At 42.9% G+C, this 72,089-nt stretch overlaps 2 protein-coding genes across 2 annotated transcripts; one reads left to right on the forward strand and one right to left on the reverse strand.

The window, feature by feature from the left end:
* Positions 1–13,962: 13,962 nt before the first annotated feature.
* On the reverse strand, positions 13,963–43,529 carry LOC308611558 (U3 small nucleolar RNA-associated protein 25 homolog). The gene is given in 15 exon segments (XM_081260279.1): positions 13,963–15,483; positions 21,725–21,970; positions 22,692–22,804; positions 22,941–23,123; positions 24,309–24,482; positions 24,486–24,511; positions 32,262–32,481; positions 34,446–34,856; positions 36,526–36,614; positions 38,978–39,148; positions 41,276–41,465; positions 41,469–41,486; positions 41,488–41,508; positions 42,213–42,252; positions 43,370–43,529. Coding segments are annotated over 15 exon segments (2,259 nt in total). The 5' UTR covers positions 43,483–43,529; the 3' UTR covers positions 13,963–15,239.
* Positions 43,530–49,469: 5,940 nt separating this feature from the next.
* LOC308611560 (U3 small nucleolar RNA-associated protein 25 homolog) lies at positions 49,470–62,274 on the forward strand. The gene is made up of 5 exons (XM_081260280.1): positions 49,470–52,708; positions 53,894–54,076; positions 54,213–54,325; positions 55,047–55,292; positions 61,510–62,274. The coding sequence occupies exons 1-5, from the start codon at positions 52,685–52,687 to the stop codon at positions 61,751–61,753; spliced, it is 810 nt and encodes a 269-aa protein (XP_081116406.1). The 5' UTR covers positions 49,470–52,684; the 3' UTR covers positions 61,754–62,274.
* Positions 62,275–72,089: the final 9,815 nt, after the last annotated feature.

Consider the following 72,089-nt stretch of genomic DNA (forward strand, 5'->3'; position numbering starts at 1 on the left):
GTCTTACCCCTAGGTTCTTCATGACATTTTTTTCTTAAATTCCATATATATATATGTGTGTTAGCATACGGTATTTGTCTTTCTCTTTCTGACTTCCTTCACTCTGTATGACGGACTCTAGGTCCATCCACCTCATTACAAATAGCTCAATTTCGTTTCTTTTTATGGCTGAGTAATATTCCACTGTGTATCTGTGCCACATCTTCTTTATCCATTCATCCGACGATGGACACTGAGGTTGTTTCCATCTCCTGGCTATTGTAAATAGAGCTGCAATGAACATTTTGGTACATGACTCCTTTTGAATTACGGTTTTCTCAGCGTATAGGCCCAGTAGTGGGATTGCTGGGTCATATGGTAGTTCTATTTGTAGTTTTTTTTTAAGGAACCTCCATACTGCTCTCCCTAGTGGCTGTACCAATTTACACTCCCACTAACAGTATAGGAGCGTTCCGTTTTCTCCACATCCTCTCCAGCATTTATTGTTTGTAGATTTTTTGATGATGGCCATTCTGACCGGTGTGAGGTGATACCTCCTTGTAGTGTTGATTTGCATTTCTCTCATAATTCGTGCTGTTGAGCATCTTTTCATGTGTTTGTTGGCCATCTTTGGAGAAATGTCTATTTAGGTCTTCTGTCCATTGTTTCATTGGGTTGTTTTTTTTGATATTGATCTGCATGAGTTGCTTATCTAGTTTACAAATTTATTTATGTTTATATTTTTTGGAGATGAATCCCTTGTCAGTTGCTTCGTTTGCAACTATTTTCTCCCATTCTGAGGGTTGTCAGAGTCCAGAGTCTTCAGTGTTCCCCCAGTATCCAACTTGGACAAGTGTACAAATAGTGGTGGTCTAAATGATGTAGAGAGATGAATAGCGGAAGTAAGTATTGAAGGTAAAATTAATCGTTCAGTAACATCACATAATTAATTTTAAGTGTCCGTGTTATATTTGGGCAGAGTTGTTCAGTTGGCAATTAGTTAAGTTTGTAAGAGACTCAGGAGAGAGAGATGTACGTTTTAGGTCAAGATCTGTGATATATATGGTGGCTGGAATCACAAGAGTAGATGAGACCATCTATCAAGGGCAGAAGAGAGCTTCTGAGAAATACACATCTCTTGGCAGAGGGCAAAGTGAGAGTGCCCAATGAAAGAGATAAGGATGTCCAGAGGCAGGAGGAAGAAGTAGCAGGTTAAGATGCTACTGTTGTTAAGGTGAAAGATTTTTCTGAGATGACAAGTTTGATCAACAAAATCAAATATTGCTGAAAGGTGACAGAAGGACCAAACAACATTCACTCAATTTAATCACAAATTAAATGTTGGTGAATGCAATTCCAGTGCAGATAAGTAAGAAGAAAAGAGCAAAATTGTGTGAGTCACGAGGTACATAAAGATAAGAAAATACAGACAGTGAGAATAAATACAATTTTTGATAAACTGCACTGTGAAATTAGGAAGAGAGAAAAGGTAACTAGAGAATTACTTGGCATCAAGCAAGAGTAATTTTTAATGGGAGGGGGGCAGCTTTTTAATGGGAGGGGCCCAAAATAAAATCGCTAAAGAGGAAAACCTTAAGAATCCCAATGAGGTGGGAAAATGAATGGAAGATACTGAGGAAGTGAGAATAGGTATTTATAAACTATGTCGAAAAGCTATTCTTGGACGTAAAGAGAAGAAGGTAGTTTGGGGTGTTTTTGCTTTATAGTCTGTGTTTTCTCTGTGAAATAAAAGTTTGATGGGAGGTGATGTCACCTCGAGATAGCACTCATCAAATATCCTATGTGCTTATCTACATTTTTCATCCTCCTTTGTAGTTCAACTGTTTTCCTTTGATTCGTTGTGGCCAGTGGCAAAGAAGCAGAATCAAGTGTATCACTTCTGAGCTGAGGTCATTAGGAGCCAGTGTCCCTCTTGTCTGGTCCTCTGCTATTGTGACATGGGAGGTCAGATAGTCCAGATGACGTGGCTGCAAGATGGATCAGGACCATGTGATCTGTAAGGGCTTTACTCAGTAGAGAAATAACGTACTCGTATTTTCCACTGAGATTCCTGTGTTCAATAGATCTGCCTGTGAGAGCTCAGAGAGCATAGCGAAGGCTGAAATGACAAAGACAGAGGGAGAGATGTTGGTAACAGATGGAAGGCGCCTGGCAGATAATATATTAAATGGTAAACAAAGCTGCTGGAGTAAGAGAGAGAGTATATAAGAGATGAGAAGAAGGCCAACTGTCTGTAGTATCTAACGCTAAGGAGTGAGGAGAGAAACAACTGAAAAATAAAAATAAAAAGAATGATGAGAAAGGAGCTAGGTGGTATGCCAACAGAAATCATAAGATTGCTATAAAACATAAAGGAAGGTAGTTTTCAAAGAAGCACCATTTAACGGAGTCAGTTGTTTCCCAAAGGCAAAATGCTATGGGAACTGAAAATAAAGCATCTGATTGGATGGCTAAACTTTTATGAACAAAAGTGGAACCATTTCAGGAAAGTCATGGGAGAAGATGCTGTGTTACAGTGGGGAGAGTAATCAATGTATTGTGAGGAAAGTTGCCTTCATTTGCAAGAAATGCCAATTAAGAAGTGAAGAGAGCATTTAAAGGGAAGGGATAATGTAAGAAAATTAAAAAAAAATTAAGGAAACTTGAATAATTGGTAGACAAAGAGGGAGGTATTAGTGAAAGACTGAAAATCAGAGAAAGCTATCTTAAGTTGTTGTTATGGACTGAATTGTGTCCCCCGAAAAATTATATGTTGAAGCCCCTCCTAATTTGACTGTAGAAGATAGGAGATAGGTCCTTTAGGGAGGTAACTGAAGTTAACTGAAGTCATAAGGGTGAGGTAATAATCTGACAGGGACTGATGGTGTCCTTATAAGAAGGGGAATAGATTCCAGAGATCTCTCTCCCTCTGCTCGTAGAGGAAAGGCCGTGTGAGGACACTGCAAGAAGACGGCCGTCAGCACGCCAGGAAGATTGTTCTCACCAGAAACCAATTCTTATGGTATTCAATACCTTAATCTTGGACTTCCACCCTCCAGAACTGTGAGAAAATAAATTTCTGCTGTTTAAGTCATTCAGTCTATAGTATTTCACTATAACAGCCCAACCAGACTAATAGAGACCTTCATGTACACTGCAATATACAGAAGCTAAACAATGATTGTGAGCCTGAGATTCCATCTTGAACAGAAGTGTAATGACGCTTGTGGTACTCACAACTTCTCGAATTTTGTCAGAAAGATGTGAAAAAAGTCAGTCAACCAACGGTTCTGATAGTGGATATTTTCTTTATGTGTTTGACATAAAGCAGTGTCTGACAGCCTCCCTGATACCCATCAGTATCACAGTTTTGATTCTGTGGCTCCAGTTCCACATGGCACCAAGGTGCTGTGTACTGTCCATTCTTGGGTTTTTGGGTGCTGTACCTATTGCCAATAGGTGGGTCAAACCACTGGGGCTCTTCTGAAGTCCTCCCTAAATTTGGACCCAGCTTCAGCTCCAAATCCGAGTCTTCAGAGAGCCCAGGCTGAGGCTCGCCTGCCACAGTAGACACATTGGCTAATGGGTTGCACTGCAGCACCCACTCGGACAAGGGCACCATCAGGATGCCACCGTTCTTCTTCTGCAGGGGTGGACCCGTGGACAGTCAGCTTGGCCCCCAGCACAACCAGCTGCCTGTTCACTCTCTCGGCCCCTGTGAGGAAGGTGTTCAGCCCTGGCTTTGAGGTCAGAGTCATGTCCTCTCTGGGTTTGTGTGAATGGAGGAGCCGCAGCCCTGGTCTGGGTGGTGTGTTGGCCCTGGGTTTCCGGGTTTGGAGGAGTCTCTTACCACCTAGACCCCCACCTAGGGCTGAAGAGTTCAGGGGCTGTGGACCGTGGGTTTTGGGGGCAGAGGATATTTAACCTGGCGTTTGAGGAAATGGAGGGAGAAGAGGCTCAGGTTCAAGGGCTCCTGGTTTGAATCTCTTGCTTTAGGTTTGAGGGCCAGGGCAGTCTCTCACCAGAAGCTTCAGGATATCATCAGGAACATTGCGAGTGTTCTTGCACATACCCCGGGCAGCTGAGTGGGAGAAGATGACCGGTGCCTGTGACACTTGTAGGGCTCGCCGTGTCACAGCATCCGAGACATGGGCCAAGTCCACCATCATGCCCAGGCGGTTCATTTCTGCCACCACCTTCTGCCGGGACAGGATGGGGAGAGGGCATGAGGGCTGCTGCATTTATCTTGTGTGTATTTATCTGTAGGGAACAGGCGGGGCTGTACATCCATGTGGGGCAGGGTATGGAAGCCGGGTCCTTACCTCGCCAAAGCCGGTGAGCCGACTGACATTGCTGTAGAAGGGGTGGATACCTTTACTGAGCTCTGTGCCCTGCAGGATAGCCAGGATGCAGTCTGACTGGTGGCCATGACTTGGCTACAAGAGCCTAGAAAGTGGTTCTGTCGAACCGTCTACACCTGCAGCCGTCTACACCTACCACCCGCCCTGGTGGCCAGCAGGCCCGGGGAAGCGGCCCCGGCCCCCGCTCCCACTCCCGCCCCCGGCCATGGCGAAACGGCGGAGGGGGGCCTTCATCCGGAGGGAGCTGTGGAGAGCCACACCGGCGGACAGGTGGCGGCGCCGGGGCAGGGAGCCGGAGGGGGCGGCCAGGTGCAGGTCGAGGGGCTCGCGGGCCGCACGGACGGCACCCGGGCCCGCGGCGGAGTCTGGGTCCGGGTCAGCCACCCCGGGAGCGTCTGGGGTGCGGCCGCCTTTCAGGGCCGCCTTCTGGCCGCATAGAGCGCCCCCTCTGGCGCGCTGTGGTGGGAGGGGCCGGAGGAAGTGGGGCCTGCAGCGGTGCCCGTCGGGGGGGCGGAGCTGGCGGCCACCGCCACGGGCGACTAAAGGAGAAGGCGGAGCCGCAGCGGGAGGCAAAATGCCTATGGCACCCGGTGTTCCCAGGCGGTCTCCCATCCAAGTACTAACCGGGCCCGACCCTGCTTAGCTTCCGAGATCAGACGAGATCGGGCGCGTTCAGGGTGGTATGGCCGTAGACGGGGGCGGGGGATCATTTGAAGGGGGTCTTGAAAGGTAGGAGTTCCACAGTGGCGACAGGGCATTCTGTGCAGAGGAAACAAGACAGACAAAGATCTCTATCCATTGACCTTGCTCTATTTTCTTCCAGCATTTAGCACCATCTGAAATTATATTTTTGTCTAGCTTCTCGTTGTTTATTTTCTGTCTCCCCCATGCACTCTAATTCTCCGAGTGCAGGAAGCAGGTCTATCCTATGTGCCCAAAAGAATTCCTGGCACATGGTGGGTGCACAGTACATATTTGTAGCATGGATGAATCAGTAGGCAGTCCAAGCAAAAGGGAGAGAACGGGATTTGATGAGATCTATAAGTACTTATGTGGTTTCATTTCAACCTCACAATTCTCCTTCCTAAGAAAGATGTCATTATCTCCGTCTTACAAATAAGGAAACTGAGGTAAGACAAAGGCAAGCAACTTGACAAAGGTCACACACCCAGTAAAAGGTAAAGCTGGCATTGAAGCCTAAGCTAGCAGGTTCCAAAGTCTGGACTGTACCACAGGAAGAGGCTAACAAAGGCCTGAACTAAGTAAAGCCGTGGGAAGGGAGTCAGAGAGAAGAGTTCATGCTTAAGAGTTGCTGGGCTTAATAAAATGGACCAGACGTGGCCACAGACTGAAAGAATCCCCTGCAGATTCATCTCCATCTGAGCCGCTAGTCCTGACCTCCTTCTCAATCTCATGGGGATGACAGAAAAAACATGCAGCATTGGCCGCTAACTAGCTGTTTAACTTTGGAAGCCTTAGATATCTAATTTCTCCAAGCATGTTTCCCCCACATGAAAAAAATGGTGACAGATACTAGGTTTACGGTTGTTATGAGATGATGCAGATGAAGCACCCAGGACAGTTCCTGGCCCATAGTAGGTGTTCAATAAATATTAACTTACTTCTCTTTCCCCATGGCCTCCTGCTATCTTTTGGTCTGGGAAATACTATTCCCAAGAGGAGGACCAAAGAGGGAGGAAGTGTTAGGAGGGCATCTGCTCTGGGGCAGGTATGGAAATGGATAGTCTCAAGAAGGTAGTGAGTGACAAGCCAGGCCTGGAAGAGGTGGGTGGATAAGAGGCTAGGAAAGTACCCAGCAGTTTTCTCTATGAGGAAAACTCTGACCCCCCCCCCCCTATAATGAAGGTTCAGACAAGCAACCAGAATTCCAAGTCATGTGCCCAGTCTTTTCTCTGCACAAAAGGTGTAGCCAGAGCTTGGTGAAGGGGAAGCAGGGGACCATTTGACTTGGGCCTCATACGTACAAATTTGGTTGGATTCCCAAAGGAAGTTATTCATCAAGTTATTATAATTTGGGGTGTTTAAAATGTTAATTTTTAACAGTTATCTGTGAGTTTAATTATGGATTGCACCTAGTAGTGATTTTCCATTTCTTAAAACATAATGTACACTGCTCTATACAAACTGTTTCCTGAAATAAACATGTTATTTGTGGACTCATTTTTAAAAGGGGTTAACTTATAAACAATTAAATTATACCACAAGTTTTTGTAACTGTCTTTGAATTTTCACATTTCCTATGTGTTGGAATTGTTTCAAAAAGAAGAAGAAGAGAAAAAGAGGCTTGGGTTTCTGGGTCTCTTCAGCTCAAGAGGGCACAGGGCAGTGGCAGCCCAGAGGCAGCCAGAGGGGAGGTGAAGAGCCTGTTACTGAGCTTGTTTACAGCACCACCTGGTGTTTATAACTCATTAAAATGTCACACTTCCTTGTCCTTAAGCCCTGGAATTTGCTGAGTAAAATCCCCACAGCTATTTTCTGAAGCCCTCTCTCTCAAAATTTCTTTTTCACTCACTTAAAAAGAATAAGGCTTATAGACAAGAATAACCCAAAACAGAAGTTGATGCCCCACGACTTTCCTTTGTTTTCTTTTAGCTTTGTGCTGTGGGACGGAAGGTCTGTATGTAATACTAGTTCAGACTGACTGAGCAGTGACTATGTGCCAAGCAGTTCTAAGTACCCTGCATGGATTAAGTAACTTAATTATTATAACAACTCTAGAGACAGGTATTACTATTACCATAAGCCCATTTTACAGATGTGGCTGCTGAGACACAGAGAGTTAAAGGAATTTCATAAAAATCACTAGAAAGTAGCAAAGCAAAGATTTGAACCCAGGCCTGAAGCCTTGCTTCAGTGTCCATGATTTTAAACACTGTTATGCTGCTTTTCCGTGTAGGTGCATGTTTCAAGAAAAGGTATCTTCTTAATTTTTATTTGGCCTGATATTAAGAATTTAATTTCCCTGGGTAAAGCTCGATGGACCAAGGATAAACAGAGCAGCAAACAAGTTAAAAATATGCCTTCAATAATCATCTGCTATATGAGGCATTAAGCTTCTCAGAAGCCTAGACCGCCCTTTAGAATGTCATACAATCCAGAAGGATGGCATACAAAACAACTTAGTGTTTGTTTATAACAAGGCTACCACCACCAAGAAAGCATTATAATCCTCTGTCTTTTTAAGAGTTCAACAATTTCAGATCTCTCCTTTTAAAGGGGTAGTAATAATAATGGCTACAATCTATTGAGTGCTTTTTTGTTTTTGTTTTAGAGAAGCATCAACTAGTGAAAAACAATGTGGGTTTGGGGGAATCATACTACCTGGGTTCAGATCCTGTTATTTTTTTTAATGAATTTTTATTGGCATATAGTTGCTTTACAATGTTGTGTTAGTATCTGCTGTACAGCAAAGTGAATTGGCTATACATGTACATATATCTCCTTTTTTGGATTTTCTTCCCATTTAGGTCACCACACAGCAATGAGTAGAGTTCCTTGTGCTATACAGTATGTTCTCATTAGTTATCTATTTTATACATAGTATTAATAGTGTATATATGTCCAATGGAATATTACTCAGCCATAAAAAGAAACGAAACTGAGTTATTTGTAGTGAGGTGGATGGACCTAGAGACTCATACAGAGTGAAGTAAGTCAGAAAGAGTAAAACAAATACCGTATGCTAACACATATATATGGAATCTAGAAAAAAAATTTTTTTAAATGGTTCTGAAGAACCTAGGGGCAGGACAGGAATAAAGACACAGGCATAGAGAATGGACTTGAGGACATGGGGAGGGGGAAGGGTAAGCTGGGATGAAGTGAGAGAGTGGCATGGACATATATACACTACCAAGTGTAAAACAGATAGCTAGTGGGAAGCAGCCGCATAGCACAGGGACATCAGCTCGGTGCTTCGAGACCACCTAGAGGGGTGGGATAGGGAGGGTGGGAGGGAGACGCAAGAGGGAGGAGCTATGGGGATATATGTATACATACAGCTGATTCACTTTGTTATACAGCAGAAACTAACACACCATTGTAAAGCAATTATACTCCAATAAAGATGTTTAAAAAAGTATTAAAAAAATAGTGTATATATGTCAATCCCAATCTCCCAATTCATCCCACCACCACCCCTTCTCCCTTGGAACCATACATTTGTTCTCTACATCCGTGTCTCTATTTCTGCTTTGCACATAAGATCATCTATACCATTTTTCTAGATTCCACATATGTTAATATATATTTGTTTTTCTCTTTCTGACTTACTTCACTCTGTATGATAGTCCTGTTTTTATTTTTAACATCTTTATTGGAGTACAATTGCTTTACAATGTTGTTAGTTTCTGCTGTATGACAAAGTGAATTAGCTATTCATATACATATATCCCCATATCCCCTCCCTCTTGCTTCTCCCTCCCACCCCTCTAGGTGGTCACGACGCACTGAGCTGATCTCCCTCTCAGAGACAACCTATAGGCGACTCAGGGGTCAAGCAGCAGATTGGACCACAAGACCTCTAAGTTGCTGCCAAACTGGGGATCTGGACCCATTTCCTAGTTTTGCTTTGAAATACACCTGAAGAAATGAAAAACAGGTGGTCGCCAACTTTCAGAGAATTGAAGTCTGTTTTCTTGCCAGTTATTTTTCTGCCACCATCAGTTTCCATAAACCCTATGAGGAGACATATGTCCTCCCTCATTCTTACAGATCCAGTTGGGTTGGAGATGACGGAAGTGATGGCACAAAGCCAGACACGTCTTAGCGCTCACTCCGCACTGTCACCAAATGGCCAGGCGTCAACCTTGAAGCACAGTCTCTATGCTGGTTCCTGCAGAGACAAGAAGAAAGAAGAAAGAATAGGCAGAGCCTTTGGACTTCAGGACTTGTGATCCCATTTTTGTCCTCTGTAGCCGTTAGGACTTGGCAATACAGCCTGAGGCCAACAATACTGCCTGGCCTCAGTGGCTGAAACAAATGAGGGATTTAGGTTTTCACAGAAAAGTGTGAAGAGAGACCATGCAGAGCTGGGATGCAGCTTCAGGATATGACCTGAGAGCCAGGCTCCTTCTGCCCTTTGGCTCCACCATCACTTCTGTGTTGCAGGCAGGAAAAAGGGAAGAACAAGAGGAAAAAGTGGTGTTCCTACCAGTTTCAAAGAGCTCTCCTAAGAGTCTGCCCCAGGGTTAGTGCTCTTTTCCCTGGCCACACCCTACCGCAAGGGGGACTGGGCACTTTGTCACCCAATAAAATCCAGGGTCCTCTTACTAGGGAAGTAGGAGGCGAGTACAGGGCAAACAACAGCAGTCTCTTCTACTTTCTCTCATGTCCCTCTGTCAGGATAGTGGAGATTGTACCCCGCTTTCTAAAGATGAGAAAGCTGAGAGGTGGCCAGGAGGACCTGCACAGAGCCACAGTGGGTTGGTGGTAATGTTGGTGTCAGCACCCAGCTCAGGGCCGGTTTTGAAAAATGATGAACACAAAAGGCAGAAATCCATGAACCTCTGTGGGCAAACAGCAGCTGTGAGCCCAGGGCCATCTCTGTGGGGAGTCAAACTGACAGATGAGAGGGGCTGCAGGGTGCAGTGAGAATGAGGGCTGCAGGACACAGGGCTCCATGTCATTCCCTGGGTTGGCAAGAGCTAGACAGCTTTGGCCTTGGCTCAGTTGGGAGAACAGATGGGCAGGAATTCGGCACAGCTTCCAAATCAGCCAAGCAGCAAAGACTGCCTTCTTTGCCCTTGTCAGCTGAGGCTACAGCTCCCACCAGTCCCAGCCAGCTGCAGAGGCCCAAGCCTGAAGACCATGACAACTTGGCCCGGCCTGTGCCATGCCCCGCCCACTGTGGGAGCCAGGAGGACAAGCAAGTGCAGGTGTTCCACCCAGCAGTGAGGGTGACACCTAGGTGGAGCTGCCCACCAGGTTCAGATTTCTCTGTGCAGGGCGAGCAAGCCTTGTAGCAATCCAGTCTCAGCCCTGACTCCTTTGGCGCATAGGACTCTTAACTATTGAGACAGCCAGCCCGTTTGATTGACGTCCAGACCTCTGTTCTTTCTCATGCTCTCACCTCCCACAGGAATGGTGGCAACGTGGCCAGAGGTGAAAGGCAAATCCAGGAATTATACCGAAATGCAAGCAATGCAGAGAGAACTCCTTCCCACATCTGAAGAAAGGAGGGTCCTCACAGAAACAAGGCAATCGATGAGGGGATAGGAACGCGTGTTCAGCTCAGAAACAGGACATAAAATACATAGAATTTTACTGCAGCTCTGGCTAGAGCATATGGTATAAGAGGAAGAAATACAAGTCTTTAGAAAGAAATGCACCTTGTGCTGTCAGCTAGACGTGGTAGGTTCATTCTCTCTTTCTCCCTCCAAAGACTACATGAATCTTGGATTATCTGTGTATCTACTCCCAATTCACTGACTCTGGTATTAAAAGCAGACTGAAATTTGTTTAGAATTCTACTTAGCTAGAAAAGTTCTTTTTTTGAATGAGACTGAAATTTGTTTAGAATTGTTTAGCTAGAAAAGCCAGAAAAGCTTTTTGTGAATGGTGCAAGGATGACTACCATGACTCCTTTAAAGAGAGAAGCTGGGAAAGAGATGGGAAGGAGAGGCCGGGCCGGCTGTGAGGGCCCCACCCCCAGGAGGATGCTCCCTGAAAGCAGCAGTCTGTGCAGTGCCCACCACACCCCTCCTCCGTGAGGCTCTGGCGCCCTGCAGCCACCTGCAGGTTACACGATGAGGCTCTTCCAATGAGTATAAAGAACCCCCAACCCTGCTCCCTTACCCCAGGACTTCTATAATCTTGAGACCCTAGACTCATCAAAGCTACACTCTGCAGCCTGAAGATCTGTCCACACAGCCAAGGGAAGGCTGGGCAGGAGGCAGCCAGCAGGCTCTCACACCACCTGCCTCCCCTCCTTCCTCAGTGGCTCCCACGAGGGCACAATCAGGGCGGGGAGGCTTCATGAGCCCCCCTTGGCCCTCTGGGATGTGAGGAGTCAGCAGGGATTCATACCCATCCTGCCGGGACCATCTGCACTCAATTATAAGCCCTTTGGAAGCCAGCAGAGGGCTGTTAAGCTGCCGCTGGTTCTCTATGATTAGCTAGTTCTTGTCTTTTGAATACTGCATATGGTGCAGCCAGCTGCAGAAAGCATTCATGACTCAAAGCTTTTTTCCCCTCAAAGAGAAAAGTGCTAAGTTGTTATTACTATGGGAAGAAAAAAAAAAGTTTAAAACTCTTACTTTCTGGTTAAGTTCCTCTTCCTACCTTAAAATTCTACCTCTTCCCAGGATTGGGACCATTCCTTTGTCTGTTTTCTACCAGCACTATATAGGTACTTGCTTGCTGAAGATGAGCCTTGCTAAGAAATATCAAGATTGTGTATAATTCCAGCTCAGGTGTTGTTATCCGTGGTCCAGTAGACCCTCTTCTCTCCCTTATTTTGTGTGAGAGACCTGACGTTAAGGCATGCTTTTGATGAAACCACTCCAAAAAGTCAACTCTTTGCAATCAACTCAGGAGCCAGCGCCACTGCTGAGGCTTACCTTCTTTCCCAGGTGCTGAGCCAGGAACAGAAGCAATACTGCTTGGTTCGCACTTGAAACCCTCAGTGTTCTCTGTAGGCGAGAAGCAGTTAGCTGGCTACAAGCTAGCATTAAAATCAGTAGGGATGCTTAAAAAAAAAACATGTATTTCTGGGGCTATACATAGACTTGAAATCCAGGCTCACATGTGAGTGGAGGTCCAGAGAAGATGGAGATTTGAGAGTCTTGTGAATAGTGATAATGAAAGCCATGAATTAGCTACAATTCACAGGGAAAAGAATATGGAAATAGAAGATGGGGGTAATCAGAGTCCCTTCTTCCTCATATCTCTGAACTAGGCAAATAACTCGTTTCTTTTCTCATAATACACAGGCTCTATGGTAAACACAGCACAAATATGCCAATAACCACAGGGCACTCTATGGATAAGACAATTCTTTGTAGAGTGGATACATGTATAACTGATTTGCTTTGCTGTACACCTGAAACTAATGCAACATTGTAAATCAACTATACTCCATTTTAAAAATATATATTTAAGAAAATGTTCTTTGTACCATGAGTTTGGCTGGCTTAAGCCTATAAATTTGCAAAACTTTAGGAACCCATCTATATATGGAATGAATAGTTCTACTCTCCATGTTGAGAGACAAATAAAAATGCCTATTTAAATATCTAGCAGGAAAAGTACCCCAAAAGTGATTTCACTTTTTTTTTTTTTGATGAGCAATTTTAAGCATGTCCAAGAGGAAGAAAATCTGTACCAATATGGGTTGTTCCACTGAGCCTAATGGGAGCCACATGTCTATCTGACAAGGGAGTTACAAGTTTGGAAAGGGAGAAAACAAAAGGAACCCTGTGTTGTTAGTCTGAAATTGGAGGTAAGGTATAAATTCATGGTTTTCAATATATGGATACAGAAATAAATTTAGATGTCATGGGCACATAGGTATGTGTATACATATACACACATGCAGATATTCCCAAACTCTGACCACTGAGATGGCCTGGGACCAGTGGCTCCACAACAGTACTGGGTACACTTAGCACTCAAATCTTCGCTTTAAGATAATTTTCCACTAAAGCAAGCAGGGCTGGAATAGGGAAAGTACAAGACAAACTTGGAATGTCTTATAGTGTCAGAAAATAAAGAAATGCCCAAGTTAAAGGGGGATGTGTCAAGACGACACAGGAGCCAGCTTGAAGGTGTTCCTGCTGGCCACATCTGAGACCATTTAAGCATCTAAAGGAATAACGATAATAACCAATTACAACCCACTGAATAAAAACTGAAGAATCCATACTTGTAATATTAATATAAATTAATAAAGGGGGAATAAGTGATTCTATAGTGGAAAAGTCTGGCAAGCACCACCTTAAACAAGTGGTCAGTTAGTGTCATAACGATGGGACAGGTGGAAATCATGCACCGCTTGAAGAGATGCAGCGAGGAAGACGCAGCATTGCTTCTATGCTGCTCCTGCCAAAGATGCATAAACTAAACCTAACCTAACCTAATCTGACAGGAAACACCACCCAAAGTAACTGGCCTGTAATCTTCTAAAGTGTCAACGTCCATTACTCAGCCATGAAAAGAAATGAAATTGAATTATTTGTAGTGAGGTGGATGGACATAGAGACTGTCATACAGAGTGAAGTAAGTCAGAGAAAAATACCGTATGCTAATGCATATATATGGAATCTGAAAAAAAAAAGGTTCTGAAGAACCTAGGGGCAGGCTAGGTAGACGGAGGCATAGAGAATGGACTTGAGGACACGGGGAGGGGGAAGGATAAGCTGGGATGAAGTGAGAGAGTACCATGGATTTATAATACACTACCAAGTGTAAAATAGATAGCTAGTGGGAAGCAGCCGCATAGCACAGGGAGATCAGCTCGGTGCTTTGTGACCACCTAGACGGGTGGGATAGGGAAGGTGGGAGGGAGACGCAAGAGGGAGGAGATACGGGGATATATGTATAGCTGATTCACTTTGTTATAAAGCAGAAACACACCATTGTAAAGCCATTATACTCCAATAAAGATGTTTAAAAATTTTTTTTAATTTAAAAATTAAAAAAAAGGTCAAGAAAGCCAAGAAAAAGCTGAGGTACCATTCAGAATAAAGGCCACTACAGAGATATGACAACTCAAAGCAGTATGTAACTCTGAACTGCATCCTTTTGCTATAAAGGTTATTATTGGGACATTTGGCAAAATCTGAATGGGGCCCAAGGATTAGTGGCAATTTCCTGATTTGACGGTTGTTTTGAGGTTACATAGAAAAATGTCCTTGTTTACATGAAATACATACTAAATTCAGGAGTGATTTTTAGGAGTGACAGGCCCAGCAACTTGGCAATTTATTTTCAGATGATTCAGGTTCTGAATTGGTAATTTTTCTGTCTGAGAATAGTTCAATTTTTTTTTTTTTTTGGCCACGCTGTGCAGCTTGCAGGATCTTTGTTCCCTGACCAGGAACTGAAACTGGGCCTCGGCAGTGAAAGCGCCGAGCCCAAACCACTGGACCGCCAGGGAACTCCCTAAAAATGTTTTTAAAAGTGTAACTTCTTTTCCTTTTTATGTTATATGACTTAAAAAATGACTATAGCAATGAAGACAGTGGTGTTGACGATGAATTTGCGACATCAAGAATTTCATAAAATTATTTCTTGAAATAAGGTAGAAATTCATGTTATTTTATATAATGTGACTTTTAAGTATATATTTTCATTAAAACATTTAGGAGTTAAAAAAAGATCAGTGAACGAATGTGCTCTTCTAGGTTGAATTAAAATAGAATATTTAAGGTTTAAAAAAGTTTGGCTGGGGAAAAATAACAGTTTTGCAAAACCTTTGCGATCCAAAACTAAGATGATATTCAACAGCAAGAAGTATTCCAATTTCTCATAACCAGTTCTCACAAGCAAAGAAATGCATGCTTCACTTTAAGAAGGTGTCAAATAGAAACAGGCAAATCTGAAAGAGTTCACCAAGTGTAATAAATTAGAGGTGAAATCACAACAAAAGAATTTATGGTGTACAAAAAAATTCACAAGTAGAAGATTCCTTCTATCAACTTCTCAGAGTTCCATGAGCTCTCCCCTGACCTCTGAAAGATGGGTTTTACCAAAATCTGGTTTACACGGAACTTTTCAGGTATATATGGTCTGAAAAGAAAGGAGTATCTGCTAAGAACCTGCCTGGTGCTCCTTCCTTGTTGCAGCCCTTCTTTGTGTAAGTGATCAGAATCAGGTCCAAGAGACACAGAATCAAGCATGACATATCACACCAAACACCATTTCCTGTCCAACCAATTCTCATCTCTCTCCAGTAATGAAAAGGTGGACGTTCTTCTTGGACTGCAGCATCTGTGCAGCCTGCTCCACCCCGACCACAGCAGACAGCCTCTGGGCATCGTACTTGGAGTAGGGGACAGTGCAGGTCCAGGCAGCTTCCTCTCCTCTGGTGGTGGCTTGCAGCATGTTACAGACTTCACTGTAGAAGTGGGGATATGTTGGCAGTTCATAGAAAATTAGGTTCCTGATGCCTTTTATTGTGTATCTGTTAGAAGGAGAAAGAGAGGCTATGTCTACATGAGAAAGTTTATGGAAAAGCCACCGAAGAGTTTTACAGGGACATAGTCACTCTCGCTGTTTCATGCAAGGAGAAAGACCATGGCACAAATAACACACAGACCAAAAGTTACTCTAATTTGAGCTGGAGGGGCTCATTTTTTGTGACAGTGTATTTGAATTCCTAATGTTTGGCTTAAGATAATGATAAAATGAATTTGCACTTCTTGAGCCTAATCTGAGCAGACTGAGGTAGGGTGGGGAAGAATAGTAGACAAGGATTAGAAATCTGTCGCAGAAAATTTGAAAAGCAGGCATTTCCAATTTAACATTATCCTAATTATAATCAGGCAAAACAGTGTTCTGTAATGGAGCTGAGGTCAGACCAGACCCAGTACATAAAATAAACAGCATAAACTGTAAATGCACTCCCATTAGTCTTTTCTTGTCATTCTGTAGACATGTTAACTCCATGGCAGATGTCCCAAGTTCACCCATTTACAAAATCCTGCCCGAGGACCCATTAGGCATTATGGGAAGGCAATTAATTTCAACAGCTTCCTCGCTTCTTTCCCTGCTGCACAGGGCTGCATGGTGTGGGGGGTTGCAGACCCTAGGGACGCGCCTTACGGTTCGGGTTGAGGTCAATCATTCCCTCTTGGGCTCCATGACCAAAGATTTTATACGTTGACAAGTTTCTGATTTTTCCTGTTAAGACTCTCATACAGGGCTGATGTCAGACTCCCTCGGGAATTTTATTTTATTCATGGACGGTAAGTTTTCCTTGTCTTTTTATCCCTTGGCTCATCCTGATCTCTCTGGAGACCCTCCTCTCCCAAAATATAACTGCAGTCCATTACTTGGATCAGCTTTCCACATCCTCTTTCCATAAAGGAATTTTAATGGCTAATGATGTTGAAAAAACACAGTTCTGCCTCAGTAGTTATCAAAACAGACACAGAGTTCCATTTCTGCTTAGTATGTAGAAAACTCAAGAGAATACTGCTCCCATGCTAACAAGAAAAAGATAATCTACAACAGTGTTCCTTTTCCTGAGCCTAGACAGCTGATGTCACAGGGCAACCAAGTGAACTGATTCAACGGTGCCCTGGTGTGTGTTTAACAACTGATTCTCAGTGGGGGAGGATAGGTGCTGATTTGAAGCATTTGCCAATTTCTGTGGTGTAAATACTCCATTTCAAGCTACCAGTGTCATGTTGCTGAACTTGGAACTGGGAAGAGATGTGCAACCATACCTTAAGAGCTGGTATGAGCCAGCTTCAGCCCATCACTGACTGAATTCCAAAGAGTGACACGATGGTCTGAAGAAAGACAGGACATATGAACCACTTCACCTTCGGCAGAGCACAGTGGGGAAGAGGGCAGCTGCTAAGAAAGTGGGTAGGAAGAAAAAAGCTACACTTTTAACAAGTTCTTAAAGGGCAATTATGGGCTTGCATGACAGTTCAGAATCCCTGGGATTCCCGGACACTCCTTTACTTCACAGTCATGATGGCTTTTCCAAAGGTCTCCACTGGGAGCCCTGGAAAGACTGGACGCAAGGCAGAAGACCTGAGAGACCCCGATGGTGGTGCAGACATGAAAACTCACTCTCTTCCCAGAGCCATGTTGTATATGAAGCTAAAGCCTGAAGCCAGTGAGGGGGCAAAGGTCAACTGCCAGGGTGGAGTCAGAAGCAGCAAAACTGTGTGCCCTAAGGGAGGAGCATTAACCCCTCACCCCATCCCTCCCCACCACAGGACTTACATCCAGTAGAAAGAGCAGTCTGGGGAAAGGGGAAAGGGCATGAAGACTGGGGAAAGGGCGTGAAGCCTGTTCAGCCCAAGATCCTGCACTGATGTAAGCAGATGTTTGCCACCACTGCAGAGATGCAGGGAACTCTTTCCCACCAAGACCCCTCGTAGAACAAGGCAGAGGCTGGCCACCATGGAGGGTGGTGCAGAAGCCCTGAGAAAGCGCCAGCTCCAAAGCCCAGGATGGACAGAACCTGCCTGCATCTGAGCTGGACCAGGAGGAGAACAACTGCCCCACTTCAAGCCTTAGGGGAGGAGCGAGCAGGAGCAGCCTGCTACTGGGGGAGGGGCCGGAGCATGGGAGAGGCTCTCCCTCGGCACAGGGGTGCAGGGCATGGTGAAAGCTGAGAGGGGAGCAGGACACTGAGACAAGGCCCTCCAGCACTGGGCCCCACAGTGGGCCACTGTCTGCTGGAGGAACTGGCAGTTTGTGGTAACTAGAAGGCAACGACGGTAACAACCAAATCCTAACTAGATTCACAACTGCCACGCTAGTGGCCTGACAGAAGAGGCGTCCAGGCCAGCTACTTACTCAGGCACTACGTTCAACTGACAATTACAAAAAACACAGAAAAGCAAGAAGAAGACATTAAAACCATGAGGTATCATTTTGACTATCAAGTCACTGGAAAAAAGGAGAATTTACAGAAATATTTACAGAATTTACAGAAATAGGCTAATGGAGTATAAATTATTGTGAGTGTGTATTTCACCGGGGAGGGGAGAAGATGGGAGTGGCAACACACAGCAAATTTTAAACTGGGTACAGCTTTTGAACAAATAAGTTTTCCTTTCCAAATTTATCCTAAGGAAATGCCTAGGCAACTATGCCATCAACTACGCATATGGATGCTCTTGGCATTATTGTATATAATAACAGAAAACAACAAATCAATATGCCCATTAAAAGGAAACTGGGTTAATTATATACCCATACAATGTAACACTATGCAACCATTAAAAAGGATGCTATACACACCTTAAAAGATTACTTATAATTACACAGAAAAGGTATTTTTACAATGTAAAATGTAATGTACAATGTACAATGTAAAGATTTAGCAGACCTACCTTGACCTACCTTACATTTAGTATCACCAAAAACGGGACAAACTGACACCCTGGGCCTCTTGAGGAGATGCAGGGGGAAGTACACAATATCCTCTATGTAGAATTCTTACTAAAATAATGTTTAAATCTTTGGTCCCCGAACTCTAATGCTCACTGAATCACCTATTTGTTTTTTAAACATACCTGTAATTGGTCCCCATCCCCAAACACCATGATTTAATTGATACTGGGGTATGACCAGGGCATTCAGATTTTTAAAAGCTCCCCAAGGGGATTCTAATATGTAGCAAAGTTTGGGAACACTGATCTAAATAATAAGAAAACAGCCAAATCCAGATGTGGGACATTCTACAGGAAACTGGACTGGACTCTTCAAAACATATCAGTATCACAGCAAGAAACAAAGGCAGAGACTTATTCTAGATCAGGGTTTCTTAACCCTGGCACTACTGCCATTTTAAGCCAGGTAATTCTTTGTTGTAAGGGCTGTCCTGTGCACTGTAGGACGTCTAGCAGCACCCAGGCCTTGACCCGCTTGAACCACTAGACCACTAGAATAACCCTCCAACTGTACCAACCAAAAATGTCTCCAGATATTTCCAAATGTCCCTTGGGGAGCAAAACTGCTCCTGCTTGAGAACTGCTAAAATAGACTAAAGAAACATGTCACGCAAATGCAATGTAGGATTCTTAACTAAATCCTGGATTGGGGTGGGGGGGGTGGTGAGAAACAGCTGTAATAGTCATTTTGGGAACAACTAGGAAAATTTGCATACAGACTAAATACTAGATGGTATTACTGCAGTAATGTCAAGTGGTATGTTAATGGTGTTGTGGTTAGATAAAAGAATGTTGTTTTTAAGCTCTACAGGCTGAAAGATTTAGGAGTTAAGTGTCATGAAGCCTCCCATAATTTACTCTCAAATGGTTCAGGAAGAAAAAATAAGAGATGTGAGTGGAAAGAGAGAAGGAGAGACAGAGAATGTGGGTGCATGAGAATGTGGCAAAATGCTAACAGCTGGTGAAGCCTAAGTGGAAGGAGTTAGAGATGTTCACTGGGATAGTCTTACAATGTCTTTTGAAATGAAATCTTCCCAAATAGAAAGTTGGAGCGGGGGCAGGATATAGTAGAACTATATATATATATAAACTAAAAAATACATCCATAACATACAAGTATATACCAAAATGCTAACTTATTTAAGCTTTTTTTCAATAAGCACATAAAACATTCAAGATAAAAGAAAAAAAAATCCAAATGTGTACACTGTGATCCCAATGTTGGTGTCGTTTTTAAAATGCCTGTGTCTGTGTGTGTGTGCACGTGCACATGTTTTTTACATCAAAGAGACAGGAAAGAAATACACCAAAATGGGTGTTTATATCAGTAAGATGACAGGTGATCCCATTTTTTTAACCTAGATTTTCTAGGTTCTCTACAATAATTGTGTAATACTCTTATAATGAGAGTATTTTTAAAGCAAAATAAAACAACAAAACCAATTCCAATAGGTATTATATTTAAAACCCAAGAAAATCTCTCTTAGTACCAATTCGTGCACAGTAGAGACTAGGCATCTCCTGGAAATAAGAGCACGTGACCAGAACCTCTTCAGAGGGGCAGTTAGTAACAATTCCCATGGTCTTCTGCACCTCTTCCCCTGCCTTCCTCCTCTCCTGTATGTGCTTTGGGTCTTCGGTGACCCCTACAAATATGGCGTAACACTGTGACAGGACCCAAAACTAAGGACATTCCCGATGTCTATGTTACCTGACAACTGTTAAAGATAAATGAGGCAACCACAACTGACTTGCAAGGCTGGCTCCTGCATACAGTCTATAAAGACGAGGTCTGTTACTTCTATAACTGGGGTTCTCCCTGGGGCAGGGAGCACTCAGAAACACCCCACTAGCGTTTCCCACCTCCAGAAATCCTACCTCCAGAGTTTCTGATTGCCCCCTGCTTAAGAATCCTTCCTGTGCTAACCCACTGATGATGCTCAGAGAAAGAACTGTGAACTGTCCTCCCCTCAGGAGGGCCATCATGACCAAATGCCCATCCCATCCTAAGATTCTACTGGTTTCATCCCCCCAAAGAAAACAAATCCTCAGGATGAAAGTTTTTTGCTAGCTCACAAATGAACTGCAATATGTCTAACACGGCCTACTTCCATAGAGAATATAAATACAGAATTTTAAAGCTGGATACTAAAGTGTAAAATACATGTACTTTTCCCAAGGTCAAATGAAAAAATCAAATCACAAAGACACTGCAGATCAAAATACCCATCATCACCTTGGTGACCTCTCAAGCAAAAAAATCTATAGCTGGGAACCTTGAGATAATTGGCAGTTGCAGATTATCTCCATTCAACTTAAACACCCACTAACCTGGTCCAGGGTACAAAGCTAATGGCACGTGTTCGGTTTGTCTTTATAGTGACTTTGGGGACAAAACAGTTTGGTCAATAAATGAACAGTGTAAGACAGAAGACTGTCCTGCCTACTTAAGAGAAAGGGCTCCTTTGACATCATGCCCTCTCCTTGAAAAGCTGCTACTTGAGAGCAGTCCTCATCCCAGCTTAGTTCACACTTGCTACAGACAATCACGCTGGGAAGTTTTCCAATCCATCCACTTCATTTAAAGGACTTGCTTTGACGTATCAAGCTTTTGGAAAACTAAGGGCTCTTTAGACCTGCTGAGTGCAAACTCCCCCAAAATACCATTTCCAACATGAATGAAAACAACAACTCACTGGAACAAAGCAAATAATGATGCCAGCAAGAAGCAAACCCTGAAGCCCTTAAATATTCACCTCTAAGCCCCTCACCTTTTGCTTCTCCTAAACTTCAAGGAGCCCCTTAGTCCTGGTTCTCCTTGGTGCAGAAGTGTGTGTGCACTGCCTCAGGACAAATGAGAGCTTTCTGAACACTGACCCTGTACTCAACTTCCATCTCCACAGACCACACAGTCCCCAGGTGTTTCATCTGTGCTTCTACGACAGGTTCCTCCCTTTCCTGTATTCAGTTGAGAGCTGCTCAGCTCTGTAATGTCCTTCTTGAGGGGTATACCCACAGCTACAGGAGGTACCCTAAGTATGGACCCACTCCAGATCTATGTACAGGTTATGCTGTAGTCACTCATTCGTTTCTACCACCTTTTCCAACAATGCCCATTTTGAAAGAAAACCAACCAACCAATCAACAAAAGTCTGTCCAGCCCCCCAAACTCTGGCTTGTCTGCAGGAGGTGAAGCAAGGGAGGACCTTATAACACAGCAAAGCCCACCATGCACTTGGAAGCAGACCCTCCAGAGAGGACACTTGAAACCTGGCCCTATTTTACCTTTTGTAGAAATGGAAGCGCTCTGTGAGGAGCAGGAACTGCTTCTCTCCTTGAAGGAAGAAGCGTCTGGCCCTGGAGACACCAGACTTCTGGGTGTACTCGCAGATATGAGTGAAGTTCAGTTCCTCCTTCTTGAGGTAATTTCGGAGACGCACGAAGTCAAAGTAGGAGGGGACATAGATAAGCGTGTGAGACATGACTGCATCACGATACTGAGGCAAAATCTTGTTGACGAAAAAGTCAAACCTGATTCGGAAAGGCGAAGGGCAGAGTCAGTGGTCTAGAGGTGAGCCATAGTGTCACTGCCAACTGCATGACCCTGGGCAAGTCACAATCTCCTTCTACCTCCCCTAAGAGGCCAATTTGGCCTACCTCATTGCAAAGAGATTCTGTAGGGATAAAACTTGTTAAGCGCATCAAAAAGTAAGTGCCAACACTATTCATCATAAAGAATAGATGTGATGCTGGTATATCCCAGAGAATTATTCTAGGAAGTACGTAACTGTATCATTCATTCATTCAGTTGTCAGTCAGTCAGTCAACAAATAATTACTGAACACCTACCACGTGTTAAGCACCATTCTGCTACCATGGGTCCCCTGACTAAACACAAGGAGAAGACGGGGAAATTACATAGAGAATTAGGAAAACAGTTCTTGCCCTGAAGGGCTTAGAATTAAGTTGTTGACATGAGGCATTAAAAAATTAATGTAATTAAAAAATGCCACAGTCTAGGGGAAAGTACCCTTGATTTACTAACCCTGGCACTATTGGAACTAGGACAACACACCATTTCTCTGGCCTTCAGTGTCCTCCTCTGTCAATGGCATGATTGGATTCAGTTATCTCATTTCATTTCGTAAATGGTAACTAAGAAAGCCAACGTGGAATACAATTCTAAATTTGAATGCCCAAGTAAAATCCCTCTCTGTGACCCCCAGGGATCCAATGGGACAGGGGAGGGTACCTGGCATCAATCACTGAAGCTAGGTTTTCAGGTTCCATCCTCGGGAAGACATGTGGGAGCTGCACCAGGACATGACTGATGCAGCCTGTCATCGGGACGTTCCTCACAGCCACCTGCCAGGTGTCAGTGAGAACATTAGGAAGTGAGCTATCCCCATTGTTGACCAAATGCTGTCCTCTCCTTCTGCCTCATGACCCAAACAATACACAATACTTCATGAAAATTCAGAGAAAGAAGGAGAGAACCCACCTGGCCTTGCACATTGACGCAGTACTTGTTGAACACAGAGTTGATCTGGGCATCCTGCAGGGCCCCAAACAGCAGCGTCTGACGATAGTACTTGGACCGATTATTGAGGTTCCACATGCGCACTCGAGAAAAGTCCACCCCATGTGAGTCCAAGGGCAGTAGGTTCATGTGGCTCATCAAATGCTTTGAGCAGAAGTAATACTCCATTAATACTTATTGAACACTTACCTGCTGGGCGTTGCTAACCTCTCTATAAGCCCATCATCTTATTTAACCCCATGAAGTAGATACTATCATCTCCCAAATTACAGCAAGAAAACAGGCTCAGATGGGTGAGTGACTTGCCCAGAGTCAAGCGAACAAGAAGAAAAGCTCAAACTGGCCACCTTGTGGATCTCTCAAAAAGGATCAAGATGCGACCTATACAGAGTATTTCTTTTCAAGGAAATTCTGAAATGCCACTCTGGTCACTCTGTAAGCAACTCAGTTCCAGACTTGGACAAGAAGGGAAATGACACGGAAAACAGAGCTGCTGTCCTTCCATGACTTGGTTCCCAAAACGTTAGAAAATTCCCTGAGTGACTACATGTGCCTTTTGCTCAAAATAAAGATGACTCAACCATCGACATGCCTGTTCTATTTTAATCATATTTTTACCTTGTAATGTATATTGAAGGGTCACAAGTACCATAAGTTTATTCCCTACTTTATAAATAAGTACTCCCCTTTATCTGTCCCAAACTTACTCCAAGTCCTGGGGTTGTAGAAAAGGTAAATGCTCACATGCCTTATAAAAATAAACCTATAGTTCTGTGATGAGGATTGTTCCAAAGCACAATCCTAAACCCCAAAACATTGCAGAGTATGTTGAGAGGGAGAAAAAAAATTATAGTACAAATTACAGTAGGGGGACAAAAACATCTTACGTTTCTCTGTAAAACATCACAAATTAAGAAATCATGAGCAATGTTTTCCCATCTCCACTGAAGACCAAACAAAAGAGAACGAGCATAAATAGGAGGAACTATTTTAGATAAAAACATTCCTGGTGAGGAGGGATTTCAGTCAGTCAACCAACCAACCAACCAACCAACCAACCAACCACACTAAACTGGTCTATTACTAGAAGCAACTTTTAAGGGGAAGAAATCTTTTCTGGAGATTTGAAAATGTTGACAAGAATTTTAATCTTTCTGGATACTTTACTGACCAACTTGTGGGTAGAAGAGGGGACAACATTTCCCGTTTTCAAATTGGAAAATGTGGAATATTTCCATTTCCAAGCTGAGTTTTAATCTGGACTTTAATAACCATTTCAGACTCAAACCACTGAGCTTCTTGTCTCTAAATGTTAATGACCAGCATTACCAAGACATGCTCCCAGTTCTGCATCAGGTAAATGTCAGCTTGATCAATGATGAGAAGCTCAATACAAGACAAAAAGTCAAAATCTCTCTTCTTCTCTCCTTCTCCACCAATGATGGTCCTCAAGCCCAGGGGGGAGGCAATGAGGATGTCTGACGAATAGAAGGGGGCATAAAGTCAGATGCTTCTCTGCAGTATTGCCACCCCTATACACAAAACAGCCAAGCACACATCAGTTCATGAGTCACCACCAAGCCATTAGCTTCCACCCTCTCCAACTGCAGCCTCCCCTTGTACCTTCCACATCTTCCCCTTTGCATGTAATTGTGCTCAAACTGCTTTAATTATTAAAATCATCATCGTCATCATCATCATCCCTCCTTTGCATCTACGGTCCCTTCTAGCTCCCACCCTCTTCTTTTCCTTCACTGGCAAACCTTCCAAAAAATTATCTCTACTTTAAAATCCCCCACTGACTCCTTAATGTACTGCAATCTGCCTCTGAGTCTCAGGACACCACTGAAATGACTCTTGCCAAGGTCACCAACAGCTCTCAGTTACCAATTCAATGGCACTTTAGTGTTTCTTGTCACGAATGCATAAGCACACCCTCCTTGAAATGTTCTTTTCCTTACTGGTGGTTTCTATCACTTTAACACTTACTTCTATTACTGACCTGGTTCTTATCTATTTTTCCATATTCAAAGAGCTCTTCAACAAATCCCTGGATTCACCCACAAGTTCTCTTTCACTCTACATAAAGCTTTGGATAAATATATTCACTAATTATGGCTTTAACATTATCATCACAAAAATTTATATTTCCTGCCCACATCTCTTTCCTAAGCAACAAGTAGCAGTCTGTAAAGAGCCCAGATCATATGTGAAGGAGATTCACTTGCTAATCTTAAAGCATCTACCAGAGGGGCAGAAGTTGGCTGGGACTCTCTCTGGGGACAGAATGCTGGCAGATGCCATTTTTACAAATTCCCTCTACCTTGATGGCACTGGTGGGTGCCACTTTTTTGCACTCTCACTCTAAGTTGCTAACAGTGGTGGTGGGTGAGTACCCCCTACCCCACGGCCCTGCACTGCCTGTGTGCAGCACTGACAAACATGGACAACGAGCAGCCACGCCTACCCCATCTCATGCCACTCGCGGGACATGACCTGAGGCAACAATCGCATGTAGCCCACACAGGGGACACTCCTTGAGCACCAGGCTCAGGCAGATGGGGGTGGGACTGCATTTCTAGACTCCATGGGAGTGAAACAAACAGAGAGAGTTTATAAGATGACCAAGAACTAGGAAAAAGTTAAAAATACAGTTCATCTCCCACACAGGGCCACTCCTTCAAGACGGGGCAGTAACTGTTTTGCATAATACACAGAAACAAAGACGGAGAGTCAAGCAAAATGAGGAAGCAGAGGAACATGTTCCAAATGAAGGAACAAGATAAAACCCCAGAAAAAATATTTAATGAAACAGATGTAAGTGATTTATCCGATAAAGAATTCAAAGTCATAGTCCTAAAGATGCTCACCAAACTTGGAAGATGAATGAACGAACACAGTGAGAAACTCAAGAAAGAGACAGAATATAAGCAAGTTCTAAACAGAACTCACACAGCTGAAGATTATAATAATTGAACTGAAAAATACACTAGAGGGAATCAACAGCAGACTAGATGGTAGAAAAGAACAGATCAGTGACCTGGCAGACAAGGTAGCAGAAATCACCCCAACAGAACAGCAAAGAGAAAAAATATTTTTAAAATATGAGGACAGTTTAAGGGAACTGTGGGACAACATCAAGTGTACTATCATCGGTGTTAAGGGGTCGCAGAAGAAGAGAGAGAAAGGGGCACTAACACCCACATTATAGGGGTCCCAGAAGGAGGACAGAGAAAGAAAGGGGCAGAAAACTTATCTGAAGAAATAATGGCTAAAAATGTCCCTAACCTGGTGAAGGAAACAGACATTCAGGTCCAGCAAGAACCAAGAGTCCCAAACAAAATGAACCCAAGGAGATTCATACCAAGACACATTATAATTAATACGTTAAAAGTCAAAGGTAAAGAGGGAATCTTAAGCAGCAAGAGAAAAACAACTAATTACAGACAAGGGAATCCCCATAAGAATATCAGCTGATTTTTCATCAGAAACTTTGTGGTCCAGAAGGAGATGGCATGATATGTTCAAATATGCTGAAAGGAAAAAACTTCCAACAAAGAAGGAAGGAAATAATAGAAGTCAGATGAGAAATACTGAATAAATGAAATGGAGACAAAAAAAAAGATCAATGAAACTAAGAGCTGGTTCTGTGAAAAGATAAACAAAATTAACAAACCTTTAGTCAGACTCAATAAGAAAAAAAGAGAAGGGGCCCAAATAAAATCAGAAATGAAAGAGAACCTATAACTGACACTACAGAAATACAAAGTATCATAAGAGACTACTACGAACAATTATACACCAACAAGTCAGATAACCTAGAAGAAATACATAAATTCCGAGAAACACACAATCTTCTAAAACTGAATCATGAAGAAAAAATGTGAATAGATCAATTACTAGTAATGTGATTGAATCAGTAATCAAAAAGCTCCCCAAAAACAAAAGACCAGGACCAGAGAGCTTCATGGTGAATTCTACGAAATACTTAAAGAAGATTTAATACCTATCCTTCTCAAACATATTTCAAAAAACTGAAGAGGCGGAAACACTTCCAAACTCATTTTATGAGGCCAACATAACCCTGATACTGAAACACCACAAAAAAAGAAATGTACAGGCTACTATGCCTGATAAACACAGATGCAAAAATCCTTGACAAATTATTAGCAAACTGAATCCAACAATACATTAAAAGGACCATACACTATAATCAAGTAGAATTTATTCCAGGGATGCAAGGATGGGTTGACAAAGTGGGTATAGAGGGAACGTATCTCAACCTAGCAAAGGCATATACGATAAACCCACAGCTAACATCATATTCAGTGGTGAAAAGCTGAAAGCATTTCCTCTAAAATCAGGAAGAAGACAAGGATGCACACTTCTGCCACTTTTATTCAACATATTATTGGAAATCCTAGCCACAGCAACTAGGCAAGAAAAAGAAATAAAGGATACCCAAATTGGAAAGGAGGAAGTAAAACTGACTATTTGCAGATGACATGATACTTTATGGAGAAAACCCTAAAGACTCCACCAAAAAACTGTCAGAACTAATAAATAAATTTAGTAATGTTGCAGGATACAAAATTAACAAAAATCTGTTGTGTTTATATACATTAATAAGGAACTATTAGAAATTAAGAAAACAATCCATTTACAATAGCATCAAAAAGAATAAACTACCTAGAAAAAATCTAACCAAGAAGGTAAAAAACTTGTACTTGGAAAACTACAAGGTATTGATGAAAGAAATTAAAGATGACAGAAACATGAAAAAATACACCATGCTCATAGATGGGAAGACTTAGTACTGTTAAAATGTCCATACTGGACACCAAGGGGGGAAAGTGGGGGTGGGGGTGGGGGTGTGATGAATTGGGAGATTGGGACTGACATGTATATACTAATATGTATTAAATGGATAACTAATAAGAACCTGCTGTATAAAGAAATAAATAAAATTCAAAAACAAAGTCCATACTACCCAAAGAAATCTACAGATTTAATGCAATCCTTATCAAAATACCCATGACATTTTTCATAAAACTAGAATAATCCTAAAATTTGTACAGAGGATCCTGGGGATTTGTGCAAAGGATCCTGAATAGCCAAACTGATTATGAGAAAGAAGAACAAAGCTGAAGGTATAACACTCCCTGATTTTAAACTACACTACAAGTCTACAGTAATCAAAATTGTACGGTAATAGCACAAAAACAGACACAGATCAACAGAACAGAGAGCCCAGAAATAAATCCATATTTATATGGTCACTTCATCTATGACAAAGGAGACAAGAATATACAATGCAGAAAAGACAGTCTCATCAACAAATGGTGATGGGAAAACTAGACAGCTACATGCAAAAGAATGAAACTGGACCACTAGCTTACACCATCTACAAAAATCAACTCAAAATGGATTAAAGACTTGAACATAAGACCTGAAAACCACAGAACTCCCAGAAGAAAACATAGGCAGTAACTTCCCTGACAACAGTCTCAGCAATATTTTTTTGGATCTGACTCCACAGGCAAGGGCAATGAAACCAAAAATAAACAAATGGGACTACATCAAACTAAAAAGCTTGTGCACAGCGATGGAAACCATCAATGAAACAAAAAGGCAATCTACTGAATGGGAGAGGATATTTGCAAATCTAGTAAGGGGTTAAGATCCAAAATATATAAAGAACTCATGTAACTCATTATCAAAAAACCCCAAACAGGGCTTCCCTGGTGGCACAGTGGTTGAGAGTCCGCCTGCCGATGCAGGGGATATGGGTTCGTGCCCTGGTCCGGAAAGATCCCACGTGCCGCGGAGCGGCTAGGCCCATGAGCCATGGCCGCTGAGCCTGCGTGTCCGGAGCCTGCGCTCCGCAATGGGAGAGGCCAAAACAGTGAGAGGCCCGCGTACTGCAAAAAAAAAAAGAAAAACCGCAAAAAAAAACCCCCAAACAATCCAATTAAAAAATAGCAGAGGGGGCTTCCCTGGTGGCGCAGTGGTTGAGAATCCACCTGCCGATGCAGGAGACACGGGGTCGTGCCCCGGTCCGGGGGGATCCCACATGCCGTGGAGTGGCTGGGCACATGAGCCATGGCCGCTGAGCCTGCGCGTCCAGAGCCCGTGCTCTGCAACGGGAGAGGCCACAACAGTGAGAGGCCCGCGTACAGCAAAAAAAAAAAAAAAAAAGCAGAGGACCTGAATAGACATTTTTCCAAAGAAGTCGTACTGATAGCCAACAGTCAAATGTAGAGATGCTCAACATCAGTCATCAGGAAAATGCAAATCAAAATCACAATGAGAAATCAAAACTACAATGAGGTACCATCTCACACTGGTCAGAATGGCCATCATTAAAATGTCTACAAATAACAAATGCTGGAGAGGGTGTGGAGAGAAGGGAACCCTCCTACACTGTTGGTGGGAATGTAAGTTGGTGCAGTCACTATGGAAAACAGTATGGAGTTTCCTTGGAAAACTAAAAATATAATTACCATATGATCCAGCAATCCCACTCCTGGGCATATATCTGGACAAAACTATAATTCAAAAAGATACATGCACCCCTATGTTCACAGAAGCACTATTCACAATAGCCAAGACATGGAAACAACCTAAATGTCCATTGACAGATGAATGGATAAAGATGTGATACATATATACAATGGAATACTACTCAGTCATAAACATGAACAAAATAATGCCATTTGGCAGCAACATGGATGCAACTACAGATTATCATACTAAGAGGAGTCTGTCAAAGAGAAAGACAAATACCATATGATATCACGTATATATGAAATCTAAAATATGGCACAAATGAACCTATCTACAAAACAGAAACAGACTCACAGACCTGTGGTTGCCAAGGTCAGGGGTGGGGAAAGGGATGGACTGAGAGTCTGGGGTTAGTTGATGCAAACTATTACCTTTAGAATGGGTAAACAACAAGGTCCTACTGTATAGCACAGGGAACTATATCCAATCTCCTGGGATATGCCGTAATGCAAAAGAATATAAAAAAGGATGTATATATGTGTATAACTGAGTCACTGCCATACAGCAGAAATGAGCACAACATTGTAAATCAACTATACCTACTCCAATTAAAAAAAAAAAGAAGAATGTATCAGGTGGCTAGTAAGTGCTGTGATCAAAATGAAATAATATAAAATGATAGGCTGTGATTTTGGAGTTATAAATTCTTACAGCCACCATGTATTATAAGTTGCTATTAACCAAAGCACAGAGAGAAAAAAAACCACAATGAGATATCACCTCAAACCTGTCAGAATAGGTCTTATCCAAAAGACAAGAAATAACAAATGCTGGCAAAGATGTGGAGAAAAGGGAACCCGTGTGCATTGTTAGTGGAAATGTAAATTGGTGCGGCCACTATGGAAAACAGTATGGATGTTCTTCAAAAATTAAAAATAGAATCACCATACAATTGAGCAATTCAACTTCTGGGTGTTTATCCAAAGAAAAAACCCACTAATTCAAAAAGATATATGCACTCCTACGTTCAATGCAACATTTATAATAGCCAAAATATGGAATATGGAAGCAGCCTAAGTGTCCACAGATGACAAATGGATAAAGATGTGGTGGGTACACACACACACACACACACACACACACACACACACACACACACACACACACACACACACACACACACACACACACACACACACACACACACACACACACACACACACACACACACACACACACACACACACACACACACACACACACACACACACACACACACACACACACACACACACACACACACGAATATTACTCAGCCATAAATGAATGAAATCTTGCCATCTGCGACAACAAGGATAGACCTTGAGGGTATCACAGTAAGTGAAATAAGTCAGACAAAGACAAATATCCACAGCATGTGACTTCACTTATATGTGGAATCTAAAAAACAAAAAACCAGACGGATAGATACAGAGAACAGACTGGTGGTTGCCAGCAGGGAGGGCGGGGTTGGAGGGTGGGCAAAATGGATGGGGGAGATCAGGAGGTATAAAACTTCCAGTTATAAAGTGAACAGGTCACAGGGATCCAATGTATGCCATGGGGAATATAGTCAATAATATTGCATTAACTTTGTATGGTGACAAACGGTAACTTTACTTATTGTTGTGATAAGTTTGTAAGGTATATAGACATTGAATCACTATGTTGTACACCTGAAACTAATATGTCAATTATATATCAATTAAACAAAAGACTGATTTATCAGCTCCTTGTTGGCCGCCTGCATGTTTAAAACTAACCACAAGCTCTAATCCCCTTGCACTGCACACTCTGGCCATGCTAAAGCCTCTGAATCCTAAGTCATGCCGGTTTATTCACCCTGATGCCTCCACACTTGCCATTTCCTGTCTGAAACTTTTTCTTCCACTCTCATCGCTCCACTTTGTACCTGGCTAAATCTGACTCAGGTTTCAACTTAGTATGGATGGTACCTCCAACAGAAGGCCTTCCCTAACAGTCCTGAGCCCATTTTGAGTAAGGATATTTGCTTTAAATACTTTTAACTAGAACACCCACTATCCTCTAACAGTAAGACATCTCATCCCATACTGTCTGATTTGTCTTAAGGCTGGACTTGCTTAACAGTAACTTTTAATTCCATATCTCCAGCTTAACAGTGCCTGGCACATAGTAGATGCTTAATAAGTGGTAAATGGGCATACGTGACTAATAAATATTTTCCAGGAACTTTTTCAATGAACAAGCAACCAAGTACATGGGAGCTGAATGACAAACAAGCAAAAATGTGCAAAGCTGGGTGGGAGTCAGTAAGTCCAGAGTGGAGATAATTCAGGTGTGGGCACTCCACATGGCAGGCAGGAGGGAAGTCCATTACGTACAGATGCTCTAGTTTATTCATCTTCCCCAGACTGACCCACCCAGCCCCATCAGCTCCAACTCCCCCAAGAAGCCCTGTAGCATTGACTGTGAGCTACCAGCTATAGGCATGCTGAGACATTTGTTATAAACATGCAGGTGCCTTTCATACATGCCTTCACAGACACTCCATCCCATTAGCCAAGTATGTACCCCATTAGCCAAGGCAAGACTCTCCCCTGGCAGACGAGTGGTCTCAAATGCGTCCTGGTTCTGCTAGGAGGCTGAGACAGTGACCCTCTGAAAGAATGCCTAATTCCAGGCTTCTAGCTTCCAGCTATGTGCACCTCACACCTCAGGTCCCTCAGGGTCTCAGTTTTGACAAGGAGGAATTACCAGTCCTGAAGTGGTCATCGATGTTGCCGACAAATACAGCTTCATAATCCTCAGGCCTCTTCAGGTTGGGTGGTCTCTCCTTGGGATCTGAGCCATACTCTCCATTAAACCTCTTTTTGTTGCTTACAATTATTTTCTTCTTGCTGTCGCCCTCAAGAAGACTGATGAAGAGCTGTACCACCCGCAAAGCAGCTTCCTGGAATGGCACCACTATCGGCACCTGTGGAGGGAGTGATGGGCAGCCTTGGAGGGGCAAGGGGAAGGAAGGACAGCTCGAGGTGAGCCTGCTGGGGACCTAAGGAGCCCTCCGTTCCACAGCCCCTGGCCAAGGACCACATCCGTGTCACCCCCTTTACATAGGACCTGGCTCAGTACTGAAGGCTGAGCATCTTTCCGACCCACAGCACCATGTCCTATGGACTTCAATCTCATGGCTCCTTGGGGTGGGGGGGGTTAATTCTTAAGCAGAATGTAGAATTTTTTTTTTTTTTTGCGGTACGCGGGCCTCTCACTGTTGTGGCCTCTCCCGCTGCGGAGCACAGGCTCCGGACGCGCAGGCTCAGCGGCCATGGCTCACGGGCCCAGCCGCTCCGCGGCATGTGGGATCTTCCTGGACCGGGGCACGAACCCGTGTCCCCTGCATCGGCAGGCGGACTCTCAACCACTGCGCCACCAGGGAAGCCCAGAAATACTCTTTGAGGTAAGTCAATGCCGTTAACAGAGGTGTCCATTAGCAAAAACCCAAGGGCATAAACACACAAAGCTCTTTGAGGACAAGAAATGTTACTCATTTCTGTCTCCCACAGAACTTAGTTCAGTATTTTGATCCGTAAGACCCAAGGAATATGCTGAACAAATGAATTAGATGTATTAAGTAGAGAATAAAGTTAGTAAGGAAAGGACTAAAGCATCATTACTTTTCTAGTACATTTCCTAGTACATTTTTCAGAAATGATGATAAAGGATTTCTGAAATAAGATGATATTTCAATGGGAAATACAGGATTCAGTTTTCCAAACATTTCCAAAAGTGCTCAATTTTAACTGTTGAGGAAAAAAACAGAAGATGCTTAACAAATGATTACCTTCTAACTACCCTTGTGTAAACAATACAGTCAATGGATATAACCCCAGTCAGATCAGGCAGTTCACCAAATTCTGAATGTGATTCATGGGTAATCTACCTCATATTCTATTTTGCAATTCTAAATGGAAACAGATAATCTTATTATCCTGATGTTCAAGATTCTGAGATAGTTTCTCAGAAAGGCAACCAGCACAGCCAGAGGGGTGTAGTGATTCAGTTTGGTACAGTGCAGGGATGATGGATCAGTTTTGAAGAGGGCCAAGTTACTGTCCCGGCTGTCACACTAAGTAAGTGTCTAGGCTTTGGTTTCCCCAACTATCAAACAAGAGGGTTGGACTAAGAAATCTCTAAGAGCCATATCAGTATCAAAATCCTAAAATCCTATTAAGCCCAATGAGAAGAATCTAAGAAGATGAGGCTTCTTCAATATAGACACAGAGGCTAAGGGGTAAGGGGGTATGGGTGGCACAGTATCTAGCTCCAGCACATCATGAAAAATGTAGACAGAATTCAACGACGTAAGCTCCCAGTCCACTGGAGCTTAGGCTTATGAGCCACATAAATGTAATCATCACTTTAAGCAGTAATAAGGATACAATGCCAAAACAGGGATTTTGTTTTCCAAGGTTTACATATTTATGTGGCTTAGTGAAGAGAATCCTTGGTTCTAGTCCTGTCTCTGCTACTTTTTCTCTGGTTCTCTTTAGCAAGGTCCTCTACGAATCTGGGTCTCTGTCCACAGGTGTAATATGTAGGGATTGAATAAAAGGCTCCTTAAGGTCCCATCCAGCTCTGACAATCACAAAGAAGACATTTATAGTGGAGTGTTACTTATGTAGGATCAGGGTTTATCTTTAAGGAGAGAATTATCATGGAGGTACCTCCTACTCCACTTTCCAGTTACATCTGCTGTTAGAGACGGTCCACTGAGCTGTCTGCAGCACTGCTGTGACATTACCTGGCCCATCTAATATGCTCATTCTTGGACTCATTCATGATTCCAATCATTAAACCGTCTGAGAACCTGCTAAGTGCCAGGACCCATATGTTAGAGCCTTACAGCCTCCTTGAGGGCAAAGTTCTGCTGCTGCCACTCACCTTGGGCCTCGTTAGCCCTTGGTCCCTGAAGTCATCATCATCACCCAACCCAAGTTTCTGGCTTCGGCATCTGCTGTTGTTGGCAAGCACCTGGGCATTGGCTTTGAGAACGTGATTTATCACATGCAGGCAGTACACGTGGCGGATCTCTTCCCCTTTCTTCAGGGCAGTCCTTTCTGGGTAGAACAGGTCCCGGTAAGAATTCATAATTAAGAAGAGCTCTTTCTGGAGGGGTGTGAAGGGGCTACTTGAATTTGGGGGACCAGAGAGGAACTGGCTGTTGGTCTTGATCCAGGTGGATTCCAGAGGCTTCTGGAGATGAAGTGACTTTAAGTCAATGTCCTTTGGGGGTTTAAAGGTTTCCAACTGTTGAAACCTGGATGAAAAGGCAAGCTGGCCCAGGATGGGCCACTGTGGGAGAAATGATCAAGAACTAAGTTAGAAATGAATTATACTACCTTACATTCATATAGTGCTTTATAATTTACCAAGGCCTTTCACAGATCCTTTTACAGATCCTCTCACTTTATCCTCACAACAACCTTACAAGCTAAACACTATAATGCTCTTCTTGCAGTTTAGGAAATGCTGAGGTTCAGAGGTTATAGGATTCAGACAAACAGGAGAACAGAACTAAGGGTTAGACCCCAAGGTTTCTGACTTTAGAAACCTTGTGAGCTCTTCACTAGATCAGTGGGTCACAAACTGTCCTGTGGACCACACTGTAGGAAGTCAAAATTTACTCTAGACAAAAGAAAAGGGGGCCCAACGGTCAAATAACTTCGGTAACCACCACAAAACCTAATCCCCCTCAGGGAGAGTCACATGCAGATCGGACACTAAAGGTTCTGCTGAGTCCTGTAACAAGGACTCCGTTCCACTTCGTTTGACCCAGAGTTTTCCAAATTTACTTGGACGTGGAACAAGGTTTTTGTTGTTGTTTTGGATTTTTTTTTGGGGGGGAGACATATATTAGAATTGAAAAGAATAGTATTTTGTGGAATACCAGTTTGGGAATTTTTGCACTGTAACAAAACTGCTGATCTTAGCAATAAAGAAAGGATGACCTCTGCAATAAAAAAGAATTAACTATTGATATATGCCAACAACTGGGATGAATCTCCAAGGAATTATGCTGCGTGAAAAAAGCCAACCTGTATGATTTTATTTATATAACGCTTTTGAAATAACAAAATTATAGAAATGGAGAACAGATTAGCAGTTACCAAGGGTTAGGAATGGGGGAAGGGAGGTGGGTGTGGTTATAAAATGGCACCAGGGAAGAGGAGGGATCTTGATGGTGCTGGAAATGCTCTGTATGTTGACTGTGGTGGTGGCCAGGGCAACCTACACGTGATAAAACAGTATAGAACTAAATAACACAAAGGAGCAGGAGCAAAAGTGAGGAAATCTGAATAAGACAGGTAGGTTGTATCAGTGGAAATTTCCTACTTGTGATATTGTACTACAGTTTTGTAAGATGCTACCATTGGGGGAAACCGGGCAAAGGGCACATGGGATACCCTTGTATTATTTCTTACAACTGCATCTATAATTATTACCTCAATAAAAATTTCAATGAAACAAGGATGACCCATTCTTATGAATAGCATCAGTGGTGAAAAAAAAATCACCGAAAAAAGAAGCAAAAACTGCTCCATACTGAATAATTTAGGTGTGAACTTATCTCAGATATTTCAAACAAATGAACAGCAGTAGCTACTGTCTGACTGAACACTTTGTACATGTCTTCCAGTAAACTAAATTACTTTATTTTGATGCAGGCATTACTGTCCCCCTCTAACAGATGAGAACAGTGAAGATTAAAAAGGTAGATTAACTTGCCTTAGGTCATGAGATAGCCCCTTGCAGACGTTGGTCTAAACCCTGGTGTACCTGTCTCCAAAGCATTCTTATCTTATTGGTCCCCACCTTCCAGCTTCCCAGTGCCTTTTCTAGCTATGCCTGTGCCTTACTGGGCTCTTCCAGTCTTCCTCTATCTTGCTCCCTATCAAGCCATCTGCCACGGGTGTGTATCATACATTCAGGGAGACCACTAAAACCCAAGACCACTGCTTACTTTTAGCTGGTGGGTAGTTTTGGGATTTGTGGCAACAGCCTGGATTTCTTTTTCTTTCAGTTCTTTGTTTACATGTTGTGCAAATGGATCTAATTCAGAAATAAAGAATATTAGAACACTTAGGGCAAATGACAGGGATTTTCCAGTCTTCCCCTATGAATGACATCCTGTTTTCATGATGTTAACTCATCTTTTTCCCCATCAACTTTCCCCATCATTTATCCCAGTCCAGAGCTTAAAAGTTTCTGACAGGTTCATCTCCCTAAAGCATTTCTTTAATCACATTATTCCCCACCTCAAAAACCTTTGAAGAAACTTCTTGGACTGAAATTCAACATACACCTCTAACCTACCTCTCTAATGTAATTTTTGAATTACATGGCTCTCAAATTCTTCTGCCACTGTGGCTTTCCTTCCTTTAACTGAAAATTCTATCCTCTTGTTCACCGCATTTCTATATATCCAAATAGTATCTGTTGAATGTTACCCCCTGACTCACAATAAATAACTATTTCCCAAGAGCCTACTGTGTCAGGCACAGTTCTGGCTCCAAAGAAGCCATCTCTGGTCCCCTATAGACAGTCATCACTTTCTCTCAAGCGCCCCACCCTGCCCTCAGTTATCCACACCAACACATATATGTGCATGTACTACCTCACCTAACTAGACTGCAAGATCCCTGAGGGCAGGTACCACGTCTGATTTAACCTGCACTGGAAGACAAATGTAAATGCTCAACACTCAACTGAGGTGAACAAATGATCAAAATGGCAGGGTCAGTGCTCTGCACTGGCCACCCAACCTTCTCTTCCAGCCCCACTCATGTAAGAAGCAAAGTTAAATGACCCATTCAGGGACCCAGGTAGTAAAACTTCAAATGCAGTGCACCTTATATTAAGACCTAAGATAAAGGTGAACAATAGGAAATAAGAATTCTAGGTGATAATATATCAGTACAGACCAAACAACCAGAGAAACTTTAGGATAGTCAAGCCTCCTAATGTTTCCTCCAGGGTTTTTTTTAACTTTTTTTGAGTTCAGAACGTGGTTTTTGCCCAAATTCTACCTGCTACTTCTTCCTCTTGTCTAGAATAGCTAACAGAACCAAATGAGGATTAAAATTTCAACTTCAGTGGCACCGCTGGTTGAAGAATGGCACTGGGACCAAAAAAGGCAGTCAGGACCCAGAATGAGACCAACCTGACGTGCCCACCCAGGCACAGGCTAAGACACAGGACCTGAGAGACAGCAGAGCCCTGCCTCAGCCTACCACAGGCTTGTCTAAGTAACAGTCATGGGGACAGAGGCATGGCCCAGTGTTCTGTATCTTGACTTTGGCGATGACAATATAAATATACACATTTGTCAAAACTTATCGAATTATATACTTAAAATGGGTACACCTTGTTGAATGTAATTCATACCTCAATAAAGTTGATTTTAAAGTTAAATTAAACAGTCGCCTATGGGGACTTCCCCAGTGGCACAGTGGTTAAGAATCCGCCTGCCGGGCTTCCCTGGTGGTGCAGTGGTTGAGAGTCCGCCTGCCGATGCAGGGGACACGGGTTCGTGCCCCGGTCCGGGGAAGATCCCACATGCCGCAGAGCGGCTGGGCCTGTGAGCCATGGCCACTGAGCCTGCGTGTCCAGAGCCTGTGCTCCACAACGGAAGAGGCCACAACAGTGGGAGGCCCGCGTACCGCAAAAAAAAAAAAAAAAAAAAAGAATCCGCCTGCCAATGCCGTGGAGCAACTAAGCCCATGCACCACAACTACAGAGCCTGAGCTCTAGAGCCAGTGAGCCACAACTACTGAGCCCATGTGTCACAACTGCTGAGCCTGCGTGTCACAACTGCTGAAGCCCGCGTGCCTAGAGCCTGCGCTCCACAACAAGAGAAGCCACCACCGTGAGAAGCCCACACACTGCCACAAAGACCCAATGCAGCCAAAAATAAAGAGAGAGACTGGGGAGACAGGGTGGAGCTTTCTGGCTTCTGAGGTGCTTCCTAGTAATAAGGACCAATCAGATTAGCCACTGCCAGGTCTCACAAATCTGTAAAATTACCGCTCCAGTAAGGAAGAGCAAGTGAAGGATAGACAGAAAAATGCAAAGTACTTTTCTCCTCTTTCTCTTCCTTCCCTGCTTGGGGAAAAAAATCAGAAGTCTTCCCCTGACCCCAGCTGTGGATCGTGAGCTTTGAGGAACTGGCCTTCCCTGCTATCATTGTTCAACTGTTTGTCCTCATGAACAGCCGCGCCCACTCGCAACACTGCCTAACCCTGAAAAACACAAAAGATCTCGGAGAAGCATTTCTTTCCAGCTCTACATCTAGCTGCTAAACTATCTGTTTCTATTACTGCTCATTCCAATAACAAGAGATTTAACAGGTATTAGACCACAACCACCCATACTAAGCACCAGCTGAATTCAAACAACATGAGCTGTGCTCTGACCTTGTGATGCTTTCAGAGAACAGTTGCCTCCTCTTTCCTCTTCGAGAAACTTGGTTTCTAGGCTAAAGAGTGACTCATGTTTTGCATCTGTAAACTCCTCTGGGGATTCCTCTGCTGTGCCAGGTGGCCCGTGCCCATCTTTTCCCTTAGGGTCAGCAGGTAAGGCCGCATCTGCAGTTTTGATAAAACATTTTGTGAAATTATTTACTACTCATAAATATAATTACACTTCTGTTGACAAATGAAATCTAATTCCTTAGGCTATCATTTACTTTTAAGCAAATTCAGGTAGAAGACATAAGTTTCAAAACTGAGCTTGACTGCTGACCTAGTACATGTAAAGATGTTCAAATCAGCGTTGATATAACAAATAACTAGAAAAAATGATTTCGTCATTTCTATCGAAGGGGTACTAATTAAATTACCACATATTATTTACAATGGAATACTATGTGATTAAGCTAATGTGAACCCACAGTTACACACGTTATATCATTAAAGAAAAAAGTAACTTACAGAAATGTATGAGGCCATTATGCACATACACACAAATATATATTCACTCATATATCCATAAAAAAGTAGCCTGGAAGGTTCTATAAAATGTTAAAGGTGTTCATCCCAGGGTGGAGGAGATATACGTTAACTATATTACCCTCTTAAATTTTTACAGTAAATATATATTACTTTTATAATTTAAAAAACCAAACTTTTCATTTTTAAAAACCTAAAACATGAAAGAAAAATGGAAAACCAACAAAATTTAAAAAGTCCCTAAGTCTGAGGCAACGATTTTTTTTATCCGAGTACAAGTGATGAATGAAAATACTAAGAATGGTGTGTGACACCTTAAAGTAGAGACAAAAATACAGTAAGGCAAATAGGCATTAAGATAACAGAATATAAAAAGTTACCCAGATATATTCAGACAATGGACTACTATTCCAGTAATAAAAAGAAATGAATTACTAATATGAACTACACGGATGAGTCACAACAACATGAGGAGCCAAAGAAGCCACATGCAAAAGGGTACTTATTGTGTGCTTCCATTCAAATGAATTTCTAGAATAGAAAACACTAATACATAGTGAAAGAAAGCATGTCAGTGGTTGCCTGATGCCAGGCCTGGGAAACTGACTGTAAAAGGACAAGAAGGAACTTTTTGCAGGTATTGGAAGTGTTCTGTATCTTGACTTTGGCGATGACAATATAGACAGACACATCTGTCAAAACTCATCAAATTACATACTTAAAATGGGTACACCTTGTTGAATGTAATTCATACTTCAATAAAGTTGATTTTAAAGTTAAATTAAAAAGTCACCTATGGGGACTTCCCTGGTGGCACAGTGGTTAAGAATTCGCCTGCTAATGCAGGGGACGTGGTTTCAAGCCCTAGTCTGGGAAGATCCCACATGCCGCAGAGCAACTAAGCTCGTGCGCCACAACAAGAGAAGCCACCACAGTGAGAAGCCGGCGCACCGCAACAAAGACACAATGCAGCCAAAAATAAATGAATTAATAATAATTTTTTAAAAAATAGTCACCTAGGGGCTTCCCTGGTGGCGCAGTGGTTGAGAGTCCGCCTGCCGATGCAGGGGACACGGGTTCGTGCCCCGGTCCGGGAAGATCCCACATGCCGCGGAGCGGCTGGGCCTGTGAGCCATGGCCGCTGAGCCTGCGTGTCCGGAGCCTGTGCTCCGCAACGGGAGAGGCCGCAGAGGTGAGAGGCCCGCATACCGCAAAAAAAAAAAAAAAAAAAAAAAAAGTCACCTAGATGTTCGAGTGAGACAGAGTTCCTTTAAGCTTTCAATCCCAGCTCTTCTCTGAAGCCTCCCCTCATGTACCCTGGCAGCATGTGACCACTTTGCACCTCTTTAACACCTTATATTTATCGGTTCCATTCAGATTTGATGCTTGAAAAGTTTTGTATATTTTATGTCTATCTTCCACTAAACTTGGTTCCTCTAAGGCAGGAACAATCATCTCTTTCATAAATTGAGACCATTACAAAAACAGAATTATGTTCCCTTTCCTCTCAATCAGGGGAATTTGAAGTAGGATTGATGAAATCCTGGAAATCATAAGCAAAAACGTCATTTCTGCATTTTTATGGCCAGAGGGTCCTGTGTTTTCATCAGATTCTTGAAGATATCACAGAGCCCAACAATGTTAAGAATCTCTGCTTTGAATCCATGTGCTTTCACCCAGCTCTATGGTACAAGGCACCCTGCCCCTGGGGCAATCTGTCTGTGGTCCCTGCAAAGATGATAAACCCACATCAAAGACACTTACTCTTCCGCATGTCAGTAGACTCTACTGCCGTCTCTTCCTCCACAACGATGTCACTATCGCCGTCTTCAAGATTCATTTCTGTCTCATCTATAACACTGTCTTCTTCCTCTTCTTCCTCCTCATCTTCCTTGGAAACATCCTTTAACGTGGCAAGTAGTCTGTTGTAACCAGAAACTTGTTCTGGTTCACTCTATGCTTCACTTTCAGAACTTGGAAGTATCTAAACCCTCTGACTAAAAGGAAAATGGGGATTTTAAAAACAAAAATTATATTGTTCTTGTTGCTACCCCACGACTATCATCAGGCCCACAGTGGAACCAAGTTCAGACTTTTCTAAATAAAAACCAGCTTTTCTGCAAATATGCAATCCTATCTATTCAACCAAACCTAGCACCAAATTTGTTTAAAACAGCTAATCTAGCTATGATTCTAGAAGCTCTTCCTCTTCTTTGAACTGCTAATGTTCTACGTGGGAAGACAGCAAACTAAACACATGGAGCTTTAGGTTATAAGGCGATCTAACCTATGTGTCAGCCACTTGGCACCTTTAAAGGAGCAACAGGAAAACTTACAACAAAAAAGTGTACTTTATTTCTGAGTCCGTGGTAATGAAATAAGACCTTTGATGATTTTGCACTCTATTTTATGTTAAGCAAACATAACATTCCCTCTTAGGATTCACCAAGAGCCCTCTGGTAAGCCTCCTTAACAGGTTCTAACAGGCTACTCTCTCAGGACAGTTTCCTACTCTATACTATATTAGTTATCACAATGGCATCTTAACAGACATCTGCACTTAAAACTAAGCAATATTACTAAAATATAGCTTACATCTAAAATCAGAAAGAGTGGAAATGTAGCCAAACATTATTACCATATATAATCTTAAAAGTAACCGTCCAGAATCTACTATCATAAAGAAGGTATAAAGCATTACCAGTTGACAAGTCTGTGGTTTTGCTTCCTTTCTGGAAACCCTGAGAAGAAACAGGCAATGTTAAACTTTAACTGCTAGTATGTAGCAATTAGGAAAAGCCTAATGATACAACTTTAAATGAACACGGCAGACTATACCGTTATAAATACATTATATCTATTGTCAAGTTAAAAACTCCATATGCATTTGGACAGGTTTTGTAAGGATATGCCAAATAGATAATAATAGACGAATGAAAAGGTCTAACAAGACCACATGACAAATACTACAGTCACACAGTAACAGGCTCTCATCCAAAAGATGGGAAATTTTGGCAAATACAAGCCCTCGGGGTTCACCTTTTCTAGCAAATTTCTTAAGTAGATTATCCCTCTAACTGTTGATAAAGCAGCCCAAAGGGGTGGGATGAGCACTAAGATCATAACTGAGAGTCTGGACACTTATAGAGGAACCCACAACTACCCAAACATTAGTTTCCTCATGGTCACTGAATACATAGGTGATGTCGAGGGTCCCAAGCAATTCTATTTTTTTTAACTTATTTAATTAATTTATTTTTGCCTGCTATGGCTCTTCGTTGCTGCGCCCGGGCTTTCTCTAGTTGCGGCGAGCGGTGGCTTCTCTTGTTGCAAAGCAGGGGCTCTAGGCTCGCGGGCATCAGTAGTTGCACCACCCTGGCTCAGCTGCTGTGGCTCGCGGGCTCTGGAGTGCAGGCTCAATAGTTGTGGCGCATGGGCTTACTTGCACCGCGGCATGTGGGATCTTCCTGGACCAGGGCTCGAACCCCTGTCCCCTCCGTTGCCAGGCGGATTCTTAACCACTGCGCCACCAGGGAAGCCCCCCAAGCAATTCTTTAAAAGCATATAAAACGAAAACAAGCTTATAAAATCTCCGCCCAGTCGCCACACGGGAGGCGTGCCGTCTAGCATAAAACTACAGGCTCAACAAAGGGTAGGAAGTCCGGTGAAGAACCCCATCTCAGGCGGGAAGCCGTCAGGATCCCCGGGCGAGCTAGGCCGGCGCCGGGGCAGCGTGGGACGCGGCGGGAGCTGCCCTGTCACTACCCCCGGGGCACCGGTGGACCAAACGCGGGGACACGCGGGCTCCCACCGGGAAAGGACGCCGGCAGCGCCGGTCCCAGCCTTGCCTCTCCATACGTGTCATAGAAGGGATGCTCCTCGCCGAAATCCCTTAGATGCTTCTTCTGCTTTTTAGTTAGGGAGCTGAGCAGCTGGCTCTGGCTCCGGCTCCGGCTCCCGCGTTTGCCCATGGGGAAGACGGCAATTCAGCCAACCTCCAAGAATCGCGTTTTGCACCCGGAAGTAGTCTCGTCAACCCACTCACGCGGGCTTGCCAACGGCGCTTTACGGCGGAAGCAGGGTGCCATAAAGCAGACCCGCTTTACGTCGCGCTTGTACGACAGACGTTAGAACTTCCTGTTTCCCATTCCGCCCCCTAGCGAGGCTCTTTGGAAGCACGTGCACGCATGCGCAGCTTTTCTCTGAGCCCCGTAAGGAAGGCAGGCAGGCAGGCAGGCAGGGAGGCTTCGGGCTTCCCCAGGTGGGTAAATGGGTGGGTGTACTTTGTGCGTCTGTTTTGGCTGTGAGAATCAGCCTGCATAAACGTGTAGTGACTGAGATGGTTGAATGCAGTGCCTTTATATTATGCCATAATACAAATACCAACTAACATTTAAGGCTGCCGGTGCATCTCAGTTCATCCTCACAACAACAGTAAACAAATAGGCCTTGTTAATAAGCCTGATATTGGAGATGAGAAAGCTGATGCTTACAAAAGGTTACATACACACTAGCAAGAGAGGAGATGGAAACCTAATTCTCTCTGATGCGAGCACAGGCTTTTCCCACTAGGATCTGCCACATGCGTGTGCCATGTGAAGAATGAGGACGCAAGGCTGAGATTCCCGCCCTTTACCCTACCCCCTCACTTTCTGAAAGGATTGCAAGGGCCCTTGGTAACAAATTTGTTCTGGCACTTTTCATGTTATAAAAGCAAAAACACATCCAGAGAGGTAAAGTGACTTTCCTAAATCACCTGGAGAGTCGATGTTACAGAAAGCAGTAAAACTCAATAAAGTGTCTCAAAACTGAATTGGGGCAAATTGGGATGGAAAACTTTTAAAGGGTAAGTAACTTTTCTATATCTGGGTCGTGGTGGTGGTTACACCTTGTATACAATTACCGAAATTAATCAAACTGTACCTTTAAAATTGGTACATTTTAATGCAAGTAAATAATAACCTCAATAAACAAAAGAGGGAAAAAACAGCGCAACTGGACTTAATACTCTAGAGACAGGCAGAGTGTGCAGGGATACTTAAAAACCACAGGATAGGGCTTCCCTGGTGGCGCAGTGGTTGAGAGTCCGCCTGCCGATGCAGGGGACCCGGGTTCGTGCCCCAGGTCTGGGAAGATCCCACATGCCGCGGAGCGGCTAAGCCCGTGAGCCATGGCCGCTGAGCCTGTGCGTCCGGAGCCTGGGCTCCGCAAGGCTCCGCAACTGGAGAGGCCACAACAGTGAGAGGCCCGCGTACCGAAAAAACAAAACAAAACAAAAACCACAGCATAAACACAGAGGCACTTTGTTTCTAATAGTAACTTACAATGTCAATCATAAACCACAGAATTCACCTGAATATTTAAGGTAAAATAGGAGCCATCAAAGATAGTGTTCACTGCCTCTGCTATTAGACGAGCGTCTGTGAGAGAACTGGACCTTTGTCCAATACCATGTCACACCTATACAAGTCACACTACAACTATTCAAATCCTAGTTTTCTCCTTCTGGGGACCATCTACTCCTAATTAGATTCTGGGAGCTTAGGGTGGGGGAGGGAGGCAAGGGGGAGGGAGGATCAAGAAAATATGCAAACAGCAGGTAGTGCCAGCTGATGGCCCAGCCAAGGAACCCAGAAACAAACACACATCTGTCTTCTGTCTCATTTCAACATAAAAAGTACAGTCACTTACGTAAACAAAAGGCTGCTTGCAAATCTCATCATACATACTAAGGCACTAACCACAGTATAACCTGGCTATGACAATAAAGTCCTACAATGTTTTTTCTCCTCCCACCCTATTCCAAGTGCCCCAGCTTCCCTCCCCAGAGGCAACCAGTTTCTTGGTGTTCTTCCAGAGATCTGCTATAAAAAGCTATACTCATGAGCACTTGATGTGACTCTTTACTCTCTCCTGCTTTCCATGTCATTGTAGTCCTATGGACAGGTCTAGACTGTTCCCAGGTTCAGACACAACTGTGCCCTAGCTCCACCCAAGTGGTCTCATCATTGGCTCACTGAGCCCGCTTCTGAAAATATTTATATTAGCCTTTGACAACATAAAAGGGGATGCTTTGTGAAATTTTAACCTGAGACTTCGCAATTTAAACATATTTTTCATGCCTCCAGTGAAAGTTCTCTTAGTAAAACCCACACAAAGAAGATGCATGTGCCAACTAGTGAAGGCCCTGGGAAAATTGTAATAAAGGCAAAATTTGTTCTTCCCTTTCTTCTTCCCATGCTCAGCCCTTCCTTTTCCATCCTGCAGGGTTTTCTTTGCCCTTTGCCCTCAGGGACTCAGTATTTTCAGGGGTAAAAACAATACAGGAAATAATCTTTTATACTAGTTTGTAAAGAGAGGCTGATGAATTAATGTTACTTGGGTATTTCAATTCAGGGAGACTCCCTAGGATAACGATCTCAAGGGGTGGGAGGGCGGTGGCTGTCCCTTAAGACAAGATGGTCAGAATATTCAGAAAAGTGTTAGTTTTTCTTTATTAAAAACTTTTTCTTTGGAAAATTTCAAGTATATACAAAAGTAGACAAAAGAGTATAATGCACTCCCATGTTCCCATCCCTTGGCTTCAATGCAAGGCCATCTTGTTTCATTTATATGCCCACCCACTACCCCTAACTCCCGCCCCTGTATTATTTTTGAAGCAAATCCCAGACATTGTATTATTTTATCTGTAAATACTTATTTCTAAATATCTAAAAGATAAGGGTTCTTTCTTTAACATAGCTACAATGGCACTATTTCACCTAAAAAAAAGATGATAACAATTATTTAATATCATCATGTAACCAGTCAGTATTCAGATTTCTGATTGTCTCATAAATGTCGTCTTTTTTTTTTTACACTGTTAGTTGAACATGTTCTGCTATTCTCTGTGTTTCTCGCGAATACATTGTGGGATTTAGAACTTTGATCAGATTTCATGATAGCTGATATTTTATACTTCCATCAGGAGGCGTATACCATCTGGTTGCCTTTCATTTTGTGATGTTACCAGTCATTGGTAGTCAATGTCTAAATTCGTTAATTCATTAGAGGTCACATTCTAATTCTATCATGAGGTGATATTCTAATTCTATCATTTCTTCTTCACTTACTTGCTGGACTATTTCTATGAAAGCAAGCTTTTCCTTCCCCTAAATTTTGCTTACCCAGTGGTACTGTTTGTATAGGAAAAGCAGAAGAAATGCTTGATTCTCTCCCTTCATTTACTAATTTTCAACACAAGGAGTCAATTCACTGGATCTTCTAATGTTGACCAATCAACTTTTTTTAAATTTTTAGTATCATTATGAACTCATGGAATTACACAAATTGATGTGTTTTAATCCCTTGCAAATATTATGGTGTACATGATTGGAAAGAGCTTATTTGACATATAGTGATGTATTTGAAAAGACAAACTATGTCCTAATACAAACCACAGAAAGTAAACGGGAGTCTATCTGAGATTCTCAACAGAGCAGGAATGGGAAGGTGGGGAAGGAGCACAATTTGAGGATACAGATCAGATGCTGGGGAAGTTTGAGTTTTGAAATTTATGTGATAATATACGTGGTAACAAGGGCACATGTATTCAAGATATGTTGACAGGGAGCCATAAATAATCCAAAGGTATGACTCTCTAATTATGAAAGCTCCGACACCTCAGCTACTGATTTGGGAAGATTCTGGGGAAGGTGTGTGTGCACCCACACATCTGTCTCCTCCTAGATGCCTCAAATCAGACAGTCTCCTCCACCACATGTATGCATACATGTCTGTATACACCCCAAAGCCATCCAGCCTCTTCCTGAGAGTGCTGGCAGAAATCCATAAATGAATCTATCTCACTTTCCAACCCAGACAATGAAACAGACTTTGGCTTGGGACTTTAGGAGAATTCTCCACTAACATGTTCAGAATTACTTGTTTCTGACTCTCTTCTTATCCTTGGACCAAGCTGAGCACTGGTAAGTGTTCTCAGAGAAGCAGCTTTCTTTATTCCAAACTTGGATCTGTATAAGAGGAGGAGGAGGAAAAAGAAGGCTCAGTAACTCCCTTGGAAGTACGCTGCCCACCTGGGGCCCTCCCTCCAAACTTCTTCCCTTCAGCACCAATCTAACAGCCCACTTCCATCTCCCCTGGCAAAGAAAGTTGTCACTGGACCTGCAGATAAAAGAGACAAACAAGAAGTTACAAGTACCATGAGCGTGAGGGTTCATAGTCCTGATTTCAAATATGTTTCCCTGTTGGGACAGAGCAGTGTCCTGATTTTGACTTTGGTCAGCACCAAACTACCTATCCTTTGATTATCTATGGCTATGATATGAGATCGTGGATATGAAAGCTCTCTGAAATTGGACAAGTGCTGTGTGGATGGGAGGGCTTCTCACTGCTATTATCGGCTTTTTGTTTCCTCCTGTAAATCATTCTCTCCAGGCCTCAGTCAAGTCCTTGAGGGCAGCAAGGCGCAGGCCAGACAGGAACTCCTGTAAGTCAGGAGCTCCTGGCACAGGGCTAGGGGCAGGGCGATCTCCACGAGCAATGGAGAATGTGTTGACTTCAGAAAAATGAGTTATCTGGGGATACAGGATCATTGGGTGTCAGTGAGACGAAAAACTGGACTTCTGTTCAGTAAGACTGATTGACCAAATGTGTTTTATCGTGTCTCCCTCCCCAGGCCATTCACGGGCCTAGCCGCTCCGCGGCACGTGGGATCTTTCCGGACCAGGGCACGAACCCATATCCCCTGCATCGGCAGGCGGACTCTCAACCACTGTGCCACCAGGGAAGCCCTGTTTGGGGTTTTTTGATAATGAGTTACATGAGTTCTTTATATATTTTGGATCTTAACCCCTTACTAGATTTGCAAATATCCTCTCCCATTCAGTAGATTGCCTTTTTGTTTCATTGATGGTTTCCATCGCTGTGCACAAGCTTTTTAGTTTGATGTAGTCCCATTTGTTTATTTTTGGTTTCATTGCCCTTGCCTGTGGAGTCAGATCCAAAAAAATATTGCTGAGACTGTTGTCAGGGAAGTTACTGCCTATGTTTTCTTCTGGGAGTTCTGTGGTTTTCAGGTCTTATGTTCAAGTCTTTAATCCATTTTGAGTTGATTTTTGTAGATGGTGTAAGCTAGTGGTCCAGTTTCATTCTTTTGCATGTAGCTGTCTAGTTTTCCCATCACCATTTGTTGATGAGACTGTCTTTTCTGCATTGTATATTCTTGTCTCCTTTGTCATAGATGAAGTGACCATATAAATATGGATTTATTTCTGGGCTCTCTGTTCTGTTGATCTGTGTCTGTTTTTGTGCTATTACCGTACAATTTTGATTACTGTAGACTTGTAGTGTAGTTTAAAATCAGGGAGTGTTATACCTTCAGCTTTGTTCTTCTTTCTCATAATCAGTTTGGCTATTCAGGATCCTTTGCACAAATCCCCAGGATCCTCTGTACAAATTTTAGGATTATTCTAGTTTTATGAAAAATGTCATGGGTATTTTGATAAGGATTGCATTAAATCTGTAGATTTCTTTGGGTAGTATGGACTTTGTTTTTGAATTTTATTTATTTCTTTATACAGCAGGTTCTTATTAGTTATCCATTTAATACATATTAGTATATACATGTCAGTCCCAATCTCCCAATTCATCACACCCCCACCCCCACCCCCACTTTCCCCCCTTGGTGTCCAGTATGGACATTTTAACAGTACTAAGTCTTCCCATCTATGAGCATGGTGTATTTTTTCATGTTTCTGTCATCTTTAATTTCTTTCATCAATACCTTGTAGTTTTCCAAGTACAAGTTTTTTACCTTCTTGGTTAGATTTTTTCTAGGTAGTTTATTCTTTTTGATGCTATTGTAAATGGATTGTTTTCTTAATTTCTAATAGTTCCTTATTAATGTATATAAACACAACAGATTTTTGTTAATTTTGTATCCTGCAACATTACTAAATTTATTTATTAGTTCTGACAGTTTTTTGGTGGAGTCTTTAGGGTTTTCTCCATAAAGTATCATGTCATCTGCAAATAGTCAGTTTTACTTCCTCCTTTCCAATTTGGGTATCCTTTATTTCTTTTTCTTGCCTAGTTGCTGTGGCTAGGATTTCCAATAATATGTTGAATAAAAGTGGCAGAAGTGTGCATCCTTGTCTTCTTCCTGATTTTAGAGGAAATGCTTTCAGCTTTTCACCACTGAATATGATGTTAGCTGTGGGTTTATCGTATATGCCTTTGCTAGGTTGAGATACGTTCCCTCTATACCCACTTTGTCAACCCATCCTTGCATCCCTGGAATAAATTCTACTTGATTATAGTGTATGGTCCTTTTAATGTATTGTTGGATTCAGTTTGCTAATAATTTGTCAAGGATTTTTGCATCTGTGTTTATCAGGCATAGTAGCCTGTACATTTCTTTTTTTGTGGTGTTTCAGTATCAGGGTTATGTTGGCCTCATAAAATGAGTTTGGAAGTGTTTCCGCCTCTTCAGTTTTTTGAAATATGTTTGAGAAGGATAGGTATTAAATCTTCTTTAAGTATTTCGTAGAATTCACCATGAAGCTCTCTGGTCCTGGTCTTTTGTTTTTGGGGAGCTTTTTGATTACTGATTCAATCACATTACTAGTAATTGATCTATTCACATTTTTTCTTCATGATTCAGTTTTAGAAGATTGTGTGTTTCTCGGAATTTATGTATTTCTTCTAGGTTATCTGACTTGTTGGTGTATAATTGTTCGTAGTAGTCTCTTATGATACTTTGTATTTCTGTAGTGTCAGTTATAGGTTCTCTTTCATTTCTGATTTTATTTGGGCCCCTTCTCTTTTTTTCTTATTGAGTCTGACTAAAGGTTTGTTAATTTTGTTTATCTTTTCACAGAACCAGCTCTTAGTTTCATTGATCTTTTTTTTTGTCTCCATTTCATTTATTCAGTATTTCTCATCTGACTTCTATTATTTCCTTCCTTCTTTGTTGGAAGTTTTTTCCTTTCAGCATATTTGAACATATCATGCCATCTCCTTCTGGACCACAAAGTTTCTGATGAAAAATCAGCTGATATTCTTATGGGGATTCCCTTGTCTGTAATTAGTTGTTTTTCTCTTGCTGCTTAAGATTCCCTCTTTACCTTTGACTTTTAACGTATTAATTATAATGTGTCTTGGTATGAATCTCCTTGGGTTCATTTTGTTTGGGACTCTTGGTTCTTGCTGGACCTGAATGTCTGTTTCCTTCACCAGGTTAGGGACATTTTTAGCCATTATTTCTTCAGATAAGTTTTCTGCCCCTTTCTTTCTCTGTCCTCCTTCTGGGACCCCTATAATGTGGGTGTTAGTGCCCCTTTCTCTCTCTTCTTCTGCGACCCCTTAACACCGATGATAGTACACTTGATGTTGTCCCACAGTTCCCTTAAACTGTCCTCATATTTTAAAAATATTTTTTCTCTTTGCTGTTCTGTTGGGGTGATTTCTGCTACCTTGTCTGCCAGGTCACTGATCTGTTCTTTTCTACCATCTAGTCTGCTGTTGATTCCCTCTAGTGTATTTTTCAGTTCAATTATTATAATCTTCAGCTGTGTGAGTTCTGTTTAGAACTTGCTTATATTCTGTCTCTTTCTTGAGTTTCTCACTGTGTTCGTTCATTCATCTTCCAAGTTTGGTGAGCATCTTTAGGACTATGACTTTGAATTCTTTATCGGATAAATCACTTACATCTGTTTCATTAAATATTTTTTCTGGGGTTTTATCTTGTTCCTTCATTTGGAACATGTTCCTCTGCTTCCTCATTTTGCTTGACTCTCCGTCTTTGTTTCTGTGTATTATGCAAAACAGTTACTGCCCCGTCTTGAAGGAGTGGCCCTGTGTGGGAGATGAACTGTATTTTTAACTTTTTCCTAGTTCTTGGTCATCTTATAAACTCTCTCTGTTTGTTTCACTCCCATGGAGTCTAGAAATGCAGTCCCACCCCCATCTGCCTGAGCCTGGTGCTCAAGGAGTGTCCCCTGTGTGGGCTACATGCGATTGTTGCCTCAGGTCATGTCCCGCGAGTGGCATGAGATGGGGTAGGCGTGGCTGCTCGTTGTCCATGTTTGTCAGTGCTGCACACAGGCAGTGCAGGGCCGTGGGGTAGGGGGTACTCACCCACCACCACTGTTAGCAACTTAGAGTGAGAGTGCAAAAAAGTGGCACCCACCAGTGCCATCAAGGTAGAGGGAATTTGTAAAAATGGCATCTGCCAGCATTCTGTCCCCAGAGAGAGTCCCAGCCAACTTCTGCCCCTCTGGTAGATGCTTTAAGATTAGCAAGTGAATCTCCTTCACATATGATCTGGGCTCTTTACAGACTGCTACTTGTTGCTTAGGAAAGAGATGTGGGCAGGAAATATAAATTTTTGTGATGATAATGTTAAAGCCATAATTAGTGAATATATTTATCCAAAGCTTTATGTAGAGTGAAAGAGAACTTGTGGGTGAATCCAGGGATTTGTTGAAGAGCTCTTTGAATATGGAAAAATAGATAAGAACCAGGTCAGTAATAGAAGTAAGTGTTAAAGTGATAGAAACCACCAGTAAGGAAAAGAACATTTCAAGGAGGGTGTGCTTATGCATTCGTGACAAGAAACACTAAAGTGCCATTGAATTGGTAACTGAGAGCTGTTGGTGACCTTGGCAAGAGTCATTTCAGTGGTGTCCTGAGACTCAGAGGCAGATTGCAGTACATTAAGGAGTCAGTGGGGGATTTTAAAGTAGAGATAATTTTTTGGAAGGTTTGCCAGTGAAGGAAAAGAAGAGGGTGGGAGCTAGAAGGGACCGTAGATGCAAAGGAGGGATGATGATGATGACGATGATGATTTTAATAATTAAAGCAGTTTGAGCACAATTACATGCAAAGGGGAAGATGTGGAAGGTACAAGGGGAGGCTGCAGTTGGAGAGGGTGGAAGCTAATGGCTTGGTGGTGACTCATGAACTGATGTGTGCTTGGCTGTTTTGTGTATAGGGGTGGCAATACTGCAGAGAAGCATCTGACTTTATGCCCCCTTCTATTCGTCAGACATCCTCATTGCCTCCCCCCTGGGCTTGAGGACCATCATTGGTGGAGAAGGAGAGAAGAAGAGAGATTTTGACTTTTTGTCTTGTATTGAGCTTCTCATCATTGATCAAGCTGACATTTACCTGATGCAGAACTGGGAGCATGTCTTGGTAATGCTGGTCATTAACATTTAGAGACAAGAAGCTCAGTGGTTTGAGTCTGAAATGGTTATTAAAGTCCAGATTAAAACTCAGCTTGGAAATGGAAATATTCCACATTTTCCAATTTGAAAACGGGAAATGTTGTCCCCTCTTCTACCCACAAGTTGGTCAGTAAAGTATCCAGAAAGATTAAAATTCTTGTCAACATTTTCAAATCTCCAGAAAAGATTTCTTCCCCTTAAAAGTTGCTTCTAGTAATAGACCAGTTTAGTGTGGTTGGTTGGTTGGTTGGTTGGTTGGTTGGTTGACTGATTGAAATCCCTCCTCACCAGGAATGTTTTTATCTAAAATAGTTCCTCCTATTTATGCTCGTTCTCTTTTGTTTGGTCTTCAGTGGAGATGGGAAAACATTGCTCATGATTTCTTAATTTGTGATGTTTTACAGAGAAACGTAAGATGTTTTTGTCCCCCTACTGTAATTTGTACTATAATTTTTTTTCTCCCTCTCAACATACTCTGCAATGTTTTGGGGTTTAGGATTGTGCTTTGGAACAATCCTCATCACAGAACTATAGGTTTATTTTTATAAGGCATGTGAGCATTTACCTTTTCTACAACCCCAGGACTTGGAGTAAGTTTGGGACAGATAAAGGGGAGTACTTATTTATAAAGTAGGGAATAAACTTATGGTACTTGTGACCCTTCAATATACATTACAAGGTAAAAATATGATTAAAATAGAACAGGCATGTCGATGGTTGAGTCATCTTTATTTTGAGCAAAAGGCACATGTAGTCACTCAGGGAATTTTCTAACGTTTTGGGAACCAAGTCATGGAAGGACAGCAGCTCTGTTTTCCGTGTCATTTCCCTTCTTGTCCAAGTCTGGAACTGAGTTGCTTACAGAGTGACCAGAGTGGCATTTCAGAATTTCCTTGAAAAGAAATACTCTGTATAGGTCGCATCTTGATCCTTTTTGAGAGATCCACAAGGTGGCCAGTTTGAGCTTTTCTTCTTGTTCGCTTGACTCTGGGCAAGTCACTCACCCATCTGAGCCTGTTTTCTTGCTGTAATTTGGGAGATGATAGTATCTACTTCATGGGGTTAAATAAGATGATGGGCTTATAGAGAGGTTAGCAACGCCCAGCAGGTAAGTGTTCAATAAGTATTAATGGAGTATTACTTCTGCTCAAAGCATTTGATGAGCCACATGAACCTACTGCCCTTGGACTCACATGGGGTGGACTTTTCTCGAGTGCGCATGTGGAACCTCAATAATCGGTCCAAGTACTATCGTCAGACGCTGCTGTTTGGGGCCCTGCAGGATGCCCAGATCAACTCTGTGTTCAACAAGTACTGCGTCAATGTGCAAGGCCAGGTGGGTTCTCTCCTTCTTTCTCTGAATTTTCATGAAGTATTGTGTATTGTTTGGGTCATGAGGCAGAAGGAGAGGACAGCATTTGGTCAACAATGGGGATAGCTCACTTCCTAATGTTCTCACTGACACCTGGCAGGTGGCTGTGAGGAACGTCCCGATGACAGGCTGCATCAGTCATGTCCTGGTGCAGCTCCCACATGTCTTCCCGAGGATGGAACCTGAAAACCTAGCTTCAGTGATTGATGCCAGGTACCCTCCCCTGTCCCATTGGATCCCTGGGGGTCACAGAGAGGGATTTTACTTGGGCATTCAAATTTAGAATTGTATTCCACGTTGGCTTTCTTAGTTACCATTTACGAAATGAAATGAGATAACTGAATCCAATCATGCCATTGACAGAGGAGGACACTGAAGGCCAGAGAAATGGTGTGTTGTCCTAGTTCCAATAGTGCCAGGGTTAGTAAATCAAGGGTACTTTCCCCTAGACTGTGGCATTTTTTAATTACATTAATTTTTTAATGCCTCATGTCAACAACTTAATTCTAAGCCCTTCAGGGCAAGAACTGTTTTCCTAATTCTCTATGTAATTTCCCCGTCTTCTCCTTGTGTTTAGTCAGGGGACCCATGGTAGCAGAATGGTGCTTAACACGTGGTAGGTGTTCAGTAATTATTTGTTGACTGACTGACTGACAACTGAATGAATGAATGATACAGTTACGTACTTCCTAGAATAATTCTCTGGGATATACCAGCATCACATCTATTCTTTATGATGAATAGTGTTGGCACTTACTTTTTGATGCGCTTAACAAGTTTTATCCCTACAGAATCTCTTTGCAATGAGGTAGGCCAAATTGGCCTCTTAGGGGAGGTAGAAGGAGATTGTGACTTGCCCAGGGTCATGCAGTTGGCAGTGACACTATGGCTCACCTCTAGACCACTGACTCTGCCCTTCGCCTTTCCGAATCAGGTTTGACTTTTTCGTCAACAAGATTTTGCCTCAGTATCGTGATGCAGTCATGTCTCACACGCTTATCTATGTCCCCTCCTACTTTGACTTCGTGCGTCTCCGAAATTACCTCAAGAAGGAGGAACTGAACTTCACTCATATCTGCGAGTACACCCAGAAGTCTGGTGTCTCCAGGGCCAGACGCTTCTTCCTTCAAGGAGAGAAGCAGTTCCTGCTCCTCACAGAGCGCTTCCATTTCTACAAAAGGTAAAATAGGGCCAGGTTTCAAGTGTCCTCTCTGGAGGGTCTGCTTCCAAGTGCATGGTGGGCTTTGCTGTGTTATAAGGTCCTCCCTTGCTTCACCTCCTGCAGACAAGCCAGAGTTTGGGGGGCTGGACAGACTTTTGTTGATTGGTTGGTTGGTTTTCTTTCAAAATGGGCATTGTTGGAAAAGGTGGTAGAAACGAATGAGTGACTACAGCATAACCTGTATATAGATCTGGAGTGGGTCCATACTTAGGGTACCTCCTGTAGCTGTGGGTATACCCCTCAAGAAGGACATTACAGAGCTGAGCAGCTCTCAACTGAATACAGGAAAGGGAGGAACCTGTCGTAGAAGCACAGATGAAACACCTGGGGACTGTGTGGTCTGTGGAGATGGAAGTTGAGTACAGGGTCAGTGTTCAGAAAGCTCTCATTTGTCCTGAGGCAGTGCACACACACTTCTGCACCAAGGAGAACCAGGACTAAGGGGCTCCTTGAAGTTTAGGAGAAGCAAAAGGTGAGGGGCTTAGAGGTGAATATTTAAGGGCTTCAGGGTTTGCTTCTTGCTGGCATCATTATTTGCTTTGTTCCAGTGAGTTGTTGTTTTCATTCATGTTGGAAATGGTATTTTGGGGGAGTTTGCACTCAGCAGGTCTAAAGAGCCCTTAGTTTTCCAAAAGCTTGATACGTCAAAGCAAGTCCTTTAAATGAAGTGGATGGATTGGAAAACTTCCCAGCGTGATTGTCTGTAGCAAGTGTGAACTAAGCTGGGATGAGGACTGCTCTCAAGTAGCAGCTTTTCAAGGAGAGGGCATGATGTCAAAGGAGCCCTTTCTCTTAAGTAGGCAGGACAGTCTTCTGTCTTACACTGTTCATTTATTGACCAAACTGTTTTGTCCCCAAAGTCACTATAAAGACAAACCGAACACGTGCCATTAGCTTTGTACCCTGGACCAGGTTAGTGGGTGTTTAAGTTGAATGGAGATAATCTGCAACTGCCAATTATCTCAAGGTTCCCAGCTATAGATTTTTTTGCTTGAGAGGTCACCAAGGTGATGATGGGTATTTTGATCTGCAGTGTCTTTGTGATTTGATTTTTTCATTTGACCTTGGGAAAAGTACATGTATTTTACACTTTAGTATCCAGCTTTAAAATTCTGTATTTATATTCTCTATGGAAGTAGGCCGTGTTAGACATATTGCAGTTCATTTGTGAGCTAGCAAAAAACTTTCATCCTGAGGATTTGTTTTCTTTGGGGGGATGAAACCAGTAGAATCTTAGGATGGGATGGGCATTTGGTCATGATGGCCCTCCTGAGGGGAGGACAGTTCACAGTTCTTTCTCTGAGCATCATCAGTGGGTTAGCACAGGAAGGATTCTTAAGCAGGGGGCAATCAGAAACTCTGGAGGTAGGATTTCTGGAGGTGGGAAACGCTAGTGGGGTGTTTCTGAGTGCTCCCTGCCCCAGGGAGAACCCCAGTTATAGAAGTAACAGACCTCGTCTTTATAGACTGTATGCAGGAGCCAGCCTTGCAAGTCAGTTGTGGTTGCCTCATTTATCTTTAACAGTTGTCAGGTAACATAGACATCGGGAATGTCCTTAGTTTTGGGTCCTGTCACAGTGTTACGCCATATTTGTAGGGGTCACCGAAGACCCAAAGCACATACAGGAGAGGAGGAAGGCAGGGGAAGAGGTGCAGAAGACCATGGGAATTGTTACTAACTGCCCCTCTGAAGAGGTTCTGGTCACGTGCTCTTATTTCCAGGAGATGCCTAGTCTCTACTGTGCACGAATTGGTACTAAGAGAGATTTTCTTGGGTTTTAAATATAATACCTATTGGAATTGGTTTTGTTGTTTTATTTTGCTTTAAAAATACTCTCATTATAAGAGTATTACACAATTATTGTAGAGAACCTAGAAAATCTAGGTTAAAAAAATGGGATCACCTGTCATCTTACTGATATAAACACCCATTTTGGTGTATTTCTTTCCTGTCTCTTTGATGTAAAAAACATGTGCACGTGCACACACACACAGACACAGGCATTTTAAAAACGACACCAACATTGGGATCACAGTGTACACATTTGGATTTTTTTTTCTTTTATCTTGAATGTTTTATGTGCTTATTGAAAAAAAGCTTAAATAAGTTAGCATTTTGGTATATACTTGTATGTTATGGATGTATTTTTTAGTTTATATATATATATAGTTCTACTATATCCTGCCCCCGCTCCAACTTTCTATTTGGGAAGATTTCATTTCAAAAGACATTGTAAGACTATCCCAGTGAACATCTCTAACTCCTTCCACTTAGGCTTCACCAGCTGTTAGCATTTTGCCACATTCTCATGCACCCACATTCTCTGTCTCTCCTTCTCTCTTTCCACTCACATCTCTTATTTTTTCTTCCTGAACCATTTGAGAGTAAATTATGGGAGGCTTCATGACACTTAACTCCTAAATCTTTCAGCCTGTAGAGCTTAAAAACAACATTCTTTTATCTAACCACAACACCATTAACATACCACTTGACATTACTGCAGTAATACCATCTAGTATTTAGTCTGTATGCAAATTTTCCTAGTTGTTCCCAAAATGACTATTACAGCTGTTTCTCACCACCCCCCCCACCCCAATCCAGGATTTAGTTAAGAATCCTACATTGCATTTGCGTGACATGTTTCTTTAGTCTATTTTAGCAGTTCTCAAGCAGGAGCAGTTTTGCTCCCCAAGGGACATTTGGAAATATCTGGAGACATTTTTGGTTGGTACAGTTGGAGGGTTATTCTAGTGGTCTAGTGGTTCAAGCGGGTCAAGGCCTGGGTGCTGCTAGACGTCCTACAGTGCACAGGACAGCCCTTACAACAAAGAATTACCTGGCTTAAAATGGCAGTAGTGCCAGGGTTAAGAAACCCTGATCTAGAATAAGTCTCTGCCTTTGTTTCTTGCTGTGATACTGATATGTTTTGAAGAGTCCAGTCCAGTTTCCTGTAGAATGTCCCACATCTGGATTTGGCTGTTTTCTTATTATTTAGATCAGTGTTCCCAAACTTTGCTACATATTAGAATCCCCTTGGGGAGCTTTTAAAAATCTGAATGCCCTGGTCATACCCCAGTATCAATTAAATCATGGTGTTTGGGGATGGGGACCAATTACAGGTATGTTTAAAAAACAAATAGGTGATTCAGTGAGCATTAGAGTTCGGGGACCAAAGATTTAAACATTATTTTAGTAAGAATTCTACATAGAGGATATTGTGTACTTCCCCCTGCATCTCCCCAAGAGGCCCAGGGTGTCAGTTTGTCCCGTTTTTGGTGATACTAAATGTAATCACTTGGTCAAGGTAGGTCTGCTAAATCTTTACATTGTAAAAATACCTTTTCTGTGTAATTATAAGTAATCTTTTAAGGTGTGTATAGCATCCTTTTTAATGGTTGCATAGTGTTACATTGTATGGGTATATAATTAACCCAGTTTCCTTTTAATGGGCATATTGATTTGTTGTTTTCTGTTATTATATACAATAATGCCAAGAGCATCCATATGCGTAGTTGATGGCATAGTTGCCTAGGCATTTCCTTAGGATAAATTTGGAAAGGAAAACTTATTTGTTCAAAAGCTGTACCCAGTTTAAAATTTGCTGTGTGTTGCCACTCCCATCTTCTCCCCTCCCCGGTGAAATACACACTCACAATAATTTATACTCCATTAGCCTATTTCTGTAAATTCTGTAAATATTTCTGTAAATTCTCCTTTTTTCCAGTGACTTGATAGTCAAAATGATACCTCATGGTTTTAATGTCTTCTTCTTGCTTTTCTGTGTTTTTTGTAATTGTCAGTTGAACGTAGTGCCTGAGTAAGTAGCTGGCCTGGACGCCTCTTCTGTCAGGCCACTAGCGTGGCAGTTGTGAATCTAGTTAGGATTTGGTTGTTACCGTCGTTGCCTTCTAGTTACCACAAACTGCCAGTTCCTCCAGCAGACAGTGGCCCACTGTGGGGCCCAGTGCTGGAGGGCCTTGTCTCAGTGTCCTGCTCCCCTCTCAGCTTTCACCATGCCCTGCACCCCTGTGCCGAGGGAGAGCCTCTCCCACGCTCCGGCCCCTCCCCCAGTAGCAGGCTGCTCCTGCTCGCTCCTCCCCTAAGGCTTGAAGTGGGGCAGTTGTTCTCCTCCTGGTCCAGCTCAGATGCAGGCAGGTTCTGTCCATCCTGGGCTTTGGAGCTGGCGCTTTCTCAGGGCTTCTGCACCACCCTCCATGGTGGCCAGCCTCTGCCTTGTTCTACGAGGGGTCTTGGTGGGAAAGAGTTCCCTGCATCTCTGCAGTGGTGGCAAACATCTGCTTACATCAGTGCAGGATCTTGGGCTGAACAGGCTTCACGCCCTTTCCCCAGTCTTCATGCCCTTTCCCCTTTCCCCAGACTGCTCTTTCTACTGGATGTAAGTCCTGTGGTGGGGAGGGATGGGGTGAGGGGTTAATGCTCCTCCCTTAGGGCACACAGTTTTGCTGCTTCTGACTCCACCCTGGCAGTTGACCTTTGCCCCCTCACTGGCTTCAGGCTTTAGCTTCATATACAACATGGCTCTGGGAAGAGAGTGAGTTTTCATGTCTGCACCACCATCGGGGTCTCTCAGGTCTTCTGCCTTGCGTCCAGTCTTTCCAGGGCTCCCAGTGGAGACCTTTGGAAAAGCCATCATGACTGTGAAGTAAAGGAGTGTCCGGGAATCCCAGGGATTCTGAACTGTCATGCAAGCCCATAATTGCCCTTTAAGAACTTGTTAAAAGTGTAGCTTTTTTCTTCCTACCCACTTTCTTAGCAGCTGCCCTCTTCCCCACTGTGCTCTGCCGAAGGTGAAGTGGTTCATATGTCCTGTCTTTCTTCAGACCATCGTGTCACTCTTTGGAATTCAGTCAGTGATGGGCTGAAGCTGGCTCATACCAGCTCTTAAGGTATGGTTGCACATCTCTTCCCAGTTCCAAGTTCAGCAACATGACACTGGTAGCTTGAAATGGAGTATTTACACCACAGAAATTGGCAAATGCTTCAAATCAGCACCTATCCTCCCCCACTGAGAATCAGTTGTTAAACACACACCAGGGCACCGTTGAATCAGTTCACTTGGTTGCCCTGTGACATCAGCTGTCTAGGCTCAGGAAAAGGAACACTGTTGTAGATTATCTTTTTCTTGTTAGCATGGGAGCAGTATTCTCTTGAGTTTTCTACATACTAAGCAGAAATGGAACTCTGTGTCTGTTTTGATAACTACTGAGGCAGAACTGTGTTTTTTCAACATCATTAGCCATTAAAATTCCTTTATGGAAAGAGGATGTGGAAAGCTGATCCAAGTAATGGACTGCAGTTATATTTTGGGAGAGGAGGGTCTCCAGAGAGATCAGGATGAGCCAAGGGATAAAAAGACAAGGAAAACTTACCGTCCATGAATAAAATAAAATTCCCGAGGGAGTCTGACATCAGCCCTGTATGAGAGTCTTAACAGGAAAAATCAGAAACTTGTCAACGTATAAAATCTTTGGTCATGGAGCCCAAGAGGGAATGATTGACCTCAACCCGAACCGTAAGGCGCGTCCCTAGGGTCTGCAACCCCCCACACCATGCAGCCCTGTGCAGCAGGGAAAGAAGCGAGGAAGCTGTTGAAATTAATTGCCTTCCCATAATGCCTAATGGGTCCTCGGGCAGGATTTTGTAAATGGGTGAACTTGGGACATCTGCCATGGAGTTAACATGTCTACAGAATGACAAGAAAAGACTAATGGGAGTGCATTTACAGTTTATGCTGTTTATTTTATGTACTGGGTCTGGTCTGACCTCAGCTCCATTACAGAACACTGTTTTGCCTGATTATAATTAGGATAATGTTAAATTGGAAATGCCTGCTTTTCAAATTTTCTGCGACAGATTTCTAATCCTTGTCTACTATTCTTCCCCACCCTACCTCAGTCTGCTCAGATTAGGCTCAAGAAGTGCAAATTCATTTTATCATTATCTTAAGCCAAACATTAGGAATTCAAATACACTGTCACAAAAAATGAGCCCCTCCAGCTCAAATTAGAGTAACTTTTGGTCTGTGTGTTATTTGTGCCATGGTCTTTCTCCTTGCATGAAACAGCGAGAGTGACTATGTCCCTGTAAAACTCTTCGGTGGCTTTTCCATAAACTTTCTCATGTAGACATAGCCTCTCTTTCTCCTTCTAACAGATACACAATAAAAGGCATCAGGAACCTAATTTTCTATGAACTGCCAACATATCCCCACTTCTACAGTGAAGTCTGTAACATGCTGCAAGCCACCACCAGAGGAGAGGAAGCTGCCTGGACCTGCACTGTCCCCTACTCCAAGTACGATGCCCAGAGGCTGTCTGCTGTGGTCGGGGTGGAGCAGGCTGCACAGATGCTGCAGTCCAAGAAGAACGTCCACCTTTTCATTACTGGAGAGAGATGAGAATTGGTTGGACAGGAAATGGTGTTTGGTGTGATATGTCATGCTTGATTCTGTGTCTCTTGGACCTGATTCTGATCACTTACACAAAGAAGGGCTGCAACAAGGAAGGAGCACCAGGCAGGTTCTTAGCAGATACTCCTTTCTTTTCAGACCATATATACCTGAAAAGTTCCGTGTAAACCAGATTTTGGTAAAACCCATCTTTCAGAGGTCAGGGGAGAGCTCATGGAACTCTGAGAAGTTGATAGAAGGAATCTTCTACTTGTGAATTTTTTTGTACACCATAAATTCTTTTGTTGTGATTTCACCTCTAATTTATTACACTTGGTGAACTCTTTCAGATTTGCCTGTTTCTATTTGACACCTTCTTAAAGTGAAGCATGCATTTCTTTGCTTGTGAGAACTGGTTATGAGAAATTGGAATACTTCTTGCTGTTGAATATCATCTTAGTTTTGGATCGCAAAGGTTTTGCAAAACTGTTATTTTTCCCCAGCCAAACTTTTTTAAACCTTAAATATTCTATTTTTTTTTTTTTTTTTTTTTTTTTTTTTTTTTTTTTTTTTTCTTTTTTTGCAGTATGCGGGCCTCTCACTGTTGTGGCCTCTCCCGTTGCGGAGCACAGGCTCCGGATGCGCAGGCCCAGCGGCCATGGCTCACGGGCCCAGCCGCTCCGCGGCATATGGGATCCTCCCAGACCGGGGCACGAACCCGTATCCCCTGCATCGGCAGGCGGACTCTCAACCACTGCGCCACCAGGGAGGCCCCTAAATATTCTATTTTAATTCAACCTAGAAGAGCACATTCGTTCACTGATCTTTTTTTAACTCCTAAATGTTTTAATGAAAATATATACTTAAAAGTCACATTATATAAAATAACATGAATTTCTACCTTATTTCAAGAAATAATTTTATGAAATTCTTGATGTCGCAAATTCATCGTCAACACCACTGTCTTCATTGCTATAGTCATTTTTTAAGTCATATAACATAAAAAGGAAAAGAAGTTACACTTTTAAAAACATTTTTAGGGAGTTCCCTGGCGGTCCAGTGGTTTGGGCTCGGCGCTTTCACTGCCGAGGCCCAGTTTCAGTTCCTGGTCAGGGAACAAAGATCCTGCAAGCTGCACAGCGTGGCCAAAAAAAAAAAAAAAATTGAACTATTCTCAGACAGAAAAATTACCAATTCAGAACCTGAATCATCTGAAAATAAATTGCCAAGTTGCTGGGCCTGTCACTCCTAAAAATCACTCCTGGGGCCTCCCTGGTGGCGCAGTGGTTGAGAGTCCGCCTGCCGATGCAGGGGATGCGGGTTCGTGCCCCGGTCTGGGAGGGTCCCATGTGCCGCGGAGCGGCTGGGCCCGTGAGCCATGGCCTCTGGGCCTGCGCGTCCGGAGCCTGTGCTCCGCAGCGGGAGAGGCCACAACAGTGAGAGGCCCGCATACCGCAAAAAGAAAAAAAAAAAAAAAAAAAAAAAAAAAAAAAAAAAAAAATCACTCCTGAATTTAGTATGTATTTCATGTAAACAAGGACATTTTTCTATGTAACCTCAAAACAACCGTCAAATCAGGAAATTGCCACTAATCCTTGGGCCCCATTCAGATTTTGCCAAATGTCCCAATAATAACCTTTATAGCAAAAGGATGCAGTTCAGAGTTACATACTGCTTTGAGTTGTCATATCTCTGTAGTGGCCTTTATTCTGAATGGTACCTCAGCTTTTTCTTGGCTTTCTTGACCTTTTTTTTAATTTTTAAATTAAAAAAAATTTTTAAACATCTTTATTGGAGTATAATGGCTTTACAATGGTGTGTTTCTGCTTTATAACAAAGTGAATCAGCTATACATATATCCCCGTATCTCCTCCCTCTTGCGTCTCCCTCCCACCTTCCCTATCCCACCCGTCTAGGTGGTCACAAAGCACCGAGCTGATCTCCCTGTGCTATGCGGCTGCTTCCCACTAGCTATCTATTTTACACTTGGTAGTGTATTATAAATCCACGGTACTCTCTCACTTCGTCCCAGCTTATCCTTCCCCCTCCCCGTGTCCTCAAGTCCATTCTCTATGCCTCCGTCTACCTAGCCTGCCCCTAGGTTCTTCAGAACCTTTTTTTTTTCAGATTCCATATATATGCATTAGCATACGGTATTTTTCTCTGACTTACTTCACTCTGTATGACAGTCTCTATGTCCATCCACCTCACTACAAATAATTCAATTTCATTTCTTTTCATGGCTGAGTAATGGACGTTGACACTTTAGAAGATTACAGGCCAGTTACTTTGGGTGGTGTTTCCTGTCAGATTAGGTTAGGTTAGGTTTAGTTTATGCATCTTTGGCAGGAGCAGCATAGAAGCAATGCTGCGTCTTCCTCGCTGCATCTCTTCAAGCGGTGCATGATTTCCACCTGTCCCATCATTATGACACTAACTGACCACTTGTTTAAGGTGGTGCTTGCCAGACTTTTCCACTATAGAATCACTTATTCCCCCTTTATTAATTTATATTAATATTACAAGTATGGATTCTTCAGTTTTTATTCAGTGGGTTGTAATTGGTTATTATCGTTATTCCTTTAGATGCTTAAATGGTCTCAGATGTGGCCAGCAGGAACACCTTCAAGCTGGCTCCTGTGTCGTCTTGACACATCCCCCTTTAACTTGGGCATTTCTTTATTTTCTGACACTATAAGACATTCCAAGTTTGTCTTGTACTTTCCCTATTCCAGCCCTGCTTGCTTTAGTGGAAAATTATCTTAAAGCGAAGATTTGAGTGCTAAGTGTACCCAGTACTGTTGTGGAGCCACTGGTCCCAGGCCATCTCAGTGGTCAGAGTTTGGGAATATCTGCATGTGTGTATATGTATACACATACCTATGTGCCCATGACATCTAAATTTATTTCTGTATCCATATATTGAAAACCATGAATTTATACCTTACCTCCAATTTCAGACTAACAACACAGGGTTCCTTTTGTTTTCTCCCTTTCCAAACTTGTAACTCCCTTGTCAGATAGACATGTGGCTCCCATTAGGCTCAGTGGAACAACCCATATTGGTACAGATTTTCTTCCTCTTGGACATGCTTAAAATTGCTCATCAAAAAAAAAAAAAGTGAAATCACTTTTGGGGTACTTTTCCTGCTAGATATTTAAATAGGCATTTTTATTTGTCTCTCAACATGGAGAGTAGAACTATTCATTCCATATATAGATGGGTTCCTAAAGTTTTGCAAATTTATAGGCTTAAGCCAGCCAAACTCATGGTACAAAGAACATTTTCTTAAATATATATTTTTAAAATGGAGTATAGTTGATTTACAATGTTGCATTAGTTTCAGGTGTACAGCAAAGCAAATCAGTTATACATGTATCCACTCTACAAAGAATTGTCTTATCCATAGAGTGCCCTGTGGTTATTGGCATATTTGTGCTGTGTTTACCATAGAGCCTGTGTATTATGAGAAAAGAAACGAGTTATTTGCCTAGTTCAGAGATATGAGGAAGAAGGGACTCTGATTACCCCCATCTTCTATTTCCATATTCTTTTCCCTGTGAATTGTAGCTAATTCATGGCTTTCATTATCACTATTCACAAGACTCTCAAATCTCCATCTTCTCTGGACCTCCACTCACATGTGAGCCTGGATTTCAAGTCTATGTATAGCCCCAGAAATACATGGTTTTTTTTAAGCATCCCTACTGATTTTAATGCTAGCTTGTAGCCAGCTAACTGCTTCTCGCCTACAGAGAACACTGAGGGTTTCAAGTGCGAACCAAGCAGTATTGCTTCTGTTCCTGGCTCAGCACCTGGGAAAGCAGGTAAGCCTCAGCAGTGGCGCTGGCTCCTGAGTTGATTGCAAAGAGTTGACTTTTTGGAGTGGTTTCATCAAAAGCATGCCTTAACGTCAGGTCTCTCACACAAAATAAGGGAGAGAAGAGGGTCTACTGGACCACGGATAACAACACCTGAGCTGGAATTATACACAATCTTGATATTTCTTAGCAAGGCTCATCTTCAGCAAGCAAGTACCTATATAGTGCTGGTAGAAAACAGACAAAGGAATGGTCCCAATCCTGGGAAGAGGTAGAATTTTAAGGTAGGAAGAGGAACTTAACCAGAAAGTTAAGAGTTTTAAACTTTTTTTTTTCTTCCCATAGTAATAACAACTTAGCACTTTTCTCTTTGAGGGGAAAAAAGCTTTGAGTCATGAATGCTTTCTGCAGCTGGCTGCACCATATGCAGTATTCAAAAGACAAGAACTAGCTAATCATAGAGAACCAGCGGCAGCTTAACAGCCCTCTGCTGGCTTCCAAAGGGCTTATAATTGAGTGCAGATGGTCCCGGCAGGATGGGTATGAATCCCTGCTGACTCCTCACATCCCAGAGGGCCAAGGGGGGCTCATGAAGCCTCCCCGCCCTGATTGTGCCCTCGTGGGAGCCACTGAGGAAGGAGGGGAGGCAGGTGGTGTGAGAGCCTGCTGGCTGCCTCCTGCCCAGCCTTCCCTTGGCTGTGTGGACAGATCTTCAGGCTGCAGAGTGTAGCTTTGATGAGTCTAGGGTCTCAAGATTATAGAAGTCCTGGGGTAAGGGAGCAGGGTTGGGGGTTCTTTATACTCATTGGAAGAGCCTCATCGTGTAACCTGCAGGTGGCTGCAGGGCGCCAGAGCCTCACGGAGGAGGGGTGTGGTGGGCACTGCACAGACTGCTGCTTTCAGGGAGCATCCTCCTGGGGGTGGGGCCCTCACAGCCGGCCCGGCCTCTCCTTCCCATCTCTTTCCCAGCTTCTCTCTTTAAAGGAGTCATGGTAGTCATCCTTGCACCATTCACAAAAAGCTTTTCTGGCTTTTCTAGCTAAACAATTCTAAACAAATTTCAGTCTCATTCAAAAAAAGAACTTTTCTAGCTAAGTAGAATTCTAAACAAATTTCAGTCTGCTTTTAATACCAGAGTCAGTGAATTGGGAGTAGATACACAGATAATCCAAGATTCATGTAGTCTTTGGAGGGAGAAAGAGAGAATGAACCTACCACGTCTAGCTGACAGCACAAGGTGCATTTCTTTCTAAAGACTTGTATTTCTTCCTCTTATACCATATGCTCTAGCCAGAGCTGCAGTAAAATTCTATGTATTTTATGTCCTGTTTCTGAGCTGAACACGCGTTCCTATCCCCTCATCGATTGCCTTGTTTCTGTGAGGACCCTCCTTTCTTCAGATGTGGGAAGGAGTTCTCTCTGCATTGCTTGCATTTCGGTATAATTCCTGGATTTGCCTTTCACCTCTGGCCACGTTGCCACCATTCCTGTGGGAGGTGAGAGCATGAGAAAGAACAGAGGTCTGGACGTCAATCAAACGGGCTGGCTGTCTCAATAGTTAAGAGTCCTATGCGCCAAAGGAGTCAGGGCTGAGACTGGATTGCTACAAGGCTTGCTCGCCCTGCACAGAGAAATCTGAACCTGGTGGGCAGCTCCACCTAGGTGTCACCCTCACTGCTGGGCGGAACACCTGCACTTGCTTGTCCTCCTGGCTCCCACAGTGGGCGGGGCATGGCACAGGCCGGGCCAAGTTGTCATGGTCTTCAGGCTTGGGCCTCTGCAGCTGGCTGGGACTGGTGGGAGATGTAGCCTCAGCTGACAAGGGCAAAGAAGGCAGTCTTTGCTGCTTGGCTGATTTGGAAGCTGTGCCGAATTCCTGCCCATCTGTTCTCCCAACTGAGCCAAGGCCAAAGCTGTCTAGCTCTTGCCAACCCAGGGAATGACATGGAGCCCTGTGTCCTGCAGCCCTCATTCTCACTGCACCCTGCAGCCCCTCTCATCTGTCAGTTTGACTCCCCACAGAGATGGCCCTGGGCTCACAGCTGCTGTTTGCCCACAGATGTTCATGGATTTCTGCCTTTTGTGTTCATCATTTTTCAAAACCGGCCCTGAGCTGGGTGCTGACACCAACATTACCACCAACCCACTGTGGCTCTGTGCAGGTCCTCCTGGCCACCTCTCAGCTTTCTCATCTTTAGAAAGCGGGGTACAATCTCCACTATCCTGACAGAGGGACATGAGAGAAAGTAGAAGAGACTGCTGTTGTTTGCCCTGTACTCGCCTCCTACTTCCCTAGTAAGAGGACCCTGGATTTTATTGGGTGACAAAGTGCCCAGTCCCCCTTGCGGTAGGGTGTGGCCAGGGAAAAGAGCACTAACCCTGGGGCAGACTCTTAGGAGAGCTCTTTGAAACTGGTAGGAACACCACTTTTTCCTCTTGTTCTTCCCTTTTTCCTGCCTGCAACACAGAAGTGATGGTGGAGCCAAAGGGCAGAAGGAGCCTGGCTCTCAGGTCATATCCTGAAGCTGCATCCCAGCTCTGCATGGTCTCTCTTCACACTTTTCTGTGAAAACCTAAATCCCTCATTTGTTTCAGCCACTGAGGCCAGGCAGTATTGTTGGCCTCAGGCTGTATTGCCAAGTCCTAACGGCTACAGAGGACAAAAATGGGATCACAAGTCCTGAAGTCCAAAGGCTCTGCCTATTCTTTCTTCTTTCTTCTTGTCTCTGCAGGAACCAGCATAGAGACTGTGCTTCAAGGTTGACGCCTGGCCATTTGGTGACAGTGCGGAGTGAGCGCTAAGACGTGTCTGGCTTTGTGCCATCACTTCCGTCATCTCCAACCCAACTGGATCTGTAAGAATGAGGGAGGACATATGTCTCCTCATAGGGTTTATGGAAACTGATGGTGGCAGAAAAATAACTGGCAAGAAAACAGACTTCAATTCTCTGAAAGTTGGCGACCACCTGTTTTTCATTTCTTCAGGTGTATTTCAAAGCAAAACTAGGAAATGGGTCCAGATCCCCAGTTTGGCAGCAACTTAGAGGTCTTGTGGTCCAATCTGCTGCTTGACCCCTGAGTCGCCTATAGGTTGTCTCTGAGAGGGAGATCAGCTCAGTGCGTCGTGACCACCTAGAGGGGTGGGAGGGAGAAGCAAGAGGGAGGGGATATGGGGATATATGTATATGAATAGCTAATTCACTTTGTCATACAGCAGAAACTAACACAACATTGTAAAGCAATTGTACTCCAATAAAGATGTTAAAAATAAAAACAGGACTATCATACAGAGTGAAGTAAGTCAGAAAGAGAAAAACAAATATATATTAACATATGTGGAATCTAGAAAAATGGTATAGATGATCTTATGTGCAAAGCAGAAATAGAGACACGGATGTAGAGAACAAATGTATGGTTCCAAGGGAGAAGGGGTGGTGGTGGGATGAATTGGGAGATTGGGATTGACATATATACACTATTTTTTTAATACTTTTTTAAACATCTTTATTGGAGTATAATTGCTTTACAATGGTGTGTTAGTTTCTGCTGTATAACAAAGTGAATCAGCTGTATGTATACATATATCCCCATAGCTCCTCCCTCTTGCGTCTCCCTCCCACCCTCCCTATCCCACCCCTCTAGGTGGTCTCGAAGCACCGAGCTGATGTCCCTGTGCTATGCGGCTGCTTCCCACTAGCTATCTGTTTTACACTTGGTAGTGTATATATGTCCATGCCACTCTCTCACTTCATCCCAGCTTACCCTTCCCCCTCCCCATGTCCTCAAGTCCATTCTCTATGCCTGTGTCTTTATTCCTGTCCTGCCCCTAGGTTCTTCAGAACCATTTAAAAAAATTTTTTTTCTAGATTCCATATATATGTGTTAGCATACGGTATTTGTTTTACTCTTTCTGACTTACTTCACTCTGTATGAGTCTCTAGGTCCATCCACCTCACTACAAATAACTCAGTTTCGTTTCTTTTTATGGCTGAGTAATATTCCATTGGACATATATACACTATTAATACTATGTATAAAATAGATAACTAATGAGAACATACTGTATAGCACAAGGAACTCTACTCATTGCTGTGTGGTGACCTAAATGGGAAGAAAATCCAAAAAAGGAGATATATGTACATGTATAGCCGATTCACTTTGCTGTACAGCAGATACTAACACAACATTGTAAAGCAACTATATGCCAATAAAAATTCATTAAAAAAAATGACAGGATCTGAACCCAGGTAGTATGATTCCCCCAAACCCACATTGTTTTTCACTAGTTGATGCTTCTCTAAAACAAAAACAAAAAAGCACTCAATAGATTGTAGCCATTATTATTACTACCCCTTTAAAAGGAGAGATCTGAAATTGTTGAACTCTTAAAAAGACAGAGGATTATAATGCTTTCTTGGTGGTGGTAGCCTTGTTATAAACAAACACTAAGTTGTTTTGTATGCCATCCTTCTGGATTGTATGACATTCTAAAGGGCGGTCTAGGCTTCTGAGAAGCTTAATGCCTCATATAGCAGATGATTATTGAAGGCATATTTTTAACTTGTTTGCTGCTCTGTTTATCCTTGGTCCATCGAGCTTTACCCAGGGAAATTAAATTCTTAATATCAGGCCAAATAAAAATTAAGAAGATACCTTTTCTTGAAACATGCACCTACACGGAAAAGCAGCATAACAGTGTTTAAAATCATGGACACTGAAGCAAGGCTTCAGGCCTGGGTTCAAATCTTTGCTTTGCTACTTTCTAGTGATTTTTATGAAATTCCTTTAACTCTCTGTGTCTCAGCAGCCACATCTGTAAAATGGGCTTATGGTAATAGTAATACCTGTCTCTAGAGTTGTTATAATAATTAAGTTACTTAATCCATGCAGGGTACTTAGAACTGCTTGGCACATAGTCACTGCTCAGTCAGTCTGAACTAGTATTACATACAGACCTTCCGTCCCACAGCACAAAGCTAAAAGAAAACAAAGGAAAGTCGTGGGGCATCAACTTCTGTTTTGGGTTATTCTTGTCTATAAGCCTTATTCTTTTTAAGTGAGTGAAAAAGAAATTTTGAGAGAGAGGGCTTCAGAAAATAGCTGTGGGGATTTTACTCAGCAAATTCCAGGGCTTAAGGACAAGGAAGTGTGACATTTTAATGAGTTATAAACACCAGGTGGTGCTGTAAACAAGCTCAGTAACAGGCTCTTCACCTCCCCTCTGGCTGCCTCTGGGCTGCCACTGCCCTGTGCCCTCTTGAGCTGAAGAGACCCAGAAACCCAAGCCTCTTTTTCTCTTCTTCTTCTTTTTGAAACAATTCCAACACATAGGAAATGTGAAAATTCAAAGACAGTTACAAAAACTTGTGGTATAATTTAATTGTTTATAAGTTAACCCCTTTTAAAAATGAGTCCACAAATAACATGTTTATTTCAGGAAACAGTTTGTATAGAGCAGTGTACATTATGTTTTAAGAAATGGAAAATCACTACTAGGTGCAATCCATAATTAAACTCACAGATAACTGTTAAAAATTAACATTTTAAACACCCCAAATTATAATAACTTGATGAATAACTTCCTTTGGGAATCCAACCAAATTTGTACGTATGAGGCCCAAGTCAAATGGTCCCCTGCTTCCCCTTCACCAAGCTCTGGCTACACCTTTTGTGCAGAGAAAAGACTGGGCACATGACTTGGAATTCTGGTTGCTTGTCTGAACCTTCATTATGGGGGGGGGGTCAGAGTTTTCCTCATAGAGAAAACTGCTGGGTACTTTCCTAGCCTCTTATCCACCCACCTCTTCCAGGCCTGGCTTGTCACTCACTACCTTCTTGAGACTATCCATTTCCATACCTGCCCCAGAGCAGATGCCCTCCTAACACTTCCTCCCTCTTTGGTCCTCCTCCTGGGAATAGTATTTCCCAGACCAAAAGATAGCAGGAGGCCATGGGGAAAGAGAAGTAAGTTAATATTTATTGAACACCTACTATGGGCCAGGAACTGTCCTGGGTGCTTCATCTGCATCATCTCATAACAACCGTAAACCTAGTATCTGTCACCATTTTTTTCATGTGGGGGAAACATGCTTGGAGAAATTAGATATCTAAGGCTTCCAAAGTTAAACAGCTAGTTAGCGGCCAATGCTGCATGTTTTTTCTGTCATCCCCATGAGATTGAGAAGGAGGTCAGGACTAGCGGCTCAGATGGAGATGAATCTGCAGGGGATTCTTTCAGTCTGTGGCCACGTCTGGTCCATTTTATTAAGCCCAGCAACTCTTAAGCATGAACTCTTCTCTCTGACTCCCTTCCCACGGCTTTACTTAGTTCAGGCCTTTGTTAGCCTCTTCCTGTGGTACAGTCCAGACTTTGGAACCTGCTAGCTTAGGCTTCAATGCCAGCTTTACCTTTTACTGGGTGTGTGACCTTTGTCAAGTTGCTTGCCTTTGTCTTACCTCAGTTTCCTTATTTGTAAGACGGAGATAATGACATCTTTCTTAGGAAGGAGAATTGTGAGGTTGA

This window comes from Mesoplodon bidens (assembly GCF_964165515.1).
Source record: "Mesoplodon bidens genome assembly, contig: HAP1_SCAFFOLD_302, whole genome shotgun sequence".
NCBI lineage: Eukaryota > Metazoa > Chordata > Mammalia > Artiodactyla > Ziphiidae > Mesoplodon > Mesoplodon bidens.

Excerpts from the sequence above, each read along its gene's own strand:
- LOC308611560 (XM_081260280.1), top strand. The coding sequence starts at position 52,685 with ATGCAGAACTGGGAGCATGTCTTG. Across the intron at positions 54,077-54,212 it reads GCGTCAATGTGCAAGGCCAG|GTGGCTGTGAGGAACGTCCC; the intron begins GTGGGTTCTCTC and ends GACACCTGGCAG. Across the intron at positions 55,293-61,509 it reads CGCTTCCATTTCTACAAAAG|ATACACAATAAAAGGCATCA; the intron begins GTAAAATAGGGC and ends TCCTTCTAACAG.